The following is a 72,089-nucleotide window of genomic DNA, read 5'->3' on the forward strand; positions in this document are numbered from 1 at the left end:
GAGGGTGTAGGTATAAGGAAATGGAGTGAAGAAATGGTGTTCATTTATAAAAACGTTTTTAGTTTATAAAGAAAGAAAATGATTCCTAATTTTGTTTTCTTACTAATAATTCATACTACTTGACAAATTCTAGTTACCTCATATATAGGGCAGTAATAATGTTGATTAGGATGTTGATTTGATGTGTATATACCAATAGTAAATACGTATAGAAGCTGGGTATGATACGAGTACATATACCCTAGATATACGTATAGAAATCTTGAGAAAACGGAACGAGAATTCAAATATAGCTATCTTTTGTGAATATACTTATATTGTTTTATGTATTTAAGTCCTTAAAAAGTGATTAAATACATTATATATACGATACATGTATAAGCATTATAGATTATAAGTATATATATCAAAGAATGTTACGTATAGTTATCGTTTTGAAAACTTAAGTTAGTAGTTTCAAAATATACTTATAACTCATTGTCATTAGTACACAATGAGATGTTAAACCATCCTTAGATCATGTTAAATATATATAAATACATATATATACACAAACATATAATTATCATATGTTATATAGTTCATGATATCATCGGTCATATTGGACGGTCAAACGTTGTGTAAAACTCTTTTCAAAAACACAAGTCTCAACAATTTGGATTGCTTATCATGTTGGTATGGTTTAATTTATATAAATATTAATCTCATAAGTATAATTTGGTCGGAAAATTCTGGGTCATTACAGTACCTACCCGTTAAAGAAATTTCGTCCCCGAAATTTGATAGAGGTTGTTATGGATAACAATAAGAAGGTTTTCATGACAAATATAAGGTGATAATGGAGTTTTATCATCATTGAGTAATGTAGATAAAATGATTCGATTATGCGAAGAATATAAATGAGACTATCGTAAAAGAGTGAGATGAGTAAAATATATTCGTCTTAACCGATGACGTAGTTATGATTGATTTTCGGGATTTAAGGGATTTAAAGAGAATCTTACGTAATAAGATTTGGTTCTTTGGTGATTAAGGAAATTAGGATCTTCTTTGATTATATGCAATAATCTGTTTCGATTGCTCTGTCGGATATTTCACTATAAATTCACCCCTTCGTTTCCTTATTTTCCACGACTCACACCTTCTATTCTTTCTCCCTTGATTCTTACTTTAAAGCATTCATCAATATGCTCCATCCAGTCCTGATTCTTGATATACTCCTAACTTTTATATCTGTCATTCTTCTTTTTCATCTACCACCAGAAGAATCTATTTACTTCTACTATACTCTTGTGTTTATAGTGTTTCTAATTATCCCGTGTCTCTATATTGCTATCTGCATCGATATACACGGTTTGTAATTTCGAGGTTATTATCGAAGTTTATATTCTTCATTATTTTTCGGAGCTTCATGCTTTCGTTTTCTCTTCCCGACTTCGAGTCAAGCGAGTAATGGTCCGAAATTCATAGATATGAAATTCAGAATGAACATAGCTAATGCTCTAAGAAGAAAATGGTAATAGAACGATTTTGATTTGTTAAATTACCAGAATACCCTGGAGAAGACCGAGTCATCCAGAAAAATATTCTCTTGATATGTTTAGAGATTAGATAGAATGTAAGAGTCGTGTAAATGGCACATGATGACGGTACTATGAATCATCATGCTTCATTAGAAACTCAGCATGACTTACTGTAATATAATGACGTTGATCAAGTGTCATTATATTATATTAATCCATGCTTCAGTTCCCAACACAACTTCAAAACATTCATATTTTAAACTCGAAGGTTTCAGAATTTAGAAACTAACACAGTTTCTTTTATGTTGCAGATATTACGGAGAGATAAATGATCTCATATAAGAATAGTTGTGAAAATATCGCCAGAAATATGGAGGATATTTATAATAGAACATACGAGAATATCTTAGAATTTCTAATATCAATGGATGATGAAGAAGATTTGTCTGTGAAGGTTTAGACTGAGAAATAAGATGTTTACTAACGATTTCAGCAGGCACAGAATCATTTGGATTCTTTGAAGGCAAACTTATTCTTTGTGATTTATCCACGGCTTTCTTCATAGTTTCACATAATCCGCTTTTCGGTACTAAATTTTCTATCGAGCGTTCCTAACACTCCTTTCTTTATCATCAAACTTTTGGCCATTAAGATCATCTACAACATGCTGCTTCGTCAGCATTTTCAAAGTTAACTGATCTGGGTCATCGGTTATCAAACCGAGGTAGTTTCAGGAGAATTGTGTTTTTAGAATGATTAATCGCTGATGGTAATATTATGGAATATAAAAGGTTCCCCAGTAACAATAAAGAGTACGCATATATATCGCCGTTATAATAAAGTTGTTTCGGATAAAAAGTCGGAGTTGACTTGCTAGAGCTGTGAAAAAATTAGCTACTTTGGAAAGGGATTGCAAAATGATCTTCGGTAATAACAATGTCAAAGGAACTAGAACAGATACGTGTCAAACGTTTACTCAGTTTTCGAGGGTTTTTCAGGTGCATAACTATATGCATCAATCTTTTCTTCCGTAGATGAAGTGCGGTTGGTTTATCCTCTCGATTGAGGTGTTTTTAAGAATCATGATAGATTTGAACACTGATTGTAATCGTCGAGATACAATGAGGTTTAAGATGAAATCAAGTGGCAATCTTGAAGAAATGTTTAGTTTCATATGTTATAATCAATATTTTAATTCATTTTAATTGTCCAATGTCATTAGTCCACAGTCGATAGTCCACAGTAACAGTCCAATAATTCATATATAGTTTAATATATAATATACAAATTAATTAATATGCGTCGTGACCCGTATACCTCTCAGACTCGATCACAACTCAAACTATATATATTATTGTAGAATCAACCTCAACCCTGTATAGAGAACTCGATCATTACTGCATATAGAGTGTCTATGGTGATTCCAAATAATATATATAGATGCGTCGATATGATATGTCAAAACATTGTATAAGTGTCCCGATATTTAAAGTGCGTAAAATAATTACAGAAATTAAATGACGATAAATAAAAGTGCGATAATTAAATTGCGATAAATAAACTGCGATAAATAAAATGTAATCAGTTAGCTAGGAACAGTTAGCTGGAACAGTTAGCGTGGATTCTTAACAAAATTTTTCATAGTTAATTTGTTTGTTTCTATCAGATTTTATTTTGTCATATGTTTTCTTCATATGCCACTTGTTGGATTCTGGGAAGTCAAAATCCAAATATGAAATTGAATGAAAATGGTTATTCTACGATGAACGGATACGTATATCGGTGGTTGTAAGTAGGATAGTAAATGACTGTTAAATCAGCTTCGACGAATGTACAATGTAACTTATTAAGATGAACTCTAATTATTCCTCGGGTATTACCTACCCGTTAAAAAAAAAAAATTCACCATTAATATTTTGCACAAAAGAAATTTTAATTACAATTTTTATGAAAACATATATACATATATATTTTCTTCAGATGAAATCATGAATTTAATGAGTTAATATGATATTAATCTCATTTGCTTTTCGGTTTGAGCTAGAATAAGAAATCTCTAAAACTTTTTGAAACCACATATTCTTCGCAGAATATCAATGAAGTTATGGATCAATACTTCATCGTTCATTATTGTTGGTACTCCTTGATATCTATGGTGCGTATGATGTTGATGTTTGTGGGAAAGATTATGATGTCGAGACATGTGATGCGGATGTTGTTTGTTTGTGGTGATGATGGTATTGTTGATTTTATTGATGGTGGTGATGATTACGCTGCTGGTGCTGCTGCTGGTGTTTGCAACCTTCGCACCATGTTCTCCAAAGCCGTCACGCGAGCACGAAGTTCGTTAACTTCTGCTAGTACACCGGGATGATTGGCGGTTGGAGCGAGTGAATGAACAGATTTGTAATATGGGATAGTATATAATCGTGACGAGATACTCTAGAAATGAGAGAGAAAATGGTGTTTCGAATAGGTTCGCCGGTAAGTGCTTCAGGTTCATCGCCAAGAGGGAAATTTGGTGGATGGAATGGATCACCTTCTTCTTGTCTCCAGTGATTTAGTATATTACGAACCCATCCCCAATTCATCCAGAATAGATGATGGGAAATTGGTTGATCCATTCCGGTGACGCTGCTTTCGGAGCCCGAATGGAAATCCATATCGGCATAACTGTCGGAATCTGAAGAATTCGAACTAGATGCGGAATCCATCTTGTATAATGGGAAAAATGAATTTTTGGTATGGAATAGATTATAGGAGTTAGATTTGGTACTCTTCAATACATAATTTACATATGTATATATAATACCAAAATCCCGTAAATTACGGAGAATCTTTGAAAAGATATCAGTCAAAGTTCGCAATAACAGATATGCTAAGATAAGAATTCGTCTATACACTATCAATGCAGTAAATGCAGTAAAACGTGTCTAGACTTATGAATGATAAGCAGGTAATTTCCTAAGGATGATAAGCAGATGATTTCCGACTAGAAATGATAAGCAAAACTTTTGACATGTAGACACGGTCGAAGTCCAGACTCATTAATGCATCCTAACAACTACTAGTTAGACACACTAATACAAGACCTGGTTCGCTACGACCACCGGTCTGATATCAACTGAAAGGACCCTTCCTAATCCACCTGGACGAAGTCATCAACATTTGGTCCCATTGCGATGATCGGCTCCAAGTAATGTCCTTATATTGAGCAAATGCACAGCGGAAGACTTAATTCGTACCTGAGAATAAACATACTTTAAAGTGTCAACCAAAAGGTTGGTGAGTTCATAGGTTTATCATAACAATCATTTCAATATGTTAATAGACCACAAGATTTCATAATCATAAACATAATACACTCGCAAGTGTATGTAAAGCATTCTAAGTGGTTGAGCACTTGGTAACCATACTTAACATTTAATCAACGTCGCATATTCCCTTTATTATGAAATCTCACTACACCGTACCAAGTGTAGTCATGAAACGAAGTACTGTGCAACCGTTGAATACTGGTCGTCCAGTCCGGTTGGGGTTGTCAGGCCCGATAGATCTATCAACAGGATTCGCGTTTACAATACCCATGTAAATAGTAGTTACCAAGCTACAGGGAAATATGCCAGTGGTACAACTCAACGTAGAATATATTTTTAAGTACTTGTGTCTATTTTGTAAACATTTATAAAAGCAGCGCATGTATTCTCAGCCCAAAAATATATATTTCAAAAGCAATTAAAAAGGGAGCAAATGAAACTCACTTTTGCCTTGAAGGTATTTAATTCGACTTGGTCTCCGATAGATATCACGAACCTAACCATATATATAATATATCAACATATTTTCTTTTTAAGTAATCGTTACATATATATATATACTTTTAATACTTTTAATATTTTCTTAGTCCGTAGTTAGCAGTCCGATGTTAGTGGTCCACAATTAGTTGCTTAAATAAAATAAATAAAGACCCCATGTATTCGTATTGATCATAATTAATCTCGACCCATGGTACCATGTTGTCGCGTACATAAAGTACCGTGTTGTCAAATGACGTGCTGCGTACAATCATGAGGTCTTATGGTTAATCTTCTCGTGTTATTTACGGGTGGTCCTGAAATATATAAAATCAAATCATAAGTAATTATATATAAAATATCATATTAATTAGAAAAGATATGATTAATTTACTTTTTCTCCAAATATTTTCGTAGCTAAACTAGCTTCGAATACCCAATCTTGTATTAGTCGTAGTTTCTTCATTACAACTCCGTTTTTGTTGGTTCAACTTGTCACTTCCTTGGATCGAGTCAAATTTTAAGAATATGAACTGAAAATACCTTAGTTTGTATTCGAAATCATAGGTTATAGGTCAAACTTTGGTGAAACTTATGAAAGTGATCATTTTCCATCATAAAAACAACATTTAATGATCATTTTTCTAAAAATACTTACACTTTGAGTTAAACCATGAAATTTTTATGTGTTAACATATTCATAATAAATATCATTTTTACAGAACATGAACTTCCAATTCAAAGTTCAAGATGGTTTTTAATTATCCAACTCAAAACAGCCCCCGGTTGCACTCCGACGACGTAGATTCAGTTTTTAAGATGTTCTTTGTAAAACCAAGTTATATCTTGTTAGGTTAGCATATCATTATGATATATTACAGGTCTTTAAGTGTTTTAAAAGTCAAGTTAGAAGGATCTATTTAGTTTGCGAACAAGTTTGAAATCATTCAAGCTTTGTTCTTGTTGTTAAAATTTTATACCACAAAATAAGATAGCTATATGAATATGAATTGAATAAGATTATGAACAAGGTTACTACCTCAAGTTACTTGGAAAAAGTTACTGCAAAAGATAAGAAATAATCTTGGAATCAAAGAGTGGTGGAGTTAGATCAAAAGGTTGGAAGTAAACTTCTTCAAATGGGTGGTTATTTTGATATGTTCTTGAAAGAGTTTTCTTATGGTGTTTAAGGCTTGTAATTGAAGCTAAATGATGGGGAAAATGCTTGGAGATGATCAAGTATGAAGTTAGGAGTATTTTGAGAGATAAATGAGGGTGTAGGTATGAGAAAATGGAGTGAAGAAATGGTGTTCATTTATAAAAACGTTTTTAGTTTATAAAGAAAGAAAAGGATTCCTAATTTTGTTTTCTTACTAATAATTCATACTACTTGACAAATACTAGTTACCTCATATCTTGGGCAGTAATAATGTTGATTAGGATGTTGATTTGATGTGTATATACCAATAGTAAATACGTATAGAAGCTGGGTATGATACGAGTACATATACCCTAGATATACGTATAGAAATCTTGAGAAAACGGAACGAGAATTCAAATATAGCTATCTTTTGTGAATATACTTATATTGTTTTATGTATTTAAGTCCTTAAAAAGTGATTAAATACATTATATATACGATACATGTATAAGCATTATAGATTATAAGTATATATATCAAAGAATGTTACGTATAGTTATCGTTTTGAAAACTTAAGTTAGTAGTTTCAAAATATACTTATAACTCATTGTCATTAGTACACAATGAGATGTTAAACCATCCTTAGATCATGTTAAATATATATAAATACATATATATACACAAACGTATAATTATCGTATGTTATATAGTTCATGATATCATCGGTCATATTGGACGGTCAAACGTTGTGTAAAACTCTTTTCAAAAACACAAGTCTCAACAATTTGGATTGCTTATCATGTTGGTATGGTTTAATTTATGTAAATATTAATCTCATAAGTATAATTTGGTCGGAAAATTCCGGGTCATTACAGGATCCAACTGACTATGGCTCAATAATATGAGTAAAACTTGCATTTGAATATTCCCTCAGAGAATACCACGTCCCATACAAACATCTCATTAATCAAATTAGCTCATATCTGAAATATTTCCATATCAGTTTGAGGACACTCTATAAAGTGCGAGAATTGAACCCTTAATTTTGAGACAACTACCCAAATGTCACGCCAAAAGGAAATAACCGTCCCTTTCCCAATCCTCCATAGCCAACTTTGCGGACTTAAAATGTCAAAAAGTTCATCCGTATTTTGTAATTTAAAACATTCGCGCCACAACAAGGAGACCTTGTTACACCATCATAAATAACACCTTTCCAAGCTTCTCTAAGTACACTAGGAGACACCTTTTCAACCATAGTTTCTTAGATAGCAATAAATTGAATGTGAAATTTATTGATCAAATTACCAACTCTTCTTCCTTTACCTACGTTTCCAAGTCCCCTAGAGTTCCATATGGCAATTTTCATGCATTCGTTTTGCTCGGGCACTCGTTTCTATCAAACATGTCCTCCAAAAAATTCCCAAATATTTCCGTTTCCTTTACTTTCATAGCGTTTAAAAGCTTACCTTGAACTTTAACAGGTTTCTTTGGAAATTCAGATGATTGTACGTCTTGTTCATGCTCACCATGATCTATATCGAATGTGTCATTGAAACTAGCCTCAACTTCATCCAAAAGTTCCCTTGCCTTCTCTTTTTTCTTCTTGTAACCTTTATTAGGAATTCTTCTTCTTGTATAGAGCACACAAGGATTCTTCTTCGCTAAACCCAAAAGATCCAAAAGTTCACATTCTTCTTCGCTAACCCCTTTGTTTTCAAAGAATTCTTCTTGTATAGAGCACACAAGGATCGACAATCAAGTGTAGGGCATTGTAGCAAATCTTGTTTTTCATGTGAGTGACGTGCAACATGAAAAAAGGCAGGAGCCAAAGGTAATTCAACATCGAATAAAGGGGTTTTACTACCATTAGTGGGCTTGTTTTTTATTTTTACCAGCCCATTAAGATTAGGCCTGTTGGTACAGGGGGAACAAGCTGGTTCTTTGTTGGAATATGTAACAATGGGAACAGACTTTATAGGCGTAATTCTAGCTCTTTCCCCCCATACAAAATGTACTTTCCAAGTTGACTATTTGGTTATTAGGTACCTTGTTCATAAAAGAGCTTCTTTCTTTTTCCTTTAGCGACTTTGTATCCAACTTTTTCTTTAAAACGGAACATTTGTACTTTTCATATACATTCAAATTAAGACTGGATTTTGATCCTGCACCTTTGCCCAACGTATCCAGCAAAAGACCCGTTTGATCTTCAAGTAATTCAAAATTTGAATCTTTGCTTATGTGTCCATCACCCACCTTGGTAACTGGAGTAACAGGTTCATTCACCGGTGAATTAACTTTAACCGGTGAGATATCTTTAGCCGGTTACTCAAACCCTTATGTACCTTCATCTTCAAGATTAGAACCCGCATTAACTTTATCGTTTACAACCGGATCTTTTCTAGACATATTTTGTTTGACAACTTCATTGATTTCCTCAATGAACCCTTCATAATCCTTCTATTCTACGTGACTCCTGGGATCAAAATCCTTCTCAACTTCATGAACCATACCTTTATTTTCTTGTTATCCTTTAATACCTAGCTAATTTCATTATCAATAGGTTTTGCACCAAAAACTTCCATAAAAGCAAACAAAGATTCTTGTGTGAGTTCGTATGATTGTTTTGAAAAAATACAGTAATTCGCCAATTGATTGTACCACGGATGACACGCTATCCATACACTCATAATCCACCGGAATCCCTCTAATCTCGATCCATGTTAGCCTTGAGAATTTACCTCCCCTATCTTTCATGGGTATCACCTTAAGAAACTCTTCCTTGTGTAACGGCTTTGAAGAACCGTGACAAACATTAAAGAAACTTTCATCGTTAGTACACCATATCAACACTCCATATTTCTCCCAGAAATAACATTTATCTATCACAACATCGCGATTAGTGACCCATGCTGCAAGTTTTGCTTTAGAAACCTCCTCCTTATCAATAAGCAAAATTGTTCTTTCGATGCCGTCACTGACATCTTCGTTTAGATGAAGTTGAAAGGAAGGATTAACCTTCTTTATTGTTGGATTATGATTAACATTAGTAGAATACCCATGGAACTTCTTCTCAGCATGATCATCGTTATATGTATAACATCTTTTTCCTTTGGCCCCATTAAAATCTTTTTCGAATTTTGCAAACCCCAAACGAAGTCTCTTACGCAACAATAGTCTCCCATTCATGGAGTCAATTGCATTAGAAGCTTGTTCAAATTTGGAAAACTTTATAAAAGCATAATTTCGACCATTCCTCCATGCAATATTTTGTATCCATCCATATCTTCTAAACGCACTGCTAATTACCATAGGAGTTGTGGATTTAGAGATATTACCCAAGCATACTGTTGTGATCCTCCTTTCCTGCCATTGACATGGTGGTACCTACCGTTGACTTGGTGGCTCCTTAGTGGTACCTTCATCGTTGATATTTTGCTTTGCCGGAGAATGTTCCCTAATCAAATTGTTTCTGATGTCCACCTCAGCATATGAGTGGATCATCGATGGAGTTTGGCTAGTGGGAATGGGTTGTGAAGTGAGGTGATCTTTGGTAGGATTGGAAATAGAAGTTGCATTTTAAGTTGTTTGTGGTAACATTTGTGTATGTGGGTTCTGTTGTACGGAGAGAGAATGAGACATTATTTGTGCGATGTCGTTAGGTCGCAACACGTCAGAATCAGTCACTAGAAGGGGGTATTGTTTTAAATTTATATTTAGCGGGGCTTAAATCATACTAATCATTATTATGAGTAAGGGAAGTATGACTTAGGGTCCTATTTTTAAGATATCAGTAGAATCGAACCTATATTTAAAACTTAAGATAATTATAAGGAGAAGGAGTAGTGGTTACCTAATTTTGGTTTTTTCTAGTTTATAAGACAGATAAAGTAAACGCAATAAAATTCGTAATTCAGATAAGGTTAAAACAAGTGAATACTATGATATCACCAGTTATTCTGTCGAGATTATGGAATGCTGGCTCATGAATAGGTAGGGACCTTGTATTCATTACACTGTCCCTAAACGCCCCTGTAGTAAGACATGTCACCGAGTAATGCGATAGGCTTGAAGATTTTGAATAGACATCAACGTCCTTTACCCCCGATGCCTGTGCAGTCTTATTACAGGCATACACGTTCAGACGGCTCATCCAATTGAGCGACTCGGTTGGGTGACGTATTAACATTCCACAAAGGTCTAAACTTTCTTAAGCATAATAGAATACAGGGTTTACCGTATCCGAGAGACGTGATGTGTTTTGATGTTTTCGTTAATGATTGGGTTTTAAAAGATAGGTAGGCCCTTAATAAGAGTTAAACCATAAAGAACACCATGGCCAAGTCCAGTGGACTTCCATGAACATGTTCGGTTATCTTAACAGTTCAATCCTTTATGTGTTTAAACAGACAGTTCCTTAATTAACCAAGAATCCCTCAAGCGGGGTGCAATGCTTGAGACTGCGTTATGGTGAAGTGTACTAATCAGCACTGACTGGGTTCCATGGCGTTACTTAGCAGAGTTACAACTTATAACAACTGTTGTGCTTCAGCATGCACGTACGAAGTTTATATGCTTGGTGACTACACTAGCATGGTATAGGACCGACAGTGTACTAAGGGTCTAGTTAGATGTTTCACTACGAAAGAGTCCTCAGTCGGAATCCAAAGCTTGATAGACTTACTTCAACCGGTGTGCCTCAGTCGATCTTGCGTTGTATCCGATAGACTTCTCTTACCAAGGGGTGACACAGATAGTGAACTCTGAATCGGGGTTCGCAACTTCCCAATAACAGAGCCAATAACTACGTTCTATTAGTCGAAAAAGCGATTGAGTTTAAAGCATAATTGGAAAGCATTTGGACAACATACACAAACCATAATATTATTTTGGCATTATAACTGACTACATCATAGCATACACTAAAGATAACTACTCGCTAATCATGGCAGCAACATCATAAAATATAATGATAGAAGACATTATATAAAGATAAAGGATAGAAATACCAGTAGATTAAACGAGTTCTGAATACAAAAGTGACAACTTCAAACTCAGATCACTCCTAATACAATCTTCGGCGTTCTTCTCCGGGTACTAGATGTTCCACACAGAGTCGACGACCTTGAAAGTATGACTAATATTGTATAAGAGAGAGAAATCAGTGAATTGAAGTGTGTGCTGAAATGGATGATAAAGACCCTTTAAATAGACTTGAAATTTGCCTGCAAACGGCTGGCAGGCCGTTTGGTAAGCCGTTTGCAAGGGGTCATTTGATCAGTCAGCCCGTTTACCATGGCCGTTTGCCTTGGTCGTGTGGCAGGCCGTTTGGCAGCACTTTGGCAGCCCGTTTGGCAAGCCGTTTGGCTTGCTGATTTGCTGGATCGTAACTTGATTTCTTGTCTTTCACCATTTTCACTCTAGAATCTTCGTTTTAGCTCCGATTTTCTTGATTCTTCTTGCACCGTCTTCGTAATCACTTGTTCTTAAATTTTAACTGACGCAGCGGGTATTTGCCGATAAAGTTCAAAACTTTATTGTTTTTGGGCCTTAATACCGTGGTGAAAACGTGACTTTTTTTAGCCAATATCAGTTTCCGAACACAATAATTTGGTTCCTAAAAAACTTGAAGTTTTCGTTTGGAGAGCTAGAAAACAGAGGCTTCCAGCTCGTGTCAAGTTGGATAAAAGATGTATATTGATCTTGATAGTGTTCGGTGTCCTCTTTGTAACGACGACATTGAAACGGTTAAACACACTATGATTTTTGTAAACATGCTATGGATGTTTGGGATCGAATCTATAAATGGTGGAACTTAGTGAGTGTCCAAACTTATCCATCAGTGAATTAGTCAGAGGTTCGTCCACTTAACCGATGACACATTTTGGTTAAAGTCTACGGCAAACGGTGGAATGGTCTTGTGGCTATTTGGTTTTGAAAAAATCGTAATCAAATAGTTTTAAAAGGACAACAGTGGAATCCACCGGTTGCACCAGATGAAATCCAAGTGAAGTCGTTTGAGTGGATCTCGAGGCGTCTCAAAAATGAAAAGCTCGATTAGAAAGTATGGTCCCAAATAGTTTGTCGTAGACTTGAAAGTTAGAAGCATCATCGACAAGATAAGAGAAGAAAGGCTTCGATGGTTTGGGCATGTGAAGAGGCGACCTCTTACTGCTCTTGTGAGGAGAGTCGAGGCACTTACGGTTGACGGCGTTAGGAGAAGGGGTAGACCTACTCGTAGGTGGAGGATAGAATAAAGCTCGACTTGATGGAGCTTTCATTGACTGAGGACATGACTTCTGATAGGAATGTATGGAGGGCTAGAATTAGAATAGACGAGTAAGTTTTGGTTTGTATGTGTGTTTGTGGGTTTGTGTATATGTGTATTATGTGGCTTCTTCTTGGGTATATGTATATATGTGTATTTATGTAGAGTGATTTATGTATGTTCGCGCTTTGCTTTCTACCAGGACCCCTTCTTAGTTTGCGCATGTCTGTGCGTGCTGACATGTAGGTGTATGCTGGCATGTATGTGCATATTTGGACGTTTGTATATGTATGTACGATTGTTTATGGGGTATGTATGTGCGTGCTATTTTGTTTGTGTATGTATGAAGGTATGTGTATGTATGAACACATGTTTAGGGTTTAGGGTATGGGTGCATGCTTGTTTAGGTATGGATGTTTTTGGGTATGTATGTCTATGGTTGTTTTATGTGTGCATATATGTTTGCTTTATGTATGTTTTTGGATGTTGGTAAGTATGTCTTTGTATGTATGTATGTATGTATGTATGTATGTATGTATGTATGTATGTATGTATGTATGTATGCTTATGTGTGTTTCTATGTTTAGTATGTGTATGGATGTAGGTATAGTTGTGTGTATGTATGTATGTAGGCGTAAATGTGTGTATGTATGTATGTACGAATGAGTGTTTCATGTATGTATGTTTTATGCATTGTTTAGGTACGGTTGTATGTATGTATGTATGTATGTATGTATGTATGTATGTATGTATGCATGCATGTATGTATGGATGTATGTAGGTTTATGTTTATAGATATGTAGGTTTAGGTGTGTTACTGATTGTTGGTATGTGGTCATATATGTTTATTGTTCTTTTAGTGTAGCTTTTCTCGATATGTCTTGAGCTCCGCACAGCAGTCTGAGGTACTTTTCCATATATGTATATATATATATATATGTATATATATATATATATATATATATATATATATATATATATTAGTTTATTTTATTTTATTATTTTAGTTATCTACTATTATTATTATTATTATTATTATAGTTTATTTTATTTTATTATTTTAGTTATCTATTATTATTATTATTATTATTATTATTATTATTATTATTATTGTATATATATGGCCTTATTATATGAGGCAACAGCAAGCATCGACTTATTGGCGACTTAACTGCCGCTTATATGCTAAAATTGAACTCCAAGGTTGATTTAAAACTCATGGAAATTTGATTATACCATTTTCATGACGTCCCTTTTTTTATTACTTTCTATCATGTATGTATCTCTTTTATTCTTTTTACTTATTTATTTATTTCATTTTATTCATTTATTTATTTCATTTTATTTAAATTATTTACTTTATTTATTTTTATTTTTACTCTTATTTTTATTGGTTTTATTTTATTTTCTCCCACTTTTGGGCCAGATGTCCTCTTGAAAGCAACCTCTCTATCCGTCGAACAGAGAGAGAGAGGACTTTCTCTACTCTTGTGAGTGTTTCACTCGGGGTGGATAAATGATTTCTCTTTATTCTAGGATAGAGGAATGATTGTTTGCGTCTCACCTCCCCCATTCCTCACACATGTGATATTGGGTTTGTTGTTGTTGTTGTTGGTTATCAAATCCAGCATCGTACGGGTAATCGGAGCATCTGTGGATTTTCTGTGTTGATTGATGCACCCTCTACAGCTCGCTTGTTGTATTAATGTGTAATGTTTCGATACTGATTGTAATATGCCGCATTTGATTGCTGGTCGACTCTTGTGACCAAGCACACTTGTACTATGGTTTTTAATTAATAAATCCCACTTACTTAAAAAAAAACAATTTTATATAAAACGTAAGAACTATCTTATTAATTAATTATTACTCCATCCGTCCCATAAATAATGTCCACCGTCAATTTTTTTTTTCAGTTTATGATTGTTTAGTAAAATGTTCACTTTATCTTTCAATTAAGAAGTCATTACAGTTAATTAACTTCCAAAACAAGGTAAGAAAGATATGAAATCAGGTATTAAGAATTTTGTTGACTTTCATATATAAAAATGTAGAATTAAAACTTTACTGACTTTTTAGAATTATTTTGAGTGACAGACATTTATTTTGGAATAGATATAAATAGTAATATGAAATCTTTTAGACAGATGGAGTCTCTTAAAAGAAATTTTCAAAATAACCTGGAACGATAATGTAAGAAGAGTATGGTGTGTGAATGAGAAAAAAAGAATATGATTTGTTTGTAAAGCTATTGTAATTTTCACTATTGTAAAAAACTTCGATTATTCCCGATTAATCTCCGATTAGCAGCTTGTTCCGTTTTTTTAAATATGTTTAATTAATCGGCCAGCGTCAGTTAAGAGATCAAAATCAAGTTTCTTGATTAAAGTCGATCAAAGTCAAATTTGATCAATATTTTAACATGAATTTAAACTAAAATTTAGGAGTTTTGAATAATATAATTGAACTTTTTGAATAATTATGTAAAGTTTATGTTTATGTTAACTGTTTTTTTTCTATATTTACACATATAATTTTAAAATTTAATATTTAAATGTATAAAAATTATAATTCAATTAATCGTTGATTAATTCCGGAATCCCCCATTTACCAATTAGTGTTCCGGCCAATTACTTTCCAAATAGCAATTTTTGCAACTTTGTGATTTTGGAATTTCTTAATTTCCAATTCAATTTTACAGGATATAGATTAATTGTCACGTGCGGCACATGCTTTACAAAGCTATGAAAAATATTTTGAAACCCTAACCCCCAATTTATCTCTGGCTTCTTCTTCGTCGATTTGTTGATGATTTTCTGTAAAATTTATCATCTGCTGTTCGTTACCGTCACTTTGGCTTCATCTGTGCCATCTCCATAAGGTATATCACTGCATTTAACCAATAGATTACTAAGCTAACCGCCATGGAAGAATTTGATTCTCATTTTCTATGTTCCTGTATAATCTTCGACTTGTAATCATTATATCTTTTATCTTCTTTATTTATTTATTATTATTTATTTAATCTCAATGATAGCGCAGTTGAATGTGATTTAGTCATAAGTCTATAACCATAGTTATAAGTCATTACAAAATGTAATGTTCATCAAAATGTAGAAATTTTGGAAATTTCATTCAGTTCTTGTTGGAGTTTCAGTTAATTTGTCTAGTTTTCGGATTTGTGCTTAATATACCACGTCATGTGCGCATGACTTTTAACTGAAATAATCGAAATGGTGATCTTTAATTTGTTAGTTCTAGGTTTTCGACTGTGTTCTTTTCCCTATTTCTCTGTAATCATTTGATATGAAAAAAATCATTTGGTGAACAATTCTCATTGCTCGATTCTTTCATTCTCGAGCTTTCGGATTTTTGTTAGTTCGACTATCAATTGTAATCCGGAATTGAACATATCATTTCCATTGTTTCCTAGTTTCCTATTTTTCTCACTCTTGTAACCTATGTATACTGTTCTTCACCTTTCATTGAAATAACACAGATAAATATATTTTCTATGGAATCTGTTTACAAGTTGTAATGTTACTCCTTTTTAATTGCAGCAGGTAGTTGCGTACATCTAGTCACGATGACATCATCACCTTCGCCATTAACAGACAATCAATGCACTGACGTTGTTACTGATGCTGCAAATCTTTCCAAAAACATAAATGTTTCAGATGAGGATGTAGAGGATGAGGAAGGAGATTTGGATTTCAACCCTTTCCTGAAAGAAGCTCCTTCTCTAGAAGCTTCTTCTAGCCTAAGTTCTGAGATCGAAGAGTCTAATGCCGATTTTGTGGAAAGTCGAGAAGATCATACAAATGCGGTTAATGAAACTAATGCCCCCAATGCGTTGCAAGATAATGATGTTCAAAATGTTGACAATGGTCAGCAAACGGGGTTACAAGCTGCTGAAGAGAATATGTCAAACATTGCCACAGTTACTATTACCGATGTTCCTGTTGAAGAGCATCGTGACACGTCACACTTTCAAGAGGTCAATAGTGATGACGAGGATGCCATCTGGAGGCGCACTCGAGCCCGTTATTCTCTTGTGGGGTCCACTCTTGATGAACTTGAGACTTTCCTTCAAGAAACAGATGATGAGGATGACATTCATCATAACATTGATGATGAAGAAGAATACAGAAAGTTTCTTGCAGCTGTTTTACTAGATGAAGATTCAAGTTTAGGTGCAGCACAAGCAAACGAAAATGTTGATGAAGATGAAGATAATGATGCTGACTTTGAGTTAGAACTTGAAGAGGCACTTGGTAGTGATGGTGATGAAATTTTACCAAGTTTATCAAAAGAACAGAATCATGAACATGTTGGTAGACGACCCGAAACAAGACAGAAAAAACGTCAGAAAACTGATACCCGACAAAATAAGTTTTCAGGACAGACAAATAGACCGTTACGCCCTATCATACCTTATACACCAATCGTCCCTTTATTACCTCCAAATGCAAGAAACTATATGAATCAAAGTAGTTCATCTACAAATAATGCTTACGCCAGTGCATTCACTCCAGATCAAATAGGACAGTTGCATTGTTTAATGTATGAGCACGTGCAGCTGCTTGTTCAGGTGTTTTCTCTTTCTGTTCTAGAACCTTCTCGACAACATATTTCCACACAGGTTCGTGGTTTGCTTTCTGAGATTCTTGATAAACGTGATCAAGTATTAACATCTCAAAGGGTACCATATCCATCTTTTTGTTTTAGTTTGCCATACATTCGTTCGACTGTAACACTTCAGAACATGTCTGAATCTTCATCTATGGATGGTTTCTCTTGGGTACCTTTTGTCAGTAACAACGTGCTATCTGTTATAGATGTGGCCCCTCTTAATCTAGTTCAAAGCTATGTGGACGATGTTTCTCTTGGTAAGGTTCTTTACATTCACAATGTTATCATAAATTATGTTTTTATTTATTTATTTATTTATTTATTTATTTATTTTATTTTTTATTTTTTTTATTTTTTTTGTACTAATGATGGTGATGGTATTGTTTTATTTAACAGCTGTTAAGGAGCATCAACAAAGGCAGTTACAAGTTAGTTATGATGCTACTATTAACAAAGAGTGTTTGTTTCCTTTTGAAAGTTTTGATACTTGTGATGAACCTACTACTGATAAAGATAGTGACCAAAGATCAAAGAAAACACTTGCTGCTACACTTGTTGAAAGGTGTAAGAAGCAATCGATTGCTTTAGTTCCTAAAGAAATCGCTAATTTAGCCCTCAGATTCTTTTCACTTTTCAACCCTGCTTTATTTCCACATAAGCCACCTCCTGTTTCTGTTGCAAACAGAGTGCTTTTTACAGATGCTGAAGACGGGTAAGCTAAAAGCTGTTAAATCATTGTTGTTTTAAATTTTAAAAGCTCGATTAAGTTTGGTTCATTTTAGCCACCATTCAAATCAAATCCCGCTCATACCATTTTAGTTTCTTCATTTTTAGTGGTTTATTTGTCTTGAAATGATTTTTGTAGGCTTACTTTTGATTTCTTTTAATTGTGTGGACCATGCAGATTATTAGCTCGAGGGTTAATGAAGCATAATACTAACTGGAAGGAGATTCAGAAAGACTACCTACCTTGCAAAACACCACATCAGGCAAGTTCCTAAAAAATATTACTATAATTTTTTTTATATATAATCTTTTTAGCTTTGGACATATAGATCAAGAACTTGATCTGACTGGACGTTTATAAAATACTATTAAATTATGATGTTATGTTATGTTCTTGTTTTTTTGTCATTTCAGATCTTCGTGAGACAGAAAAATCGTGCGTGTTCTAGAGCACCAGAGAATCCAATAAAGGTAATTAATTACTGATTGCTTCATCAATTCATATAGAGTGTGTTTGGGATTAAACTTTGTGGGACAATATTTGATTATGACATTGCAAAGACAAATAATCAAAAAACATTATTTTGCAAACCACCCGAAAAACGATCATCTCCATTCTTTTACAAACAAAACATGATTTGTAGAAGGTTTTCTGGAAAACGGTTTTGCAATAAGCAACCTTAAGATCCACATATGTAGTCATATTCTTATACTTTTTTATTTTAGAATGATATTTGTTTAGATTTCTTGTTATTAATGTAGATTACACTTAACAAATCAAAATTTTTGTCAATGCATTTTGCAGGCAGTTCGAAGGATGAAAACTTCTCCCTTGACTCCTCAAGAAAAAACTCTTATAGAGGAGGTATATCTCATTTAAAGTATTTACAAATAACACATTAAAAATACATCATTGTTATCTTATTTAATTATCATGTTTAAACAATATATAGGGATTAAAGGTTTACAGACTCGATTGGGTGGCTGTATGGAAGTATATGGTCCCTTATCGGGACCCATCATTGCTCGCTCGTCAATGGCGTACAGCCATTGGGAATCAGAAGTCATACAAAGGAGACGACCATACAAAAGCAAAACGACGCTTATATGAGTCAAAAAGAAGAAAGTCAAAACATGAAAGTCAAACCCTACCGACAACTGCTGCTGGTCAAAATGGAGAAGGCTGGTCAACCGAAGAGGACGTTAATGCATTTCCCAGCTTTCATAGATGTCAAACATTGTCTGATAAAGAGGTATGTTATATGTTCTTGTGTAAGTTGTTAATTTACCTTTGGGCCCTTTGTTAAATAGTATATCTGGCAAACGGGTCAGGTTGGGTAATGGGTCAAAATGGTTTAGGTTGAAATGGGTCACGGGTCAAACGGGTAAAAATTTTAAACGGGTCTAAACAGGTCATGTTGGGTCGGTTTGAGTAACAGGTCGAAACGGTCAAATAGGTGGTCAAACGGGTCATATACTTTTACATTTGATTTTTTACATCTATTATATTATTTTAGTTATTAATAATTTTATTATATATAAAAGAAAATATCAATATACATAATAATTGAGATAACCATTAATGCTTTCATATATAATTGATTGATAAAATTTGTTATGCTCGACCCATTTGACCCATTCACAAGACCCAATAGACCTGTCTCTATTTAATGAACTTTAGGTTTTGATACTCTTTTGACCCGTTCTTTTATATTTTCTATACTACCCAATATGTTGGAGATATACTCATTGGACTTTTTTTAAGTTTTGGTTTACATTGTCAGGCTTAATTTTTTCAAGACCCAATCGACCCGAAAGCTTGACCCATTTGACCCAATTTTTAGCGTATGGGTCTCAATTGCCGGGTATATTTAATAGTATCTATTATGATTGCAGAATTTGTGTAATAATGGTGGTGGAGAAAATAATAGTGGAGACGAGGGTGGAAACAATGAAGAAGAAGCGTATGTACACGAGGCGTTTTTGGCCGATTGGAGACCGGGTCATTCAAATTCTGGACAAAACCCGCCCGTTGAGATATTTACACAAAACCAATTAACGGGTTCATCTGGGCGGTTTTCTACTAACATTATTAGGTCGTCTGGACCTGAATTAAACAGAAGAGGTTATCAACAACCTCTTATATCTGATCGTTCTCGAGTGGTGCGACTAGCTCCCGGCCTGCCACCTGTCAATCTTCCTCCTACCGTTCGTATAATGTCACAATCTGCTTTTAGTAAATACCAAGAAAATACAAGTCATTCAAGAACAGGTCAAATTAATGAGCGAAATGCAGTACGATGTAGTACTAGCGATGCAGTTGAAAAAGGCGATTCAGAATTTCAAATGCATCCTTTATTGTTTCAAGAAGAAGATGGGAGAAGTTTACCATATTACCCTTTGAATGGCAGTGGAAGTTCTTCTAGTTCGTTCGATTTCTTCCCTAATAATTCCCCACAATTAAACGTTAATCTCTTACATTATTCTAACGAACCAAAAAATACCTTAAATTTCTTCAACAACACTCTAAAATCCAAGGAGTTAAATTCGTCATTATCTGGTGTCGATTTCCATCCACTTTTGCAAAGAACAGATGATTGCGTTACACCTTTAAATCCCGAGCTACCTGCAAATTCCTCATTGCCCTTTCATGGTGTACCGCCTGGTCCTAATGAATTGGACTTGGATATTCGGTTAAGTACTAGTGCCCAAAAAGAAAATGCTAGAAATGCACGTGTGTCTATACCTGCCCAACTATTGCCTAGCAGCTCACACGGGGTACTGAACGAAACTGGAAATGATCCCGATTTATGTGCTGGTTCAGTCGGTAATATAAATGAAGAAATTGTAATGGAACAAGAAGAGTTAAGTGACTCAGAGGATGAGGAATTAGAAGAAAGTGTAGAGTTTGAATGTGAAGAGATGACAGATAGTGAAGGAGAAGGTGAATACGATTCTGATCATGCTGAAAACATTCAACATAAGGTACTAGCATATTTGTTTTTTTTAGTAAAAAGTGCCAAGTTTTATTATAAACTGTTGCTAAATTTGAACGTTGTCTTTATCTAATTAGGATTTGCAAGATGATAATTTACAGAATTTCACGGTACATGGTGATGACGGTGATCAAAATGAGGAGCCGAGAAGTTTGTTAGGTTTGAATTTAAGCCCTAAACTTGCAGTCACACGAAATTCTAATGCCAACGGATCTTTGAAGGATACAACGTCGTCACAGGCCCAGTTGGAAAGTGCAACCCTGACTAAAAAACCGAGAAAACGGGCACAAAAATTGAATCCCAGGTGAGGTAATATGTGAAACCATGTACAGTATATAGAAATAGTGAACATTGTTAGAAGCACAATGTAAAGATGTATCAAGTTGGATTTTGTAAATGTGGATCAAGTGTCCAAGTTGAAGGGTCAACTATGTTATCCGGCATCCACTTGTAGGTTTTAATTTCCCGGTGGTTTTAGTCTGCTTTTTGAGTTTGGCATGCCACTGGATCAAGTGTCCATGTTGGATCAAGTGTCCATGTTGTGGTGTTTATAAGTAGTTTGGGTGATCCTTTGTCCTAGGGGTGAGCATGGTGCGGGTTTTGGGGCGGTTTGAGGCCAAAATCACACCCATAACCATTATTGCGGTTAACTAGTTTTCTTAACCATTGGATGCGGTTAAAAGCGGTTTGTTTAAATTGGTTAACGATTAATTATAAAACGGTTAATTTGGTTAACCATTTACAGGAAAAAATGAGCTTAATAAGTTTGTTTCTATACTAGATAAATAACATTTGAATATGAACTAGGTCATTGTTTCATATTTCTAATCGAAAATAAAAGTAGATCAATGTCGTTTTCACACTCCAAATTGATGCAAAAGACCTTAGATTATTAGACAAAACATAAATTCATGTAAAGTTTTTAATATATAAACTTTTCTTCAAACTTTATTCTCCCTCAATTCAAGAGTCATAGATCAAAGTGTCTTTCATCGGTGTGTTTCCCTTTGGTATAATTTATATGTATGCTTAAATTTTCAACTTAAAAGTTAAAATAATGTTACACATTAATCTACAAGGTTTAATATTTTAATAAGTTGACCATCTTTCAAAAAAATGATCATATATAAAATACTAAATGGTGCGAGTGCGGTTAATTCGGTGCGGGTACCTATCATTTTCATAACCGACCCACAAAGTGCGGTTAATTCAAAATTGTTAACCAAACCCGCGGTTATCCATTTGGTTTGGTTAATTTAGTGCGGTTTTATCGGTTAATATGGTTATGGTTCGGTTGATGCGGTTTTTTGCTCACCGCTACTTTGTCCGGGTTTAGTTGTAGTTTGCGGTGGTGATTGTCGTTTTTGGTTTCAGCCATTGCTCGGTTCTTAGTGTGCGTATTTGTTCTTTAGTTCGAGCTCTACTTTTGAAATGTTTAAGGGCAATTATTAAGAGCAAATTTGTGTTATACACTTATATTCTGATTATTCTAAGATCAATAATTCATTATTAGAAATCTAACAAATAAAAATTGAAACATCATATATATATATCTCTCTCCCCTAAATTCATAAATTACATATTCTAACTATACTAAATGAGGTGTAAATTTTGGTCGTCCCATCAGTTGCAAAACGAACATTTTCATAACCACCCCTCAATCTTTGCTCAATCTGTAAATTTCGCAGGGGTAAAAACCGTAAAATTATTAATTTATTTTAAAAACATAAAGAAACTTAACCCAAATTTTTAACATACCATATCTTCTTTCTCGAGGCGAGTTTAATTTTTCCGCCAACACCGTTAAACTCGAAATAATTTTACGAACAAACCGAAACTATCTACGTTTGAAATTAACACTTTTTAAAAAACGCTAAACACACCGTCATCTAAAATGGGGCTTAACACATGAGCCATTTTTCTTTCTGTAAATACATAACGCTACGTTAAACACGAATATGCAATCCGAAAAACTCCGCCGCATCTCGCGGGTCGATCTGGATCTCGTTTTCTCAAAATACAACTTTTCAATGCATAATGTAAAAGGGTTTTAATCCATATTTGAGGATATATGTAATTTATTAGTTTATGAGGGGGAAATATAAAAATTGACTCGTTATTTTAAAATTGTAAAATATGACGTCTAGGGTAAAATGGTTTTTGATATATATATTGATATATCTACACTGCAAACGGCTATATTCGACCCATTTTAACATGTAAAGTTTGAATTGAAATAAGGAAAATGTTGAAGAATGATTCTTAAGTCTAAAACACTATTTGCGTGTTTTAGATGCGTGAGGAACAAGGATTTATGGTTATTAGACATATCAAGATTTCAATCACATGTTTGCTTTTCTTTCTTTAGTCCTATAGTCGACATTACGACATGCAATTGCAAACAACCCTTTTAAATCCTGATATCTCGTATTTTCAGTCTGGTTAACAACAATTAAGAAACATAGTACAAAACACAAACAATATCTTGATTAACATTCATGCATATAGAAAATATACTTCCATAATTGCTCAATAATGCTGAAAATGGTCGAGTACATAAAAAATGGCTATCAATTCCACATTGACCATATCGCTACGTACTTGCTCCTTCGCCTTGATCTCGGTTCAGTAATAATCTTGTTCTTCTTAATCCTCATTATCTTACTAACACTCTACTTTTCGCAACCAATATCTATCTACCTCGTAGATTATTCCTGCTATAGTCCCTCAAAGTCATTACGATCACCTTTCGCTTTCTTTATGGAGAGCTCTAAGATGATCCGAGCGAACAATCCGAAAAGCGTTGAATTCCAAATGCGTATTCTAGAAAATTCGGGATTAAGTGAAGAGACGTGTATAGCTCCCGGTTTTCATTATATCCCACCTAAAACTACTATGGAGGACTCTCGAGTTGAAGCTGAACTTGTCCTATTCTCTGCTATCGATTCATTGTTCGAGAAAACTGATCTGAAACCAATAGACGTCGATATGTTAGTAGTCAATTGCAGTGTGTTTTCACCCGTTCCGTCATTGGTTGCAATGGTGATGAACAAGTATAAGTTGAGGAGTGATGTTAAGAGCTATAATTTGTCCGGTATGGGATGTAGTGCAGGTTTGATCTCAATCGATTTAGCGAGAGATTTGCTATGTATTTATCCGAACTCGAATGTAATTGTGATTAGTACCGAGATTATAACTCCGAATTATTACGAAGGAAATGAGCGAGAAATGCTCCTTCCGAATTGCTTGTTCAGATTGGGCGGTGCCGCGATCCTTTTATCAAACAAGTGTCATGAACGACATCGTGCAAAGTACAAACTCATCCGTGTTGTTCGAACACACAAAGGTAAATCTCGATACCTTACCAATAGATAAATTTACAATATTTATGAGAACCGCTAAACAGGTAAACGGTTAATGTTTTTCCTGTTTAGGCTACATGTGTAAGGAAGTATTTTTTACTCGAATGTACACGGCTTAACTAGGTTATCATGTGACTGTTTACGACCAATTTTCTAGAAGATGTATTGCTACTTAAGTTTCCTGCGTCACCCAAAAGAGGGGTTCAATATTTGATTTCAAACTAATTAACTCGAAAACCAAACCGAATGAAACGGAAAAAAACCAACCGAATTTGAATCTAGTTTTCAGTTCGATTTTCAAATTTGAATTCGATTTTCGACTTGGTTCGATTCGGTTATAGTATTTCAAATTCGTTTAACTGAAAATGGAATTCAAAACCGTATGCAACTAATAATATACTAAATTATCTATATACATATAGACAGAAAATCGATTTTAAATTTAAAAGTCGAATTTAAAATTAATTTGTTATAACTATTTTGGTTAAATTATGATTTCTTGAGTTTTTTGGTTTTAACCGAATCGGTTTCCGTTTCGGGTTTTGCCTCCCAAATTTCCAAAACCGAACCGATGAACACTCCTAACCTCTTAGTATGGTTTTATATGAGAACCACTAACAACAATTTGTTTGAATCTTCAAAAGGTTCTGATGACAAATCGTACAATTGCATTCACCAAGAGGAAGATCACGAAGGAAACCTCGGAATCAAATTGTCAAAAGATCTCTCTGTAATGGCCGGCGATGCTTTGAAATTAAACATAATGACAATTGGGCGATCAGTGTTGCCACTATTCGAGCAAATAACATTCGTAGTGAATCTGGTCGGTACAAAAATATTCAAACTTAAATGGAAGCGATACATACCGGACTTTACAAAGGCGTTGGACCACTTTTGCATACACGCAGGAGGTAGGGCGGTGATCAACGAGATGCAGAAGAATCTAGGGTTATCAGATGAGCATATTGAGCCGTCTAGAATGACATTACATCGATTCGGTAACACATCTTCATCATCGTTATGGTACGAGTTAAACTATATAGAAGCTAAAGGAAGAATGAAAAAAGGAAATCGAGTTTGGCAAATAGCACTTGGTAGCGGTTTTAAGTGTAATAGCGCCGTGTGGAGATGTAACCGCACCATTGAACCGCCCACACATGGCGGTCCATGGGCGGATTATATTGATCGGTACCCTCTGTCTGTTCAGGAAGTGGTGAAACTGTAAATTGTAAATTGTAAATTGTAAATTGTAAAGGTAGTAAATAAATAAACCAAATTCAAATTCTTAAAAAGATTTATACATGCATATAAGATATGAGCCTAAACCCATGCTTTATTTAAAGTCTCATAAAGTCACATCACCCTCAGTCATTTGTATCGATTTCCGATAGTCTAAAAATCGTTCAAGTACAAATACAAATACAAATACAAGTACAAGTACTGGTTACATGAACTCCCATTTCGTTCAAGTACCAGTAAAAGCAATCAAAGCTTTTTAGGAAATAATAAAAGGATCAAACTTAACTCACGAGTACGAACAACGGCTTGTCTCCTAATCGGTCCCGACCCTAAAATCAAGAAAATGGTAAAAATTAACAATAGATTTATATTATAGGCATTTCATAGTAAAAAAATACAGCCTAAAAAGTTTAGCATATCAGCACTAAATTTTGAGATAAATAGATGTACCTTCAGTTCAGGCAATTCAATAACGCAAGCACACTCCACTACTTTAACACCAACTCGCTCTGAAACGAAAAGTAAAAGTAAGATAAGAGTTGGAAATATAAAAAAAAAAAAAAAACTAAAGGTGGCAAATGAAAAATTACCAAGTAAGCTGATAGCAGCACACAAAGTCCCACCAGTTGCAATTAAATCATCTATAACAAGAGCACGTTCGCCTTCTTGTACAGCTCCAACGTGCATTTCCATTTTATCTGTACCGTACTCCAAAGAATACTCTTCTGAAATAACAGGTCCTGAAATTATAAAAATCTCATTAGCACAAAAATTAAAGAAAAAAAAACAAAGAAATAAACATTGATCTTTTACATATAACGTGCATATCACAGAAGAATTAGCGTATTCCATCAAGCTACGCAAACAATATCGAAGGATCAAATTGTAACATAACAACTTTCTTACTTCACATGATAATTATTACACCTATATGCATTACATTGATACATACAAAGTCGCTACCTTGGGTCATTGATAATTTGCCACGTAGACTAATCAAGTATACACACCACATAGAAAAATTAACACTTGAAGTTCAAAGCAAACTAGCATCTTGCTAGTTTCTAATAAACTTTAGCTGTTCAAAAAAAAAAAATAATAATAATAATAATAACAAAACAAAATGAACCAAAATACGTACCTGGTAACTTGTTCGGTTTTCTCATAGGTACAAACTTTGCACCAATAGCCAATGCAATCGGAGGACCGAATATGAACCCTCTTGCTTCAACACCTATATTATTAAAACCAAAATCAGCCCATACTAATACAATATTTCTAAATATGCATTAAAATCAACAAAAAAATCTTGTTTTTTTTTTTTACATCAATTTGGAATCACCGACTAAACCACCCACGCGTTCATCTCACGTGGTTGCATAACCCGCCCCCATCTACTGCCCTGGAGGAAACCTGGACCAATCCGAGGACATATCCAGTATAACCCCCCTCCCCGCTGCCCCTGCACTAAGCAAAAGGCGACCTGGGTAGATACTTTGATAACATTGTTCAATGTTGCAGCCCAGCGGAGTCGAACTCCTGACCTCTCGCTACAACTCAATGTTAAAAAAATCTTGTTTTTACTATATCAAATGCAACTAAACTGAATTGGGATAGTAATCAAAGCTACTTTTCCGTACAGACAAATTATAACAAGTATTAACAAATATATACACATACATTATTTAACCAAATTACAGAAACAAAATAAAATAAAAAATTAGAAATAATACCAGCAACAACGGAGATGTCTTTATCTTTATACCTCTCAACGAACAGATCAATCGTGTCCTTGAATGCCACCGGATCAAGCAACAACGTGGTTATATCCTGAAACAAAATCCCTAAACACAAACACATAACCCTAATTTAACAGTTCAGGTTAAACAAATTGATCCGTCTCAAAACCCTAATTAATAAATGTGTACCTGGTTTGGGGAAATCAGGGATAACACGAATAGCGGAAGTGATACGAGCGATACGATCATCGGAAGAAGGAACAACCGCCATGTTAGAGAGACTGCAGCGGATGAAGTTTAGATCTACGGCGGCGTGAAAACGGCGGATCGAGGAGGAGATGGAATGGTTTTTCCGGTAAGTAGGTTTGCGTGAATTGAAAGTGGGAGATGGTAATTTATGCGAATTGACGAAATTGCCACTGTGTAATAATGTTTGGGACCTAACGATACCGACATCGGAGTTGATGATTTTGTGTGCATTCATGCCTTTTTTGGTTATTGAATTGATAGTGGAATTATTTGGGTCAGTGGATTTTGACCAAAAGGAGTGTTATTTTTAAGAGTTGTAAACAAGAATGTTAATTTGATTTTTGAAATTTTTTTTTTTTTTTTTTTTTTGAGAGTTAGATTCTTCACGTAGTTTGTGGTATTCAAGGTTGTAAAATTGGCTTTTTGGAGATTAATCAATCAGAACTTTTAAAAGAGTAATCCGTAACTTGAAGATTAATTAGAGATTAGTCAGATTCAACTTTTATTTTATTATATATTTAAATAAGGAGTAATAAATTTTAAAATTATATATGTAAATGTGGAAGAAATTCATAAACAAGTACATAAGCTCTATGATAATGCTAAAAACGAACATATATTTCATAGCATTATTCCTCAAAAAATACAAGCTTTTAGTTGCAATTGTTCTATTTACAAGTGATATTCGTTTAAATAATAAAAGGTGAAGACAAAAGACAGATTCGACGAATTGAAGACGCAAACGACCAAAAAGCTCAAAAGTACAAAAGACAATCAAAGAGGTTCCAATTATTGATAAGAAACGTCTCGAAATTACAAGAGTGCAAGATTCAAAACGCAAAGTACAAGATATTAAATTGTACGCAAGGACGTTCGAAAATCCGGAACCGGGACCAGAGTCAACTCTCAACGCTCGACGCAACGGACTAAAAATTACAAGTCAACTATGCACATAAATATAATATAATATTTAAATAATTCTTATAATTATTTATATATTATATAAATAATAAAAATCCGTCGGCAAGAAAGACTCCAAAATGGAGTGAGCTGTATTTACAAACTCCGCGACTCGCGGAGTTTGAAGGTAAAAAGGGCCGCGAGTCGCGGAGCCCCAAATTCTGAAACTCCCTATAAAGGCAAACGAATTCTGATCGCAAAAAAAAACATATATCCATCCATCTCTCTATCTATATCGTAATATTTATATTTATAATTTATATTTTAATTTTAATTTTAATTATAATTCTAATTCTAATAATAAGGGTATGTTAGCGAATGTTGTAAGGGTGTAAGTCGAAATTCTGTCCGTATAACGCTACGCTATTTTTAATCATTGTAAGTTATGTTCAACCTTTTTAATTTAATGTATCGTAGCTAAGTTATTATTATGCTTATTTAATCCGAAGTAATCATGATGTTGGGCTAATTACTAAAATTGGGTAATTGGGCTTTGTACCATAATTGGGGTTTGGATAAAGGAACGACACTTGTGGAAATTAGACTATGGGCTATTAATGGGCTTTATATTTGTTTAACTAAATGATAGTTTGTTAATGTTAATATAAAGATTTACAATTGGGCGTCCCTATAAATTACCATATACACTCGATCGGACACGATGGGCGGGGTATTTATATGTACGAATAATCGTTCATTTAACCGGACACGGGAATGGATTAATAGCCACTAGAATAATTAAAACAGGGGTGAAATTATGTACAAGGACACTTGGTATAATTGATAACAAAATATTAAAACCTTGGGTTACACTCAGTCGACATCCTGGTGTAATTATTAAACAAAGTATTAAAATCTTGTTACAGTTTAAGTCCCCAATTAGTTGGAATATTTAACTTCGGGTATAAGGATAATTTGAAGAGGACACTCGCACTTTATATTTATGACTGATGGACTGTTATGGACAAAAACCAGACGGACATATTAAATAATCCAGGACAAAGGACAATTAACCAATGGGCATAAAACTAAAATCAACACGTCAAACATACGGAAGTTTAAATAAGCATAATTCTTTTATTTCATATTTAATTTCCTTTATTTTATATTTAATTGCACTTCTAATTATCGCATTTTTATTGTTATTGTATTTAATTGCACTTTTAATTATCGTACTTTTTAATTATCGCAAGTTTATTTTATCGCACTTTTATTATTCGCAATTTCATTATCGTTATTTACGTTACGCTTTAATTTAAGTCTTGTATTTATTTTTAATATTTTACATTTGGTTTTAACTGCGACTAAAGTTTTAAAATCGACAAACCGGTCATTAAACGGTAAAAACTCCCTTTATAATAATAATATTACTTATATATATATTTGTATTTTTATAAAAGTAAACTAATATAGCGTTAAGCTTTGTTTAAAGATTTTTCTTGTGGAACGAACCGGACTTACTAAAAACTACACTACTGTACGATTAGGTACACTGCCTATAAGTGTTGTAGCAAGGTTTAAGTATATCCATTCTATAAATAAATAAATATCTTGTGTAAAATTGTATCGTATTTAATAGTATTTTCTGCTAAAATTTAATAGTATTTCGTACACCCCGCTGCACACATCAAGTATTTTTGGCGCCGCTGCCGGGGAACTCTTAAACGCCGGAAGCGCAACGCTAATATAAAGAGAGAAAAAAGATTTTTAGTTTACTTTTATTAAAATTCGTTTTTATAAAAATACGTTTTAAATATTCGAAAATATAAAAAGAAAAATAAAAATATAAGTATTTTTAAGATTTTGTTAAATATTTAAGTTTTATAAAGTAGTTCTATTTTTATTTAAGTTTTTAAATATAAGTTTTTATTATACAAATATCTTGATATAAACAGAAAATATAAAAACAGAAAATATAAAAACAGAAAATATAAAATAAAAAATAAAAAAAAAACGCGTAAAATTTCAAAACTGTACCTGAGTTGAATTTTGAAACCCCGCGACTCGCGGAGTTTTCTGCTTCGGGCACCGCAACTCGCGGAGCTACTCTGACACCGACAGAACCCTAATTCAGCATTAATTACGGGTAATTATTAATTATTATTATTATTAACCCTAAATAATTATTATTATTATAATTAGTTTTATTTTAAAGTTTCTTTTTATTTAATTTGTTTTATTTAGTTAAATTAGTTTAATTAAATTGTAAAATTAATAGTTTTAATAAATAAATAATATAAAAATAATATTTTTATAAAAATTGTACTTTTTACAACTTTTTGTATATTTTTATATTTTGTCCCTTTTCAATCGTTTTAACTTAATATTTGTAGTTTTAGCTCATATTTAGTTTTAAACTTAGTTTTTACCATAGTTATTTTTACTTCTAGATTTTTAGGCTTTGCCGTAGAATTCCTTAAGTGCTTTTTCTTTAGACTAAGATTTAGGTGCTTTAGAATTTTGCGACGCCTTTTTAAGTTTTAGTTTCTTTTTAAGTTATTTCCATTTGGGATTTAGTTTTTCCTGTAAGCTTTAATATTTTTAGACGACTTTTTCCTATGTATCAATTATCATTCCAATTAGTAATCTCAATTTGCGATTATAATTTTAAGTTAGTTGTAGTAATAAGGTTAGGTTAGTCAAGTGTTTTTAAGTGTTATAAGTTTCTTTTATTTTTCCGTCACCTTTTATTTGTCAACCATTTTTCTTTTTCGACCTTTTTTCGACGCGCTCTTTTTCTTTCTTATTTCTCGCTATTCTGGTTTTAGGACATAGATTTTTATTCTACTTCTTATCTAAATTTCTTAAAATTACGAAAATTTATTTTAAGTGGTTAAATTGATAGACATCAAAATTTTCTGATTCGTAGTAATAGTTAGATTTGTACGTGGGCCGGGTTATTGGAGCCAAACAGTCCTCAATTATATTGAGACCAAACGAATCCTGCCCCTCTGCTGCATCTTTTGGCTATTCGAAACGTGGGCAAAAATCAGAAAAGTCTATTGATTGGATAACTTATTATAATTTTTCTTTCCTTTTAAAAACTAATAGGATATTCAGTGAATGCACCGAGCAAGACGTTCACCACCTTTTGTACGTTCACCACCTGTAACTAGATCAAGACATTTAGCAAATATTACTGCCGTTGATTTTTCTTTAGAATCGTCATCCAGTCGACCAAGTACTCCAGTTCAAATTTCCGATAATCCATTTTTTGAACCCGACCTCACAATTGAGAATCCGGAGAATATTCAGGGACGATTCGTAGATCCTGAACCACTAAACTTTCCTCCGGAACCACCAATCATTCAAACAGAGATTGTTGAGGAACGAACCATTAAATCAGAATCCTCTAGTGATTCCGATTCAACAAATTCAATTATGGAGAATCTGGAACCTTTAAGTATGGAAGACCGAATGAGAGCTAAACGCACTGGCCAAGGTCACGCAATTACTCATCCAGACATTAATGCGCCAGATTATGAAATCAAATGACAAATTCTACACATGGTGACTAATCAATGCCAATTTAGTGGTGCGTCGAAGGAAGATCCAAATGAACATCTACGTACCTTTAATAGGATCTGCACACTATTTAAAATCCGAGAAGTTGAGGATGAACAGATATATCTCATGTTATTTCCCTGGACTTTAAAGGGAGAAGCCAAAGATTGGTTGGAATCGTTACCTGAAGGGGCGATCGATACATGGGACGTTTTAGTTGAAAAATTTCTTAAACAATTATTTCCTGCATCTAAAGCCGTAAGACTTCAAGCAGAAATTGTTACGTTTACACAGAAGCCAAATGAAACTCTATATGAGGCGTGGACAAGATTTGGAAAGTTGTTAAGAGGATGTCCGCAACATGGTTTAGACACCTGTCAAATAGTACAAATATTCTACCAAGGATGCGACATTACTACAAGGAAAGACATAGATATAGCAGCTGGTGGTTCTATTATGAAGAAAACCGAAACTGATGCTTACAAAATTATTGATAACACTGCTTCCCACTCACATGAGTGGCACCAAGAAAAAGATATCGTTAGATCATCTAAAGCAGCTAGAGCCGATTCTAGCCATGACTTAGATTCCATTTCCGCAAAGATAGATGCTGTCGAGAGACGAATGGAAAAGATGACTAAAGATATTCACTCAATACGAATTAGTTGTGAGCAGTGTGGAGGACCACATTTGACAAAAGATTGTCTCAGTATTGAATTAACAATGGAACAAAGAGAGAATATTTCATACATAAACCAAAGGCCTGGAAATAATTATCAGAATAATTATCAACCGCCAAGACCTATTTACAATCAAAACCAGAATTATAACCGAAATATTCCATACAACAACCAACAAGGTCCTAGCAATCAACAAGTATCCAATAATACTTACAATCAGCAAAGACCTAATTTTCAAAACAAACCACCACAACAAACCGATGATAAAAAGCCGAATTTAGAAGATATGATGACGAAGCTAGTTGAAACTCAAACGCAGTTTTTCACATCTCAAAAACAAACCAATGAACAAAATGCTCAAGCATTTAGAAATCAACAAGCTTCTATTCAAAATCTGGAACAAGAAGTAAGTAACCTAGCAAGGTTAATAGGTGAAAGAAAACCGGGAAGTCTACCTAGTGATATAAATGCTAACCCCCAGAATGAAACAGCTAAAGCTATTACCACAAGAAGTGGTACAACACTTAAACCACCTGAAATACATGTAACTTCTGATGAAGCTATTCCTACTCCACAAGAACCATAACCTGATCAAGATAAGGAAAAAGAACCGGTAGTTGAAAAGGTTAATGAAGATAACACAGTTAAGGCTAAACCTTATGTTAAACCATATCAACCACCACTTCCTTACCCGAGTAAAATGAAGAAAGAGAAACTTGAAGCCGAGCAATCCAAATTCTTGGATATATTTAAACAGATAAATGTAAATCTTCCTTTCATTGATGTGATTTCAGGAATGCCTAGATACGCTAAATTCATGAAAGATCTGATCTCTAATAGAAAGAAAATGGAAGAACTCTCGGCTGTTACTATGAATGCTAATTGTTCAGCAGTGCTGTTGAATAAGATACCAGAAAAATTATCTGATCCAGGAAGTTTCACAATTCCATGTTTTCTGGGTAGTCTTAGTTCAATAGAAGCATTGGCAGACTTAGGTGCTAGTATAAATCTAATGTCGTATTCACTATACACTAAACTAGACCTTGGAGAATTGAAACCAACCAGAATAAGCATACAACTAGCCGATAGATCAATAAAATATCCTAGAGGGATAATGGAGAACATGCTAGTTAAAGTTGGTACTTTAGTATTTCCAGTAGATTTTGTTGTTCTGGACATGGAAGAAGATTCTCAAGTTCCTCTCATATTAGGAAGACCATTCTTAAACACGGCTAAAGCAATGATAGACGTGTTCGGTAAGAAATTGACCCTAAGTATAGAGGATGAGAGTGTTACCTTTTCAGTTGATAGAGCAATGCAACAACTACAATCTGCAGATGATACATGTTATTATATTCAAACTATAGATGCACATGCAGAATTATTAGAAGAATTTCCAGAATTACAAGGAACATGAGAATGTTCTTTAGGAGAAGGTAATTGATGTCAAAGCGAGGTGTATATAAAATAGTTATTAATTTTAGCAGAAAACACTATTAAATACGATACAATTTTACACAAGATATTTATTTATTTATAGAATGGATATACTTAAACCTTGCTACAACACTTATAGGCAGTGTACCTAATCGTACGGTAGTGTAGTTTTTAGTAAGTCCGGTTCGTTCCACAGGGAAATCTTTAAACAAAGCTCAACGCTATATTAGTTTACTTTTATAAAAATACAAATATATATATAAGTAATATTATTATTATAAAGGGGGGTTTTTACCGTTTAATGACCGGTTTGTCGATTTTAAGACTTTAGTCGCAGTTAAAACCTAATGTAAAATATAAAATAAATACAAGACTTAAATTAAAGCGTAAAGTAAATAACGATAATGAAATTGCGAATAATAAAAATGCGATGAAATAAAATTGCGATAATTAAAAAGTACGATAATTAAAAGTGCGATTAAATAACAATAAATAAAAGTGCGATAATTAGAAGTGCAATTAAATATAAAATAAAGGAAATTAAATATGAAATAAAAGAATTATGCTTATTTAAACTTCTGTAATCATGATGTTTGACGTGTTGATTTTAGTTTTATGCCCATGGGTTAATTGTCCTTTGTCCTGGATTATTTAATATGTCCGTCTGGTTTTTGTCCATAACAGTCCATCAGTCATAAATATAAATTGCAAGTGTCCTCGTCAAATTATTCTTATACCCGAAGTTAAATATTCCAACTAATTGGGGATTCGAATTGTAACAAGGTTTTAATACTTTGTTTAATGAATACACCAGGTTATCGACTGCGTGTAAACCAAGGTTTTACTACTTTGTTAACAATTACACCAATTACCCTTGAATGTAATTTCACCTCTGTTTTAATTATTCTAGTGGCTATTAATCCATTCCCGTGTCCGGTTAAATGAACGATTATTCGTACATATAAATACCCCGCCCATCGTGTCCGATCGAGTGTATATGGTAATTTATATGGACGCCCAATTGTAAATCTTTATATTAACATTAACAAACTTTCATTTAGTTAAACAAATATAAAGCCCATTAATAGCCCATAGTCTAGTTTCCACAAGTGTCGTTCTTTTGTCCAAACCCCAATTATGGTACAAAGCCCAATTACCCAATTTTAGTAATTAGCCCAACATCATGATTACTTCGTTTTAAACAAGCATAATAATAACTTAGCTACGAGACATTAATATAAAAAGGTTGAACATAACTTACAATGATTAAAAATAGCGTAGCGTTACACGGACAGAATTTCGACTTACACCCTTACAACATTCGCTAACATACCCTTATTATTAGGATTTAAAATTAAAATTAAAATTAAAATATAAATTATATATATATATATTACTCGTATGAATGAGAAGAAAAAAGATGATGATATTTGATCAGAATTCGGTTGGCTTTATAGCCAGAGTTGAAAATTGGGGCTCCGCGACTCGCGGCAAAATGCCCTTAAAACTCCGCGAGTCGCGGAGAGGTATTTACAGCTCACACCCTTGGAGTTTCTTGCTGCCGACGGTTTTTAATATATATATATAATATATATATAATTAATATAATTAATTATATATTATATTATATTTATGTACATAGTTAACTTGTAATTTTTAGTCCGTTGCGTCGAGCGTTAAGAGTTGACTCTGGTCCCGGTTCCGGTTTTTCGAACGTCCTCGCGTACAATTTAATATCTTGTACTTTGTGTTTTGAATCTTGTACTTTTGTAATTTCAAGACGTTTCTTATCAATAATTGGAACCTTTTTGATTGTCTTTTGTACTTTTGAGCTTTTTGGTCGTTTGCGTCTTCAAATCGTCGAATCTGTCTTTTGTCTTCACCTTTTATTATTTAAACGAATATCACTTGTAAATAGAACAATTGCAACTAAAAGCTTGTCTTTCTTGAGGAATAATGCTATGAAATATATGTTCGTTTTTAGCATTATCAAATATTCCCACACTTGAGCGTTGCTTGTCCTCAAGCAATATTGTCTTGAAATACTAGAATCACTTCTTTATTCTTCACACTTTGTACATCAGTGATTTCTATACGGCGGTATAAACAATGGTAGTAACGATATGGTTTACAGTCCCACATGACTATAAAAATTTAGATCCATTAAGGAAATTGGATCTTTATGAAAACATTTGATCTTTTGAAATCTAGTTTTTACCCTAGATTAGTTTTCCGGAATAACCCTTTACCGGTGTTTGCAAAATATTTTTGTGGGTTTGGTGGGTTTCAGATTCGAAACTTTTAGCTCACAACTTGCGGTTTTGTGTCACCCACTTGCTAACCTTGTATTTGGAAAGCAACACGTCCAGTTTACTTGTCCCGTATATTACCTTTCGGCAAACTACCGTCCGGTTGTAAAGGAAAGCGTTGAACAAGCAACTGTTAAGGCAATGTCCCGTGACATGCTTTTGATTATGGTCTATAACGTGTTGGACGCAATTACTATCCTTGGTAGGAGCAATAGTAAAGCTCACCCTTATAATTTTTTTGGTCTGGTACAAGGTCCTGTCTTTGACCATGCTATGCAACCACCGTTCTTACGGTTGACACCCGATTTAGTTCAGGTGACCTAATGAATTCCAGGTGAATTCCTAGGATTTTACGTTCAATGGTAATGAACGCATTGAAAATAGGGTTTTCAGAAAACAAATCGGTTTGTAATTTTGATCAAAATATTTTCTCGTTTAAGCTCGAGTTTAGATATCATTGAATTCCATGAGTTTGAATTCTCAATCTTTAAGGTCAATCTCTAGGATTGAGTAATATCAGTCTTAAAAGCTGATTTTTAATCTTTAAGGAGATTATCCTTTCTGGGGATCTGATTCATTAGTCTTATCCAGCTAATTTGCATGGTGCCCCCCCATTGTACGAGATAAATCCTTCTCATGGTTAGGATAAATCTGACCACATGGCGACCCTGTTTAATGCTGAGGTCCGTGGATTTCCTGCTGATTTTAGTGATGACTTTTCTAGATTTTTCGTCAACCTACAGCTGGTCTGGACGACAACTTCATGACCTAAATCAAGAAGCGCGTGTCTTTTTCGGAAGACTTTACTTCCTTTTAATGATGGAATTGATTCATCGTGTAGATCCATCTCTTCTTTTCTTTCATTGGGTAAAACAGTTTAGTTTAGTTCAAAGCAAAAGTATTTTCAGTTATTTGTTACAGATATATGTGACATATGTTTAAAATAATTTGGTAAATTTTCCCACACTTGGCTTTTATTTTCCTTTTTATCGTCCTCTATTCTATTTTAAATGAATTTTAACATTTTAGTTTGTTTCTCAATTTATGTCCTTTCCGAGGTAACAATAATTTCGGTGTTAAAACCTAGTTTTATCGTTCATAAATATGTATAAACATGATTTGAATTCATTTAATTGAAAAATTTTACTAGAATTGGGTAGTCAGTATATAAGACTAGGGCTGTTCTTTTTTATCAGAGAGCACTAGATTCTAATACAACTACTGCTTTACTAGTATTTTTAATGGTAACCAAGTGTTTAATATAAAAATTTTAAAATCCGAAAGAATTTAACCCCTTCCCACACTTAAGATCTTGCAATGCCCTCATTTGCAAGAAATCAGTAACAATTTAAATTATTGAGGGTGATTTGTGTGAAAATGATTAAATTTTTACCAAAGTTTCCAAATATATTGGCGTTTGTTTGCTGAATGATAAATGGTGCACATCATTTGTTCATTCCGTCTTGTTGTTATTTCACATATATTTTGCATCTTGTCGTCAAAATTAGTTGCTTTTGCTGAACTTAATGCCAGTCTTTGAAAATGCGTTGTTTTACCCTGTTGTGTACATAAGATAAACTGCAAACATATATACATATTTTTGAAGTTTGGTTTATTACCCCACATTCAAAAATTATTAAAATATAAGAATAAAAGTTAGATAATTATAAAAATGATTACAATATTAACAAAAATATTAAACATATCAATAATTACAAATTACAAAATAAATAAAAAATAAGTAAACTAAGGATGATATTGGTACCAATAGGGGTTCCACGCATAACCATAAGTGCTATAGAATGCTTCGGCAGGGTCATACGTAGGATATGGTGGCTGCATCTCTATCGACCAAGGAGGGAAGACGGGTTTCGGTGTAGGAATATAGTTTCTACCTATATGTTGGCAATGCGCTATGATCTGGTTCTGATGAACTTGCCAATCTTCAAATGCTCTCTGTCTAGCATTTTCGTATTCCTGAGAAGCTATAAACCTATGCATTTCTTGCATCTCATTCCCCCCTCCTACATTACCTTGTTCCTGGTTTCTCTCTACCTGTGGATGTCTACCATTGTATCGTACTGCGGCGTTATTTCGCCGCTTCAAAACTTTCGCACCATGGTATACATTTAAACCTATAGTGTCGCGGGGTTCCGGCTCTTCTAGTAATAATCCCCCCCGACTTATATCCACACCGAGATATTCACCAATCAAAGTAATAAAAATACCACCTCCTATTATGCTATGTGGACGCATCCCCCGAACCATAGCTGATAAATAATAACCCACACAATATGGTATACTTACAGCGCTCTGTGGGTCTCGAATACACATATGGTAAAACAAATCTTGTTCATTTACCTTTTCTTTGTTTTTACCCCTTTGTGTAATCGAATTAGCTAAAAACCTATATATTACTCTTAATTCGGCTCTATCTATATCCAAATAAGAGTAGTTTCCCCCTTTGAAACGGTGATGGCTTGTCATTTGACTCCACACACCGTGTGTATCAAAATTTTCATCTATCTTTCTACCGTTTAGTATCAATCCTCTACAATCGGCAGACGCTAATTCCTCAGGCGTATATATACGTAAAGCCTGAGCCATGTCCAGTAAAGACATGTGGCGCATCGAACCGCCTAACAAAAATCTAATAAAAGAACGATCGGTTAAACTAGCTACCCGATCATTCAACTCTATACTACATAACAACTCTTCACACCATACTTTATATACAGGTCTGCGTATGGTGAATAAACATATCCAGTCATTAAAAGAAGAATTACCATACCTCTGTACAAGTAATTCCCTAATTGGCCCGGCCAATTCTACAGCTTCTAAGGGTCCCCATTCTATGACCCTCGGTACCTCAACAACCTTGGAATGAAGAGTATGCAAACCCCGTTGATATTTTGAATAATCTATCCAAAGTCTGTCAAATCGCAGGTTCGGGTGCAACTGTTCCAAGTGCATATCTGAAAAGGTCATGACTGGATGAGGTACATCCTGCTTGTAGTAGTTATCTACCTCCTGTTGTTCCAAATTCTCAGCAGGAGCATGGCGGGCTTGGGATGAAGATTCACCCCTTTCATTCTGCAAAACACATCAAACACAAATTTTGTGCATCCAAATATGCATTAGTGTCAGCAAAATCATCAATCAAAATAATTACAATGACATTATCAATTTATATCAAACTTAAGCTCATTTTCACATTTTTATCAAATCTACACTTTTTCAAATAATCATATATGAAAATTTTCGCCAAGTTCATAAGCATTCAACTCAAATAACATGTCAAAATAATCATTACTAGCAAATAAACAAGTCTCAAATGGCATTATCTTTCAAAAATCAAGTTCATGAATTTTGGACTTGAAAAAGTCCACTTTAATTCTCAAAATCATGTTTAGGCTCAAAGTTTGGATCATTTAACTACCTAGACATGTTACACTACTCAATTTAGAAACAATTCATGACAAAAATCGGCCATAACCTGTTTATATCAAAAAGCCCCAAATTTGCTCAAGAACACAAACCCTAGATTATTCAAAATTTAAAGTTTAAGGCTTCTAATCATGTTAAACAGCATCAATCTAGGTTATACAAGCATAATACATAAACAATTTAAGTCTAATTACACTAAAAAGCATCAAAATCAAATTGGGGAAAAATTAGCTCAAGAACACCTAATTTCGAATTAAATGGTGTTTAGGTGTAGAAATTTACCGTTTTTCTTGAGAAATTCTTAGATAGCATCCTTCTCAACATGATTTTAGCAAAAAATTTGGTGATTAACGGTTAAAAATTGAGATTTTTGGGGGTGATTTTCGGTGGTTTTCGGGTTCTTTTTCGCTGTTATTTTGGGGTGTTTTTGTGTTTTTGAGTATACTGATCGTTCAGCTATTTTTATTTTTTTTTTCTGTGTTTTGGTCCCTCCGCGAGTCGCGGAGGTTTGCACTTCAAACTCCGCGAGTCGCGGAGTTTGCCCTTTTTTTTTTTTTTTTTTTTTTTTTTTTTAAAATAAACTTTAACTTATAACACAATTAAGAAATTAATTTTAAAATTTTGTTTCCCTTGTTATTTAGGACGAGGTCGTTTCGGATCGATGTCCTAGTCCGTCCTTCGACAAAATTTTAAAATTTGTCTTTTAGTAGCGATTGTTTTAAAAGCTATGATTTTTGGGTTTTTTAATGTTTTTGGCATACTTTAAATCAATAAGATTAAAAATAATGATAATAAAAGTTCTCGTCCCTCCCTCGGGTAAAGCAATTTCGGTTCAAAGACCTAGTCTTCAACTTACGACGAATTTTAAAAATCATATTCTTAACTTAATGAGATAAAGTAAATTTTTGTTTTTAAATTCACACAATTTAAATATAAAATTCAAAATTAATATTAAAAAAAAATCACACCAAACTTAAAATTTGAAATGCATAAAATTAAAAATTAATATTTTAAAAATTAAAGATTCACATCAAACTTAATTTAAAAATTCATATTATAAATTCATACCAAACTTATATTAATTTTTCAAATATTTACAATTTTAAATATATTGTTTTTACAAAGTTTACAATATTAATTTAAGATTTAAATATTTATTTTAAAAACATGGTAAAAATAAAATTAAAAATCTTTTTGTCTTTTTATCCCACTTTAATCAATCAAATATTATCAAAAACATGCGCCCCTCTTTTCGGTAAAGTAATTTCGGTTTCAAGACCTAATTTAACTCATGACGAATATTTGAAATATTTTGGGTTGATTGATTAAAGATATTTATACCTTAAGAATAAACGTTAAATTTCGCAGTGATGTAATAAATTTTTGAATGATATCAATAATTTCGGTCGCCAAACCTAATTTTATTCAATACCAATTTAATACTTTTTAGCGAACAAATTAGCGTTTATTATCAAAAGGTTAAAAATAAAAATAAAAACTAAAAACTGTACAGACATACCTGTGAAATAGATTTCTTAGTTATATGATCTATTATATTCATAAGATAGTCGGTTTAATTGATTTTCCATGGCTGCATAGGCGTAACCTCGAGCATTCATTGTCTTTTCTTCTAAACATATGAACGGTCCGTCTCTGCATAAAGTAACAAATTCGGTATTTGAATAGGTTTGATTATTGGAACATTTACCTCCATGTGACCATTTTCCGCATTTGTGACATCGTTCTAGGTGTCGTGCTCTTCTTTTCGCTGCGGATTTTGATTTTCCTTTACCAAATTGTAACTTATTATCTTCGCATCTGGATCCTTTTCTAACTCCGTCCATTCTTTCTCTGATTACTGATACTAATTCACTCGGGAGTATGTCATTATTTCTTTTAGTGATCAAAGCGTGTAGCATTAGACCATGGTTTAGTTCACAGGCAGTCTTCATTTTGTAAAAACCTAAAAAAATAAAAATTCAGAATGGGGGGAGAAGACTAGTTCTTTAGGGTCTGCTAGGGAAAGACCATACGTGTTCCATTTTCGAGAACTACACGAAAACAGACAATCTAACTCTAACAGAAATACATATTATCCTTTAAAGACTTGATTCTCCCCACACTTAGTTAGCTGTGGTATCGAAATTGTGATTAACTTCGTTGTCGACTTCCATCGGACCATGTATGTATTGTTTAACTCTGTGACCATTAACTTTAAATTCAATCCCATTTGAATTTATCAATTCTATCGTTCCGTATGGGAAAACTCTTTTGACTATGAATGGTCCAGACCATCTTGATTTCAATTTTCCAGGAAATAGCTTGAATCGTGAATTGAAAAGAAGAACTCTGTCTCCTTCTTTAAATTCTTTTGAACTTCTGATTCTTTTATCATGCCATTTCTTCGTTCTTTCTTTATAGATTAACGAATTTTCGTATGCTTCATGTCTTAATTCTTCCAATTCGTTTAGTTGACTTAATCGTAGACGTCCGGCTTCATGTAAATCAAGATTACATGTCTTCAAAGCCCAAAATGCTTTGTGTTCAATTTCTACTGGAAGATGACATGCTTTTCCATAAACAAGTCTAAAAGGTGTGGTTCCAATTGGAGTTTTGTAGGCTGTTCTAAAAGCCCAGAGTGCATCCTCCAATTTAATGGACCATTCCTTCGGATTTGATCCTACGGTTTTCTCTAGAATACGTTTTAAAGCTCGGTTGGTATTTTCAACTTGTCCACTTGTTTGTGGATGATATGCGGTGGAGATTTTATGAGTTACTCCATATCTTTTAAGAACTTTCTCAAGTTGATTATTACAGAAATGAGTTCCCCGATCACTTATTAAAGCTTTCGGTGTTCCAAACCTTGCAAAAAGACATTTTAAAAAGTTGACTACAACTCGTGCATCGTTAGTTGGGAGAGCTTGTGCTTCCGCCCATTTAGATACATAATCAATGGCTACGAGTATATATAGATTATTATGAGATTTTGGAAATGGACCCATAAAGTCAATACCCCAAATGTCAAATACTTCACATACTTGGATGACATTTTGTGGCATTTCATCACGTTGACTTATTCTTCCGGCCCTTTGACATGCATCACAGGATTTGCAAAGAAGGTGTGCGTCTTTGTAAATTGTAGGCCAATAGAATCCAGCTTCATAAACTTTTCTTGCTGTTAGTTGAGGCCCATAATGCCCTCCTGTTGGTCCTGTGTGACAATGGTTTAAAATTTTAATAGCTTCATCTCCAAATACACATCGGCGTATTATTCCATCGGGACAACTTTTAAACAGATGTGGATCTTCCCAGAAATAGTATTTTATATCACTGAAGAATTTCTTTCGTCTTTGGTATGATAATCCTTTTTCAAGGAATCCACAAACTAAGTAGTTTGCATAGTCTGCAAACCATGGGATTTCTTTATAATCTATCTTCAATAGATATTCATCAGGAAAGTTGTCTTGTATGGCCGATTCATTCAGAACTTCTAATTCGGGATTTTCAAGACGAGAAAGATGATCAGCAGCGAGATTTTCTGCTCCTCTTTTATCTCGGATTTCAATATCAAACTCTTGTAAGAGTAAGATCCAACGGATTAATCTTGGTTTAGCATCTTGTTTTGAAAATAGGTATCTAAGAGCAGAATGGTCGGTATAGACCACCGTTTTTGCTAGAACGAGATATGATCGAAATTTGTCAAAAGCAAAGACAATAGCAAGGAGTTCTTTTTCAGTAGTTGTATAGTTCGTTTGTGCTCCTTGTAACGTCTTACTAGCATAATATATAGGTTGAAATCGTTTTTCAATCCTTTGTCCTAAAACGGCTCCCATTGCAAAATCACTTGCATCGCACATTAGTTCAAATGGTAGATTCCAATTTGGTGTTATCATGATCGGTGCATTAGTGAGTTTTTCTTTAAGAATATTAAAAGATTTGATACACTCATCTGAAAAGATGAATGGCGCATCCTTTTCTAGGAGTTTATTCATAGGAGTGGCAATTTTAGAAAAATCTTTTATGAAACGTCGGTAAAAACCGGCATGCCCTAGAAAACTCCTAACTCCTCTAACATTGGTGGGATGTGGAAGTTTAGCAATTACATCTACTTTAGCTCTATCCACTTCAATTCCTTCTTTTGAAATTTTATGTCCAAGAACGATGCCTTCTTTAACCATGAAATGGCATTTCTCCCAATTAAGTACTAGATTTGATTTTTCGCATCTAATTAGCATTCGTTCCAGATTAACTAGACATGATTTAAATGTATCACCGAAGACTGAAAAGTCATCCATGAATACTTCCATGCATTCTTCTATCATGTCGTGAAAAATCGCCATCATACACCTTTGAAAGGTTGCAGGGGCGTTACAAAGTCCAAATGGCATGCGTTTGTAAGCAAAAGTACCATAAGGGCACGTGAATGTGGTTTTCTCTTGGTCTTCGGGTGCTATTGGAATTTGAAAATATCCGGAAAATCCATCTAGAAAACAATAGTAACTATTTCCGGCTAATCTTTCCAACATTTGATCTATGAAAGGTAAGGGAAAGTGATCTTTTCTGGTGGCGTCATTTAATTTTCTATAATCAATACACACACGCCATCCTGTTACAGTCCTAGTAGGAATAAGCTCATTTTTCTCATTTGTAATGACAGTCATACCACCCTTCTTAGGCACACATTGAACTGGGCTTACCCATGGACTATCAGAAATTGGATATATCAAACCTGCATCTAGCAGTTTAATAATCTCTTTCTTAACTACATCTTGCATATTAGGATTTAATCTTCGTTGGCGTTGCACATACGTTTTATGACCTTCTTCCATAAGGATTTTATGTGTGCAATACGAAGGACTTATTCCTTTAATATCATGAATCTTCCATGCAATGGCTGGTTTATGAGCTTTCAACACAGAAATGAGTTGTGATTTCTCATTTTCAGTAAGAGAAGACGATATTATTACAGGTAATTCAGATTCACCATGTAAATAAGCGTATTCCAAATGGTTTGGAAGTGGCTTTAACTCTAATTTCGGAGGTTCTTCTATCGATGATTTATATCGATATCCGTCTTCTTCTTTTAGCATTTGAATTTCTTCTGTTGTTGGTTCATATCCATTAGCTATAAGTGTAGCTAATATTTCAGCTTCATCAATTGGTTCATTACCTTCTCCTAAAGAACATTCTCCTGTTCCTTGTAATTCTGGAAATTCTTCTAATAATTCTGCATGTGCATCTATAGTTTGAATATAATAACATGTATCATCTGCAGATTGTGGTTGTTGCATTGCTCTATCCACTGAAAAGGTAACACTCTCATCCTCTATACTTAGGGTCAGTTTCTTACCGAACACGTCTATCATTGCTTTAGCCGTGTTTAAGAATGGTCTTCCTAATATGAGAGGAACTTGAGAATCTTCTTCCATGTCTAAAACAACAAAATCTACTGGAAATACTAAAGTACCAACTTTAACTAGCATGTTCTCCATTATCCCTCTAGGATATTTTATTGATCTATCGGCTAGTTGTATGCTTATTCTGGTTGGTTTCAATTCTCCAAGGTCTAGTTTAGCGTATAGTGAATACGGCATTAGATTTATACTAGCACCTAAGTCTGCCAATGCTTCTATTGAACTAAGACTACCCAGAAAACATGGAATTGTGAAACTTCCTGGATCAGATAATTTTTCTGGTATCTTATTCAACAGCACTGCTGAACAATTGGCATTCATAGTAACAGCCGAGAGTTCTTCCATTTTCTTTCTATTCGTGATTAGATCTTTCAAGAATTTAGCATATCTAGGCATTCCTGAAATCACATCAATGAAAGGAAGATTTACATTTATCTGTTTAAACATATCCAAGAATTTGGATTGCTCGGCTTCAAGTTTCTCTTTCTTCATTTTACTCGGGTAAGGAAGTGGTGGTTGGTATGGTTTAACATAAGGTTTAGCCTTAACTGTGTTATCTTCATTAACCTTTACCGGTTCTTTTTCCTTATCTTCATCAGGTTGTGGTTCTTGTGGAGTAGGAATAGTTTCATCAGAAGTTACAGGTATTTCAGGTGGTTTAAGTGTTGTACCACTTCTTGTGGTAATGGCTTTAGCTGTTTCATTCCGGGGGTTAGCGTTTGTATCACTAGGTAGACTTCCCGGTTTTCTTTCACCTATTAACCTTGCTAGGTTACTCACTTCTTGTTCCAGATTTTGAATAGAAGCTTGTTGATTTCTAAATGCTTGAGCATTTTGTTCATTTGTTTGTTTCTGAGATGTGAAAAGCTGTGTTTGAGTTTCAACTAGCTTCGTCATCATATCTTCTAAATTCGGCTTTTTATCATCGGTTTGTTGCGGTGGTTTGTTTTGGAAATTCGGTCTTTGCTGATTATAAGTATTATTGGATACTTGTTGATTGCTAGGACCTTGTTGGTTATTGTATGGAATATTTCGGTTATAATTCTGGTTTTGATTGTAAATCTGTCTTGGCGGTTGATAATTATTCTGATAATTATTTCCAGGCCTTTGGTTTATGTATGAAATATTCTCTCTTTGTTCCATTGTTAATTCAATACTGAGACAATCTTTTGTCAAATGTGGTCCTCCACACTGCTCACAACTAATTCGTATAGCATGAATATCTTTAGTCATCTTTTCCATTCGTCTCTCGAAAGCATCTATTTTTGCGGAAATGGAATCTAAGTCATGGCTAGAATCGGCTCTAGCTGCTTTAGATGATCTAATGATATCTTTTTCTTGGTGCCACTCATGTGAGTGGGAAGCAGTATTATCAATAATTTTGTAAGCATCAGTTTCGGTTTTCTTCATAATAGAACCACCAGCTGCTATATCTATGTCTTTTCTTGTAGTGATGTCGCATCCTCGGTAGAATATTTGTACTATTTGACAGGTGTCTAAACCATGTTGCGGACATCCTCTTAATAACTTTCCATATCTTGTCCACGCCTCATATAGAGTTTCATTTGGCTTCTGTGTGAACGTAACAATTTCTGCTTGAAGTCTTACGGCTTTAGATGCAGGAAAAAATTGTTTAAGAAATTTGTCAATTAAAACGTCCCATGTATCAATCGCTCCTTCAGGTAACGATTCCAACCAATCTTTGGCTTCTCCCTTTAAAGTCCAGGGAAATAACATGAGATATATCTGTTCATCCTCCACTTCTCGGATTTTAAATAGTGTGCAGATCCTATTAAAGGTACGTAGATGTTCATTTGGATCTTCCTTCGGCGCACCACTAAATTGGCATTGATTAGTCACCATGTGTAGAATTTGTCCTTTGATTTCATAATCTGGCGCATTAATGTCTGGATGAGTAATTGCGTGACCTTGGCCAGTGCGTTTAGCTCTCATTCGGTCTTCCATACTTAAAGGTTCCAGATTCTCCATAATTGAATTTGTTGAATCGGTATCACTAGATGATTCTGATTTAATGGTTCGTTCCTCAACAATCTCTGTTTGAATGATTGGTGGTTCCGGAGGAAAGTTTAATGGTTCAGGATCTACGAACCGTTCCTGAATATTTTCTGGATTCTCAATTGTGAGGTTGGGTTCAAAAAATGGATTATCGGTAATTTGAACTGAAGTACTTGGTCGACTGGATGACGATTCTAAAGAAAAATCAACGGCGGTTATATTTGTTAAACGATGTCTTGATCGAGTTACAGGTGGTGAACGTACAAAAGTTGATGAACGTCTTGCTCGGTGCATTCACAGAATATCCTATTAGTTTTAAAAAGGAAAGAAAAATTATAATAAGTTATCCAATTAATAGACTTTTCTGATTTTGCCCACGTTTCGAATAGCCAAAAGATGCAGCAGAGGGGCAGGATTCGTTTGGTCTCAATATAATTGAGGACTGTTTGGCTCCAATAACCCGGTCCACGTACAAATCCAACTATTACTACGAACCAGAAAATTTTGATGTCTATTAATTTAACCACTTAAAATAAATTTTCGTAATTTTAAGAAATTTAGATAAGAAGTAGAAAAAATTCTAAGTCCTAAACACTAGAATGGCGAGAAATAAGAGAGAAAAAGAGTTCGTCGAAAAAGAAAAAATGGTTGAAAAATAAAAGGTGACGGAAAAATAAAAGAAACTTATCAAAACTTAAAAATACTTAACTAACCTAACCTTATTACTACAACTAACTTAAAATTATAATCGCAAATTGAAATTATTAATTGGAATGATAATTGATACATAGTAAAAGGTCTAAAAATATTAAAGCTTACAGGAAAAACTAAATCCCAAATGGAAATAACTTAAAAAGAAACTAAAACTTAAAAAGGCGTCGCAAAATTCTAAAGCACTTAAATCTTAATCTAAAGAAAAAGCACTTAAGGAATTCTACGGCAAAGCCTAAAAATCTAGGAGTAAAAATAACTATAGCAAAAACTAAGTTTAAAATTAAATATGAGCTAAAAGATACAAATATTACGCTACAACGATTAAAAAGGTACAAAATATAAAAATATACAAAAAGTTGTAAAAAGTACAATTTTTATAAAAATATTATTTTTATATTATTTATTTAATAAAACTACAAATTTTACAATTTTATTAAACTAATTTATACTAAATACATTAATAAATAAAAAGTAAAAATAAAACTTAAAACTAAAACTAATAATAATAATAATAATAATAATAATAATAATTAGGTTTTAATAATAATTAATTAATAATAACCGTAATTAATGCAGTTTTAGGGCTTCCTGTCGCCTGTCAGAAACCCTCCGCGAGTCGCGGCAATTAAAGAAGAAAACCCCGCGAGTCGCGGGGTCCAGAAATACAGCTGACAGGGTTGAGTTTTTACGCGTTTTCTTTATTTTTTTATTTTTTTTTTATTTTATGTTTTCTGTTTTTTTTAAATAAATAAAAGGTTTTAAAATAAAACTTATATTTTTATAAACTAAAATAGAAATAAAGAAACTTATAAAACTTAAATATTTAACAAAATCTTAAAAATACTAATATTTTTGTTTTTCTTTTTATATTTTCGAATATTTAAAACGTATTTTTACAAAAACGACTTTTAATAAAAGTAACTAAAAATCTTTTTTTTTTTTTTATATTAGCGTTGCGCTTCCGGCTTTTAAGAGTGTTCCCCGGCAGCGGCGCCAAAAATACTTGATGTCAAAGCGAGGTGTATATAAAATAGTTATTAATTTTAGCAGAAAACACTATTAAATACGATACAATTTTACACAAGATATTTATTTATTTATAGAATGGATATACTTAAACCTTGCTACAACACTTATAGGCAGTGTACCTAATCGTACGGTAGTGTAGTTTTTAGTAAGTCCGGTTCGTTCCACAGGGAAATCTTTAAACAAAGCTCAACGCTATATTAGTTTACTTTTATAAAAATACAAATATATATATAAGTAATATTATTATTATAAAGGGGGGTTTTTACCGTTTAATGACCGGTTTGTCGATTTTAAGACTTTAGTCGCAGTTAAAACCTAATGTAAAATATAAAATAAATACAAGACTTAAATTAAAGCGTAAAGTAAATAACGATAATGAAATTGCGAATAATAAAAATGCGATGAAATAAAATTGCGATAATTAAAAAGTACGATAATTAAAAGTGCGATTAAATAACAATAAATAAAAGTGCGATAATTAGAAGTGCAATTAAATATAAAATAAAGGAAATTAAATATGAAATAAAAGAATTATGCTTATTTAAACTTCTGTAATCATGATGTTTGACGTGTTGATTTTAGTTTTATGCCCATGTGTTAATTGTCCTTTGTCCTGGATTATTTAATATGTCCGTCTGGTTTTTGTCCATAACAGTCCATCAGTCATAAATATAAATTGCAAGTGTCCTCGTCAAATTATTCTTATACCCGAAGTTAAATATTCCAACTAATTGGGGATTCGAATTGTAACAAGGTTTTAATACTTTGTTTAATGAATACACCAGGTTATCGACTGCGTGTAAACCAAGGTTTTACTACTTTGTTAACAATTACACCAATTACCCTTGAATGTAATTTCACCCCTGTTTTAATTATTCTAGTGGCTATTAATCCATTCCCGTGTCCGGTTAAATGAACGATTATTCGTACATATAAATACCCCGCCCATCGTGTCCGATCGAGTGTATATGGTAATTTATATGGACGCCCAATTGTAAATCTTTATATTAACATTAACAAACTTTCATTTAGTTAAACAAATATAAAGCCCATTAATAGCCCATAGTCTAGTTTCCACAAGTGTCGTTCTTTTGTCCAAACCCCAATTATGGTACAAAGCCCAATTACCCAATTTTAGTAATTAGCCCAACATCATGATTACTTCGTTTTAAACAAGCATAATAATAACTTAGCTACGAGACATTAATATAAAAAGGTTGAACATAACTTACAATGATTAAAAATAGCGTAGCGTTACACGGACAGAATTTCGACTTACACCCTTACAACATTCGCTAACATACCCTTATTATTAGGATTTAAAATTAAAATTAAAATTAAAATATAAATTATATATATATATATTACTCGTATGAATGAGAAGAAAAAAGATGATGATATTTGATCAGAATTCGGTTGGCTTTATAGCCAGAGTTGAAAATTGGGGCTCCGCGACTCGCGGCAAAATGCCCTTAAAACTCCGCGAGTCGCGGAGAGGTATTTACAGCTCACACCCTTGGAGTTTCTTGCTGCCGACGGTTTTTAATATATATATATAATATATATATAATTAATATAATTAATTATATATTATATTATATTTATGTACATAGTTAACTTGTAATTTTTAGTCCGTTGCGTCGAGCGTTAAGAGTTGACTCTGGTCCCGGTTCCGGTTTTTCGAACGTCCTCGCGTACAATTTAATATCTTGTACTTTGTGTTTTGAATCTTGTACTTTTGTAATTTCAAGACGTTTCTTATCAATAATTGGAACCTTTTTGATTGTCTTTTGTACTTTTGAGCTTTTTGGTCGTTTGCGTCTTCAAATCGTCGAATCTGTCTTTTGTCTTCACCTTTTATTATTTAAACGAATATCACTTGTAAATAGAACAATTGCAACTAAAAGCTTGTCTTTCTTGAGGAATAATGCTATGAAATATATGTTCGTTTTTAGCATTATCAGTAATGAACCAATTGATGAAGCTGAAATGTTAGCTACTGATAATGCTAAAAATGAACATATATTTCATATCATTATTCCTCAAGAAAGACAAGCTTTTAGTTGCAATTGTTCTATTTACAAGTGATATTCGTTTAAATAATAAAAGGTGAAGACAAAAGACAGATTCGACGAATTGAAGACGTAAACGACCAAAAAAGCTCAAAAGTACAAAAGACAATCAAAGAGGTTCCAATTATTGATAAGAAACGTCTCGAAATTACAAGAGTACAAGATTCAAAACGCAAAGTACAAGATATTAAATTGTACGCAAGGACGTTCGAAAATCCGGAACCGGGACCAGAGTCAACTCTCAACGCTCGACGCAACGGACTAAATATTACAAGTTAACTATGCACATAAATATAATATAATATTTAAATAATTCTTATAATTATTTAATATATTATATTTATTTAAAACCGTCGGTAAACAAAGAGCCAAACTCCTCTGAGCTGTAATTTCAAACTCCTCGACTCGCGGAGTTTGAAGGCAAAATTGGCCGCGAGTCGCGGACCCCCAAAATGAGAAACTGCCTATAAAGCCAACCGAATTCTGAGCATTTTTTCATCATCTTTCTTCTCCTCATTCATACGTAAAATATATATATATATTTATAATTTATATTTTAATTTTAATTATAATTCTAATAATAAGGGTATGTTAGCGAATGTTGTAAGGGTGTAAGTCGAAATTCTGTCCGTGTAACGCTACGCTATTTTTAATCATTGTAAGTTATGTTCAACCTTTTTACATTAATGTCTCGTAGCTAAGTTATTATTATGCTTATTTAATCCGAAGTAATCATGATGTTGGGCTAATTACTAAAATTGGGTAATTGGGCTTTGTACCATAATTGGGGTTTGGACAAAAGAACGACACTTGTGGAAATTAGACTATGGGCTATTAATGGGTTTTATATTAACTAAACAATACCTTGTTAATTTAATATACAAACTTATAATTTGACGTATTTATATATAACCACATACGCTTGACTGGGTACGGTGGGCGGGATATCTATAAATACCAATAATTATTCATTTTACCGGATACGGAACTGGATTAATAGTTAATAGACTTGTTGAAACAGGGGTGAATTACATTCAAGGGTAATTGGTGTAATTGTTAACAAAGTAGTAAAACCTTGGTTTACACGCAGTCGATAACCTGGTGTATTCGTTAAACAAAGTATTAAAACCTTGTTACAATTCGAATCCCCAATTAGTTGGAATATTTGACTTCGGGAATAAGGATAATTTGACGAGGACACTCGCACTTTATATTTATGACTGATGGACTGTTATGGACAAAAACTAGACGGACATATTAAATAATCCAGGACAAAGGACAATTAACCCATGGGCATAAAACTAAAATCAACACGTCAAACATCATGATTACAGAAGTTTAAATAAGCATAATTCTTTTATTTCATATTTAATTTCCTTTATTTTATATTTAATTGCACTTCTAATTATCGCATTTTTATTGTTATTGTATTTAATTGCACTTTTAATTATCGTACTTTTTAATTATCGCAAGTTTATTTTATCGCACTTTTATTATTCGCAATTTTATTATCGTTATTTACTTTATGCTTTAATTTAAGTCTTGTATTTATTTTTAATATTTTACATTTGGTTTTAACTGCGACTAAAGTTTTAAAATCGACAAACCGGTCATTAAACGGTAAAAACCCCCCTTTATAATAATAATATTACTTATATATATATATATATATTTGTATTTTTATAAAAGTAAACTAATATAGCGTTAAGCTTTGTTTAAAAAGATTCCCTGTGGAACGAATCGGACTTACTAAAAACTACACTACTGTACGATTAGGTACACTGCCTATAAGTGTTGTAGCAAGGTTTAAGTATATCCATTCTATAAATAAATAAATATCTTGTGTAAAATTGTATCGTATTTAATAGTATTTTCTGCTAAAATTAATAGCTATTTTATACTACCCCGCTGCACATCAAGTATTTTTGGCGCCGCTGCCGGGGAGATCTTCTTAAAAGCCGGAAGCGCAACGCTACATAAAAAAAAAAAAGATTTTTTAGTTTACTTTTATTAAAATTTGTTTTTATAAAAATACGTTTTAAATATTCAAAAATATAAAAAGAAAAACAAAAATTTATATATTTTTAAGAGTTTGTTAAAAGTTTTATAAGTTTCTTTATTTTTATTTTAGTTTATAAAAATATAAGTTTTATTTAAATATCTTTTATTTATATTAAAACAGAAAATTAGAAAACATAAAAAAAAAACGCGTAAATTTCCTGTTCCAGAGTTGAAAACTGGAACCCCGCGACTCGCGGGGTTTGCAGCTTTGAGAACCGCGGCTCGCGGAGTTTCTCTGACACCGACAGAAACCCTAAACTGCATTTATTACGGATTATTATTAATTATAATTATTATTAACTCTAATTATTATTATTATTATAATTAGTTTTATTTTAATTTAAGTTTTATTTAATTTATATTTTAGTTAAATTAGTTTAATTAAATTGTAAAATTAATAGTTTTAATAAATAATTAATATAAAAATAATATTTTTATAAAAATTGTAATTTTTACAACTTTTTGTATATTTTTATATTTTGTCCCTTTTTAATTGTTTTAACGTAATATTTGTATTTTTAGCTCATATTTAGTTTTAAACTCAGTTTTTGCCATAGTTATTTTTACTTCTAGATTTTTAGGCTTTGCCGTAGAATTCCTTAAGTGCTTTTTCTTTAGACTAAGATTTAGGTGCTTTAGAATTTTGTGACGCCTTTTTAAGTTTTAGTTTCTTTTTAATTTATTTCCATTTGGGATATAGTTTTTCCTGTAAGCTTTAATATTTTTAGACACCTTTTACTATGTATCAATTATCATTCCAATTAGTAATTTCAATTTGCGATTATAATTTTAAGCTAGTTGTAGTAATAAGGTTAGGTTAGTCAAGTATTTTTAAGTTTTATAAGTTTCTTTTATTTTTCCGTCAACTTTTATTTTTCAACCATTTTTCTTTTTCGATTTTTTTTTTCCTACGCGCTCTTTTTCTTTCTTATTTCTCGCTATTCTAGTTTTAGGACATAGATTTTTATTCTACTTCTTATCTAAATTTTCTTAAAATTACGAAAATTTATTTTAAGTGGTTAAATTGATAGACATCAAAATTTTCTGGTTCGTAGTAATAGTTGGATTTGTACGTGGACCGGGTTATTGGAGCCAAACAGTCCTCAATTATATTGATACCAAACGAATCCTGCCCCTCTGCTGCATCTTTTGGCTATTCGAAACGTGGGCAAAATCAGAAAAGTCTATTGATTGGATAACTTATTATAATTTTTCTTTCCTTTTAAAAACTAATAGGATATTCAGTGAATGCACCGAGCAAGACGTTCACCACCTTTTGTACGTTCACCACCTGTAACTAGATCAAGACATTTAGCAAATATTACTGCCGTTGATTTTTCTTTAGAATCGTCATCCAGTCGACCAAGTACTTCAGTTCAAAATTCCGATAATCCATTTTTTGAACCCGACCTCACAATTGAGAATCCGGAGAATATTCAGGAACGGTTCGTAGATCCTGAACCACTAAACTTTCCTCCGGAACCACCAATCATTCAAACAGAGATTGTTGAGGAACGAACCATTAAATCAGAATCCTCTAGTGATTCCGATTCAACAAATTCAATTATGGAGAATTTGGAACCTTTAAGTATGGAAGACCGAATGAGAGCTAAACGCACTGGCCAAGGTCACGCAATTACTCATCCAGACATTAATGCGCCAGATTATGAAATCAAAGGACAAATTCTACACATGGTGACTAATCAATGCCAATTTAGTGGTGCGCCGAAGGAAGATCCAAATGAACATCTACGTACCTTTAATAGGATCTGCACACTATTTAAAATCCGAGAAGTGGAGGATGAACAGATATATCTCATGTTATTTCCCTGGACTTTAAAGGGAGAAGCCAAAGATTGGTTGAAATCGTTACCTGAAGGGGCGATTGATACATGGGACGTTTTAGTTGACAAATTTCTTAAACAATTCTTTCCGGCATCTAAAGCCGTAAGACTTCAAGCAGAAATTGTTGCGTTCACACAGAAACCGAATGAAACTCTATATGAGGCATGGACTAGATATGGAAAGTTATTAAGAGGATGTCCGCAACATGGTTTAGACACCTGTCAAATAGTACAAATATTCTACCAAGGATGCGACATCACTACAAGGAAAGACATAGATATAGCAGCTGGTGGTTCTATTATGAAGAAAACCGAAACTGATGCTTATAAAATTATTGATAACACTGCTTCCCACTCACATGAGTGGCACCAAGAAAAAGACATCGTTAGATCATCTAAAGCAGCTAGAGCCGATTCTAGCCATGACTTAGATTCCATTTCCGCAAAGATAGATGCTGTGGAGAGACGAATGGAAAAGATGACTAAAGATATTCACTCAATACGAATTAGTTGTGAGCAGTGTGGAGGACCACATTTGACAAAAGATTGTCTCAGTATTGAATTAACAATGGAACAAAGAGAGAATATTTCATACATAAACCAAAGGCCTGGAAATAATTATCAGAATAATTATCAACCGCCAAGACCAATTTTCAATCAAAACCAGAATTATAACAGAAATATTCCATACAACAACCAACAAGGTCCTAGCAATCAACAAGTATCCAATAATACTTACAATCAGCAAAGACCTAATTTTCAAAACAAACCACCACAACAAACCGATGATAAAAAGCCGAATTTAGAAGATATGATGACGAAGCTAGTTGAAACTCAAACGCAGTTTTTCACATCTCAAAAACAAACCAATGAACAAAATGCTCAAGCATTTAGAAATCAACAAGCTTCTATTCAAAATCTAGAACAAGAAGTAAGTAACCTAGCAAGGTTAATAGGTGAAAGAAAACTGGGAAGTCTACCTAGTGATACAAATGCTAACCCCCGGAATGAAACAGCTAAAGCTATTACCACAAGAAGTGGTACAACACTTAAACCACCTGAAATACCTGTAACTTCTGATGAAACTATTCCTACTCCACAAGAACCACAACCTGATCAAGATAAGGAGAAAGAACCGGTAGTTGAAAAGGTTAATGAAGATAACACAGTTAAGGCTAAACCTTATGTTAAACCATACCAACCACCACTTCCTTACCCGAGTAAAATGAAGAAAGAGAAACTTGAAGCCGAGCAATCCAAATTCTTGGATATGTTTAAACAGATAAATGTAAATCTTCCTTTCATTGATGTGATTTCAGGAATGCCTAGATATGCTAAATTCTTGAAAGATCTAATCTCAAATAGAAAGAAAATGGAAGAACTCTCGGCTGTTACTATGAATGCTAATTGTTCAGCAGTGCTGTTAAATAAGATACCAGAAAAACTATCTGATCCAGGAAGTTTCACAATTCCATGTTTTCTGGGTAGTCTTAGTTCAATAGAAGCATTGGCAGACTTAGGTGCTAGTATAAATCTAATGCCGTATTCACTATACGCTAAACTAGACCTTGGAGAATTGAAACCAACAAGAATAAGCATACAACTAGCCGATAGATCAATAAAATATCCTAGAGGGATAATGGAGAACATGCTAGTTAAAGTTGGTACTTTAGTATTTCCAGTAGATTTTGTTGTTTTGGACATGGAAGAAGATTCTCAAGTTCCTCTCATATTAGGAAGACCATTCTTAAACACGGCTAAAGCAATGATAGACGTGTTCGGTAAGAAATTGACTCTAAGTATAGAGGATGAGAGTGTTACCTTTTCAGTTGATAGAGCAATGCAACAACCACAATTTGCAGATGATACATGTTATTATATTCAAACTATAGATGCACATGCAGAATTATTAGAAGAATTTCCAGAATTACAAGGAACAGGAGAATGTTCTTTAGGAGAAGGTAATGAACCAATTGATGAAGCTGAAATGTTAGCTACACTTATAGCTAATGGATATGAACCAACAACAGAAGAAATTCAAATGCTAAAAGAAGAAGACAGATATCGATACAAATCATCGATAGAAGAACCTCCGAAATTAGAGTTAAAACCACTTCCAAATCATTTGGAATACGCTTATTTACATGGTGAATCTGAATTACCTGTAATAATATCGTCTTCTCTTACTGAAAATGAGAAATCACAACTCATTTCTGTGTTGAAAGCTCATAAACCAGCCATTGCATGGAAGATTCATGATATTAAAGGAATAAGTCCTTCGTATTGCACATATAAAATCCTTATGGAAGAAGGTCATAAAACGTATGTGCAACGCCAACGAAGACTAAATCCTAATATGCAAGATGTAGTTAAGAAAGAGATTATTAAACTGCTAGATGCAGGTTTAATTTATCCAATTTCTGATAGTCCATGGGTAAGCCCAGTTCAATGCGTGCCTAAGAAGGGTGGCATGACTGTCATTACAAATGAGAAAAATGAGCTTATTCCTACTAGGACTGTAACAGGATGGCGTGTATGTATTGATTATAGAAAATTAAATGACGCCACCAGAAAAGATCACTTTCCCTTACCTTTCATAGATCATATGTTGGAAAGATTAGCCGGAAATAGTTATTATTGTTTTCTAGATGGATTTTCCGGATATTTTCAAATTCCAATAGCACCCGAAGATCAAGAGAAAACTACATTCACGTGCCCTTATGGTACTTTTGCTTACAAACGCATGCCATTTGGACTTTGCAACGCCCCTGCAACCTTTCAAAGGTGTATGATGGCGATTTTTCACGACATGATAGAAGAATGCATGGAAGTATTCATGGATGACTTTTCAGTCTTCGGTGATACATTTAAATCATGTCTAGTTAATCTGGAACGAATGCTTCTTAGATGCGAACAATCAAATCTAGTACTTAATTGGGAGAAATGCCATTTCATGGTTAAAGAAGGCATCGTTCTTGGTCATAAAATTTCAAAAGAAGGAATTGAAGTGGATAGAGCTAAAGTAGATGTAATTGCTAAACTTCCACATCCCACCAATGTTAGAGGAGTTAGGAGTTTTCTAGGGCATGCCGGTTTTTACCGACGTTTCATAAAAGATTTTTCTAAAATTGCCACTCCTATGAATAAACTCCTAGAAAAGGATGCTCCATTCATCTTTTCAGATGAGTGTATCAAATCTTTTAATATTCTTAAAGAAAAACTCACTAATGCACCGATCATGATAACACCAAATTGGAATCTACCATTTGAACTAATGTGCGATGCAAGTGATTTTGCAATGGGAGCCGTTTTAGGACAAAGGATTGAAAAACGATTTCAACCTATATATTATGCTAGTAAGACGTTACAAGGAGCACAAACGAACTATACAACTACTGAAAAAGAACTCCTTGCTATTGTCTTTGCTTTTGACAAATTTCGATCATATCTCGTTCGAGCAAAAACGGTGGTCTATACCGACCATTCTGCTCTTAGATACCTATTTTCAAAACAAGATGCTAAACCAAGATTAATCCGTTGGATCTTACTCTTACAAGAATTTGACATTGAAATCCGAGATAAAAGAGGAGCAGAAAATCTCGCCGCTGATCATCTTTCTCGTCTTGAAAATCCCGAGTTAGAAGTTCTAAATGAATCGGCCATATAAGACAACTTTCCTGATGAATATCTATTAAAGATAGATTATAAAGAAATCCCACGGTTTGCAGACTATGCAAACTACTTAGTTTGTGGATTCCTTGAAAAAGGATTATCGTACCAAAGACGAAAGAAATTCTTCAGTGATATAAAACACTATTTCTGGGAAGATCCACATCTGTTTAAAAGTTGTCCCGATGGAATAATACGCCGATGTGTATTTGGAGATGAAGCTAGTAAAATATTAAACCATTGTCACACAGGACCAACAGGAGGGCATTATGGGCCTCAACTAACAGCAAGAAAAGTTTATGAAGCTGGATTCTATTAGCCTACAATTTACAAAGACGCACACCTTCTTTGCAAATCCTGTGATGCTTGTCAAAGTGCCGGAAAAATAAGTCAACGTGATGAAATGCCACAAAATGTCATCCAAGTATGTGAAGTATTTGACATTTGGGGTATTGACTTTATGGGTCCATTTCCAAAATCTCATAATAATCTATATATACTCGTAGCCATTGATTATGTATCTAAATGGGCGGAAGCACAAGCTCTCCCAACTAACGATGCACGAGTTGTAGTCAACTTTTTAAAACGTCTTTTTGCAAGGTTTGGAACACCGAAAGCTTTAATAAGTGATCGGGGTACTCATTTCTGTAATAATCAACTTGAGAAAGTTCTTAAAAGATATGGAGTAACTCATAAAATCTCCACAACATATCATCCATAAACAAGTGGACAAGTTGAAAATACCAACCGAGCCTTAAAACGTATTCTAGAGAAAACCGTAGGATCAAATCCGAAGGAATGGTCCATTAAATTGGAGGATGCACTCTGGGCTTTTAGAACAGCCTACAAAACTCCAATTGGAACTACACCTTTTAGACTTGTTTATGGAAAAGCATGTCATCTTCCAGTAGAAATTGAATACAAAGCATTTTGGGCTTTGAAAACATGTAATCTTGATTTACATGAAGCTGGACGTCTACGATTAAGTCAACTAAACGAATTAGAAGAATTAAGACATGAAGCATATGATAATTCGTTAATCTATAAGGAAAGAACGAAGAAATGGCATGATAAAAGAATCAGAAGTTCAAAAGAATTTAAAGAAGGAGACAGAGTTCTTCTTTTCAATTCACGATTCAAGCTATTCCCTGGAAAATTGAAATCAAGATGGTCTGGACCATTCATAGTCAAAAGAGTTTTTCCATACGGAACGATAGAATTAATAAATTCAAAAGGGATTGAATTTAAAGTTAATGGTCACAGAGTTAAACATTACATACATGGTCCGATGGAAGTCGACAACGAAGTTAATCACAATTTCGACACCACAGCTAACTAAGTGTGGGGAGAATCAAGTCTTTAAAGGATAATATGTATTTCTGTTAGAGTTAGATTATCTGTTTTCGTGTAGTTCTCGAAAATGGAACCCGAATGGTCTTTCCCTAGCAGACCCTAAAGAACTAGTCTTCTCCCCCCATTCTGAATTTTTATTTTTTTTAGATTTTTACAAAATGAAGACTGCCTGTGAACTAAACCATGGTCTAATGCTACAAGCTTTGATCACTAAACGTAATAATGACATACTACCGAGTGAATTAGTATCAGTAATCAGAGAAAGAATGGACGGAGTTAGAAAAGAATCCAGATGCGAAGATAATAAGTTTCAATTTGGTAAAGGAAAATCAAAATCCGCAGCAAAAAGAAGAGCACGACACCTAGAAAGATGTCACAAATGCAGAAAATGGTCACATGGAGGTAAATGTTCAAATAATCAAACCTATTCAAATACCGAATTTGTTACTTTATGCAGAGACGGACCGTTCATATGTTTAGAAGAAAAGACACTGAATGCTCGAGGTTACGCCTATGTAGCCATGGAAAACCAATTAAACCGACTATCTTATGAATGGGATAGATCATATAACTAAGAAATCTATTTCACAGGTATGTCTGTACAGTTTTTATTTTTATTTTATTTTATTTTTAACCTTTTGATAATAAACGCTAATTTGTTCGCTAAAAAGTATTAAATTGGTATTAAATAAAATTAGGTTTGGCGACCGAAATTATTGATATCATTAAAAAATTTATTACATCACTGCGAAATTTAACGTTTATTCTTAAGGTATAAATATCTTTAATCAATCAACCCAAAATATTTCAAAAATTCGTCATGAGTTAAATTAGGTCTTGGAACCGAAATTACTTTACCGAAAAGAGGGGCGTATATTTTTGATAATATTTGATTGATTAAAGTGGGATAAAAAGCCAAAAAGATTTTTAATTTTATTTTTACCATGTTTTTAAAATTAATATTTAAATCTTAAATTAATATTGTAAACTTTGTAAAAACAATATATTTAAAATTGTAAATATTTGAAAAATTAATATAAGTTTGGTGTGAATTTATAATATAAATTTTTAAATTAAATTTGGTGTGAATTTTTAATTTTTAAAATATGAATTTTTAATTTTATGCATTTTAAATTTTAAGTTTGGTGTGAATTTTTAATATTAATTTTGAATTTTATATTTAAGTTGTGTGAATTTAAAAACACAAAAATTTACTTTATCTCATTAAGTTAAAAATATGATTTTTAAAATTCGTCGTAAGTTGAAGACTAGGTCTTTGAACCGAAATTGCTTTACCCAAGGGAGGGACGAGAACTTTTATTATCATTATTTTTAATCTTATTGAATTAAAGTATGCCAAAAACATTAAAAAACCAAAAATCTTAGCTTTTAAAACAATCGCTACAAAAAGACAAATTTTAAAATTTTGTCGAGGGACGGACTAGGACATCGATCCGAAACGACCTCGTCTTAAATAACAAGAGAAACAAAATTTTAAAATTAAGTACTTAATTGTTTTATAAGTTAATGATTATATAAAAAAAAAAATAGCAAACTCCGCGACTCGCGGAGTTTGAAGGGAAATTCACCGCGAGTCGCGGAGGGACTAAAAATCAGAAAAAAATATAACCGCAGAACAGATCAGTCCCCAACCCACAAAAACTAAAAACCTGCGAAAAACTGCACGAAAAAAAATCGAAAAAACACCCCAAAAATCACAATTTTTAACCGTTAATCACCAAATCTTTTACTAAAATCATGTTGAGAAGGATGCTATCTAGGAATTACTCAAGAAAAACGGTAAATTTCTACACCTAAACACCATTTAATCCGAAATTAGTGTTCTTGAGCTATTTTTTTTTCCAATTTGATTTTGATGCTTTTTAGTGTAATTAGGCTTAAATTGTTTATGTATTATGCTTGTATAACCTAGATTGATGCTGTTTAACATGATTAGAAGCGTTAAACTTCAAAATTTTGAGTAATCTAGGGTTTGTGTTCTTGAGCAAATTTGGGGCTTTTTGATATAAACAGGTTATGGCCAATTTTTGTCATGAATTGTTGCTAAATTAAGTAGTGTAACATGTTTAGGTAGTTAAATGATCCAAACTTTAAGCCTAAACATGATTTTGCGAATTAAAGTGGACTTTTTCAAAGTCTAAAATTCATGAACTTGATTTTTAAAAGATAATGCCATTTGAGACTTGTTTAATTGCTAGTAATGATTATTTTGACATGTTATTTGAGTTGAATGCTTATGAACTTGGCGAACATTTTCGTATATGCTTATTTGAAAAAGTGTAGATTTGATAAAAATGTGAAAATGAGCTTAAGTTTGATATAAATTGATCATGTCATTGTAATTATTTTGATTGATGATTTTGCTGACACTAATGCATATTTGGATGCACAAAAATTGTGTTTGATGTGTTTTGCAGACTGAAAGGGGTGAATCTTCATCCCAAGCCCGCAATGCTCCTGCTGAGAATGCGGAACAACAGGAGGTGGATAACTACTACAAGCAGGATATACCTCATCCAGTCATGACCTTTTCTGATATGCACTTGGAAGAGTTGCACCCGAACCTGAGATTTGACAGACTTTGGATAGATTATCCAAAATACCAAAGGGGTTTGCATACTCTTCATTCTAAGGTTGTTGAGGTACCGAGGGTCATAGAATGGGGACCCTTAGAAGCTGTAGAATTGGTCGGGCCAATTAGGGAATTACTTGCACAGAGGTATGGTAATTCAACTTTTAACGACTGGGTACGTTTATTCACCATGTGTAGACCTGTATATAAAGTATGGTGTGAAGAATTATTGTGTAGTATAGAGTTGAATGATCGGGTAGCTAGTTTAACCGATCATTCTTTTATTAGATTTTTGTTAGGCGGTTCAATGCGCCACATGTCTTTACTGGACATGGCTCAGGCTTTACGTATATATACGCCTGAGGAGTTAGCATCTGCCGATTGTAGAGGGTTGATACTAAACGGTAGAAAGATAGATGAAAATTTTGATACACACGGTGTGTGGAGTCAAATGACAAGCCATCACCATTTCAAAGGGGGAAATTACTCTTATTTGGATATAGATAGAGCCGAATTAAGAGTGATTCATAGGTTTTTAGCTAATTCGATTACACAAAGGGGTAAGAACAAGGAAAAAGTAAATGAACAGGATTTGTTTTACCATATGTGTATTCGAGACCCACAAAGCGCTGTAAGTATACCATATTGTGTGGGTTATTATTTATCAGCTATGGTTAGGGGGATGAGACCACATAGCATAATAGGAGGTGGTATTTTTATTACTTTGATTGGTGAATATCTCGGTGTGGATATAAGTCGGGGGGGATTATTAGTAGAAGAACCAGAACCCCGCGATACTATAGGTTTAAATGTATACCATGGTGCGAAAGTTTTGAAGAGGCGAAATAACGCCGCAGTACCATACCATGGTAGACATCCACAGGTTGAGAGAAACCAACAGCAAGGTAATGTAGGAGGGGGAAATGAGATGCAAGAAATGCAAAGGTTTATAGCTTCTCAGGAGTACGAAAATGCTAGACAGAGAGCATTTGAAGATTGGCAAGTTCATCAGAACCAAATCATAGCTCATTGCCAACATATAGGTAGAAACTATATTCCTACACCGAAACCCATCTTCCCTCCCTGGTCTATAGAGATGCAGCCACCGTATCCTACGTATAACCCTGCCGAAGCATTCTATAGCACCTATGGTTATGCCTGGAACCCCTATTGGTACCAGTATCATCCCTAGTATACTTAGTTTTATTTATTTTGTAATTTGTAATGATTGATACGTTTAATACTTTTGTTAATATTGTAATAGTTTTTATAATTGTCTAACTTTTATTCTTAGATTTTAATAATTTTTGAATGTGGGGTAATATACCAAACTTCAAAAATATGTATATATGTTTGCAGTTTATCTTATGTACACAACAGGGTAAAACAACGCATTTTCAAAGACTGGCATTAAGTTCAACAAAAGCAACTAATTTTGACGACAAGATGCAAAATATATGTGAAATAACAACAAGACGGAATGAACAAATGATGTGCACCATTTATCATTCAGCAAACAAACGCCAATATATTTGGAAACTTTGGTAAAAGTTTAATCATTTTCACACAAATCACCCTCAATTATTTAAATTATTACTGATTTCTTGCAAATGAGGGCATTGCAAGATCTTAAGTGTGGGAAGGGGTTAAATTCTTTCGGATTTTAAAATTTTTTACTTTATACACTTGGTTACCATTAAAAATACTAGTAAAGCAGTAGTTGTATTAGAATCTAGTGCTCTCTGATAATAAAGAACAGCCCTAGTCTTATATACTGACTACCCAATTCTAGTAAAATTTTTCAAAATTTTCAATTAAATGAACTCAAAATCATGTTTATACATATTTATGAACGATAAAACTAGGTTTTAACACCGAAATTATTGTTACCTCGGAAAGGACATAAATTGAGAAACAAACCAAAATGTTAAAATTCATAGAGGACGATAAAAAGGAAAATAAAAGCCAAGTGTGGGAAAATTCTCCAAGTTATTCAAAACATATATCACATATTTCTGTAACAAATAACTGAAATTACTTTTGCTTTGGACTAAACTAAACTGTTTTACCCGATGAAAGAAAAGAAAAGATGGATCTACACGATGAATCAATTCCATCATTAAAAGGAAGTAAAGTCTTCCGAAAAAGACACGCGCTTCTTGATTTAGGTCATGAAGTTGTCGTCCAGACCAGCTGTAGGTTGACGAAAAATCTAGAAAAGTCATCACTAAAATCAGCAGGAAATCCACAGACCTCAGCATTAAACAGGGTTGCCAAGTGGTCAGATTTATCCTAACCATGAGAAGGATTTATCTCGTACAATGGGGGGCACCATGCAAATTAGCTTGATAAGACTAATGAATCAGATCCCCAGAAAGGATAATCTCCTTAAAGATTAAAAATCAGCTTTTAAGACTGATATTACTCAATCCTAGAGATTGACCTTAAAGATTGAGAATTACAAACTCATGGAATTCAATGATATCTAAACTCGAGCTTGAACGAGAAAATATTTTGATCAAAAATTACAAACCGATTTGTTTTCTGAAAACCCTATTTTCAATGCGTTCATTACCATTGAACGTAAAATCCTAGGAATTCACCTGGAATTCATTAGGTCACCTGAACTAAATCGGGTGTCAACCGTAAGAACGGTGGTAGCATAGTGGTCAAAGACAGGACCTTGTGCCATACCGAAAAATTATAAGGGTGAGCTTTACTATTGCTCCTACCAAGGATAGTAATTGCGTCCGACACGTTATAGACCATAATTAAAAGCATGTCAGGGGACATTGCCTTAATAGTTGCTTGTTCAACGCTTTCCTTTACAACCGGACGGTAGTTTACCGAAAGGTAATATACGGGACAAGTAAACTGGACGTGTTGCTTTCCAAATACAAGGTTAGTAAGTGGGTAACACAAAACCATAAGTTTTGAGCTAAAATTTTCAAATCTGAAACCCACCAAACCCACAAAAATATTTTGCAAACACCGGTAAAGGGTTATTCCGGAAAACTTATCTAGGGTAAAAACTAGATTTAATTTTTAAAAGATCAAATGTTTTCATAAAGATCCAATTTCCTTAATGGATCTAAATTTTATAGTCATGTGGGACTGTAAACCATATCGTTACTACCATTGTTTATACCACCGTATAGAAATCACTGATGTACAAAGTGTGAAGAATAAAGAAGTGATTCTAGTATTTCAAGACAATATTGCTTGAGGACAAGCAACGCTTAAGTGTGGGAATATTTGATAATGCTAAAAACGAACATATATTTCATATCATTATTCCTCAAGAAAGACAAGCTTTTAGTTGCAATTGTTCTATTTACAAGTGATATTCGTTTAAATAATAAAAGGTGAAGACAAAAGACAGATTCGACGAATTGAAGACGCAAACGACCAAAAAAGCTCAAAAGTACAAAAGACAATCAAAGAGGTTCCAATTATTGATAAGAAACGTCTCGAAATTACAAGAGTACAAGATTCAAAACGCAAAGTACAAGATATTAAATTGTACGCAAGGACGTTCAAAAATCCGAAACCGGGACCAGAGTCAACTCTCAACGCTCGACGCAACGGACTAAAAATTACAAGTTAACTATGCACATAAATATAATATAATATTTAAATAATTCTTATAATTATTTAATATATTATATTTATTTAAAACCGTCGGTAAATAAAGAGCCAAACTCCTCTGAGCTGTAATTTCAAACTCCGCGACTCGCGGAGTTTGAAGGCAAAATTGGCCGCGAGTCGCGGACCCCCAAAATGAGAAACTGCCTATAAAGCCAACCGAATTCTGAGCATTTTTTCATCATCTTTCTTCTCCTCATTCATACGTAAAATATATATATATATTTATAATTTATATTTTAATTTTAATTATAATTCTAATAATAAGGGTATGTTAGCGAATGTTGTAAGGGTGTAAGTCGAAATTCTGTCCGTGTAACGCTACGCTATTTTTAATCATTGTAAGTTATGTTCAACCTTTTTATATTAATGTCTCGTAGCTAAGTTATTATTATGCTTATTTAATCCGAAGTAATCATGATGTTGGGCTAATTACTAAAATTGGGTAATTGGGCTTTGTACCATAATTGGGGTTTGAATAAAAGAACGACACTTGTGGAAATTAGACTATGGGCTATTAATGGGTTTTATATTAATTAAACAATACCTTGTTAATTGAATATACAAACTTATAATTTAACGTATTTATATATAACCACATACGCTTGACTGGGTACGGTGGGCGGGATATCTATAAATACCAATAATTATTCATTTTACCGGATACGGAACTGGATTAATAGTTAATAGACTTGTTGAAACAGAGGTGAATTACATTCAAGGGTAATTGGTGTAATTGTTAACAAAGTAGTAAAACCTTGGTTTACACGCAGTCGATAACCTGGTGTATTCATTAAACAAAGTATTAAAACCTTGTTACAATTCGAATCCCCAATTAGTTAGAATATTTGACTTCGGGAATAAGGATAATTTGACGAGGACACTCGCACATTATATTTATGACTGATGGACTGTTATGGACAAAAACCAGACGGACATATTAAATAATCCAGGACAAAGGACAATTAACCCATGGGCATAAAACTAAAATCAACACGTCAAACATCATGATTACAGAAGTTTAAATAAGCATCATTCTTTTATTTCATATTTAATTTCCTTTATTTTATATTTAATTGCACTTCTAATTATCGCATTTTTATTGTTATTGTATTTAATTTCACTTTTAATTATCGTACTTTTTAATTATCGCAAGTTTATTTTATCGCACTTTTATTATTCGCAATTTTATTATCGTTATTTACTTTATGCTTTAATTTAAGTCTTGTATTTATTTTTAATATTTTACATTTGGTTTTAACTGCGACTAAAGTTTTAAAATCGACAAACCGGTCATTAAACCGTAAAAACCCCCCTTTATAATAATAATATTACTTATATATATATATATTTGTATTTTTATAAAAGTAAACTAATATAGCGTTAAGCTTTGTTTAAAAAGATTCCCTGTGGAACGAACCGGACTTACTAAAAACTACACTACTGTACGATTAGGTACACTGCCTATAAGTGTTGTAGCAAGGTTTAAGTATATCCATTCTATAAATAAATAAATATCTTGTGTAAAATTGTATCGTATTTAATAGTATTTTCTGCTAAAATTAATAGCTATTTTATACTACCCCGCTGCACATCAGCTTCACTTATAGCTAATGGATATGAACCAACAACAGAAGAAATTCAAATGCTAAAAGAAGAAGACAGATATCGATATAAATCATCGATAGAAGAACCACCGAAATTAGAGTTAAAGCCACTTCCAAACTATTTGGAATACGCTTATTTACATGGTGAATCTGAATTACCTGTAATAATATCGTCTTCTCTTACTGAAAATGAGAAATCACAACTCATTTCTGTGTTGAAAGCTCATAAACCAGCCATTGCATGGAAGATTCATGATATCAAAGGAATAAGTCCTTCGTATTGCACACATAAAATCCTTATGGAAGAAGGTCATAAAACGTATGTGCAACGCCAACGAAGACTAAATCCTAATATGCAAGATGTAGTTAAGAAAGAGATTATTAAACTGCTAGATGCAGGTTTAATTTATCCAATCTCTGATAGTCCATGGGTAAGCCCAGTTCAATGCGTGCCTAAGAAGGGTGGCATGACTGTCATTACAAATGAAAAAAATGAGCTTATTCCTACTAGGACTGTAATAGGATGGCGTGTATGTATTGATTATAGAAAATTAAATGACGCCACCAGAAAAGATCACTTTCCCTTACCTTTCATAGATCAAATGTTAGAAAGATTAGCCGGAAATAGTTACTATTGTTTCCTAGATGGATTTTTCGGATATTTTCAAATTCCAATAGCACCCGAAGACCAAGAGAAAACCACATTCACGTGCCCTTATGGTACTTTTGCTTATAAACGCATGCCATTTGGACTTTGTAACGCCCCTGCAACCTTTCAAAGGTGTATGATGGCGATTTTTCATGACATGATAGAAGAATGCATGGAAGTTTTCATGGATGACTTTTCGGTCTTCGGTGATACATTTGAAACATGTCTAGCTAATCTGGAACGAATGCTTATTAGATGCGAACAATCAAATCTAGTTCTTAATTGGGAGAAATGCCATTTCATGGTTAAAGAAGGCATCGTTCTTGGTCATAAAATTTCAAAAAAAGGAATTGAAGTGGATAGAGCTAAAGTAGATGTAATTGCTAAACTTTCACATCCCACCAATGTTAGAGGAGTTAGGAGTTTTCTAGGGCATGCCGGTTTTTACGGACGTTTCATAAAAGATTTTTCTAAAATTGCCACTCCTATGAATAAACTCCTAGAAAAGGATACTCCATTCATCTTTTCAGATGAGTGTATCAAATCTTTTAATATTCTTAAAGAGAAACTAACTAATGCGCTAATCATGATAACACCAAATTGGAATCTACCATTTGAACTAATGTGCGATGCAAGTGATTTTGCAATGGGAGCCATTTTAGGACAAAGGATTGAAAAACGATTTTAACCTATATATTATGCTAGTAAGACGTTACAAGGAGCACAAACGAACTATACAACTACTGAAAAAGAACTCCTTGCTATTGTCTTTGCTTTTGACAAATTTCGATCATATCTCGTTCTAGCAAAAACGGTGGTCTATACCGACCATTCTGCTCTTAGATACCTATTTTCGAAACAAGATGCTAAACCAAGATTAATCCGTTGGATCTTACTCTTACAAGAGTTTGATATTGAAATCCGAGATAAAAGAGGAGCAGAAAATCTCGCCGCAGATCATCTTTCTCGTCTTGAAAATCCTGAATTAGAAGTTCTAAATGAATCGGCCATACAAGACAACTTTCCTGATGAATATCTATTGAAGATAGATTATAAAGAAATTCCATGGTTTGCAGACTATGCAAACTATTTAGTATGTGGATTCCTTGAAAAAGGATTATCGTAGCAAAGACGAAAGAAATTCTTCAGTGATATAAAACACTATTTTTGGAAAGATCCACATCTGTTTAAAAGTTGTCCTGATGGAATAATACGCCAATGTGTATTCGGAAATGAAGCCAGTAAAATATTAAACCATTGTCACACAGGACCAACAGGAGGGCATTATGGGCCTCAACTAACAGCAAGAAAAGTTTATGATGCTGGATTCTATTGGCCTACAATTTACAAAGACGCACACCTTCTTTGCAAATCCTGTGATGCTTGTCAAAGGGCCGGAAAAATAAGTCAACGTGATGAAATGCCACAAAATGTCATCCAAGTATGTGGAGTATTTGACATTTGGGGTATTGACTTTATGGGTCCATTTCCAAAATCTCATAATAATCTCTATATACTCGTAGCCATTGATTATGTATCTAAATGGGCGGAAGCACAAGCTCTCCCAACTAACGATGCACGAGTTGTAGTCAACTTTTTAAAATGTCTTTTTGCAAGATTTGGAACACCGAAAGCTTTAATAAGTGATCGGGGTACTCATTTCTGTAATAATCAACTTGAGAAAGTTCTTAAAAGATATGGAGTAACTCATAAAATCTCCACCGCATATCATCCACAAACAAGTGGACAAGTTGAAAATACCAACCGAGCTTTAAAACGTATTCTAGAGAAAACCGTAGGATCAAATCCGAAGGAATGGTCCATTAAATTGGAGGATGCACTCTGGGCTTTTAGAACAGCCTACAAAACTCCAATTGGAACCACACCTTTTAGACTTGTTTATGGAAAATCATGTCATCTTCCAGTAGAAATTGAACACAAAGCATTTTGGGCTTTGAAGACATGTAATCTTGATTTACATGAAGCCGGACGTCTACGATTAAGTCAACTAAACGAATTAGAAGAATTAAGACATGAAGCATACGAAATTTCTGTAATTTATAAAGAAAGAACGAAGAAATGGCATGATAAAAGAATCAGAAGTTCAAAAGAATTTAAAGAAGGAGACAGAGTTCTTCTTTTCAATTCACGATTTAAGCTATTTCCTGGAAAATTGAAATCAAGATGGTCTGGACCATTCATAGTCAAAAGAGTTTTCCCATATGGAACGATAGAATTAATAAATTCAAATGGGATTGAATTTAAAGTTAATGGTCACAGAGTTAAACATTACATACATGGTCCGATGGAAGTTGACAACGAAGTTAATCACAATTTCGATACCACAGCTACCTAAGTGTGGGGAGAATCAAGGGGTTTATGTATTTCTGTTAGAGTTAGATTGTCTGTTTTCGTGTAGTTCTCGAAAATGGAACCCGAATGGTTTTTCCCTAGCATACCCTAAAGAACTAGTCTTCTCCCCCTATTCTGAATTTTTATTTTTTTTAGGAAATGAAGACTGCCTGTGAACTAAACCATGGTCTAATGCTACACGCTTTAATCACTAAACGTAATAATGACACACTTCCGAGTGAAATAGTATCAGTAATCAGAGAAAGATTGGACGGAGTTAGAAAAGAATCCAGATGCGAAGATAATAAGTTACAATTTGGTAAAGGAAAATTAAAATCCGCAGCGAAAAGAAGAGCACGACACCTAGAAAGATGTCACAAATGCAGAAAATGGTCACATGGAGGTAAATGTTAAAATAATCAAACCTATTCAAACACCGAATTTGTTACTTTATGCAGAGACGGACCGTTCATATGTTTAGAAGAAAAGACACTGAATGCTCGAGGTTACACCTATGTAGCCATGGAAAACCAATTAAACCAACTATCTTATGAATGGGATAGATCATATAACTAAGAAATCTATTTCACAGGTATGTTTGTACAGTTTTTATTTTTTTTATTTTTATTTTTAACCTTTTGATAATAAACGCTAATTTGTTCGCTATAAAGTATTAAATTGGTATTGAATAAAATTAGGTTTGGCGACCGAAATTATTGATATCATTCAAAAATTTATTACATCACTGCGAAATTTAACGTTTATTCTTAAGGTATAAATATCTTTAATCAATCAACCCAAAATATTTCAAAAATTCGTCATGAGTTAAATTAGGTCTTGAAACCGAAATTACTTTACCGAAAAGAGGGGCGCATATTTTTGATAATATTTGATTGATTAAAGTGGGATAAAAAGTCAAAATGATTTTTTAATTTTATTTTTACCATGTTTTTAAAATTAATATTTAAATCTTAAATTAATATTGTAAACTTTATAAAAACAATATTTTTAAAATTGTAAATATTTGAAAAATTAATATAAGTTTGGTGTAAATTTATAAAATGA

At 33.4% G+C, this 72,089-nt stretch overlaps 3 protein-coding genes across 3 annotated transcripts; 2 read left to right on the plus strand and 1 right to left on the minus strand.

Annotated features, from left to right (window-relative positions):
• The first annotated feature begins 15,462 nt into the window (after positions 1-15,462).
• On the plus strand, positions 15,463-21,516 carry LOC139892248 (uncharacterized). Its single transcript, XM_071875292.1, has 9 exons — positions 15,463-15,607; positions 16,287-17,615; positions 17,755-18,070; positions 18,263-18,347; positions 18,499-18,555; positions 18,890-18,949; positions 19,038-19,337; positions 19,981-21,069; positions 21,158-21,516. The coding sequence occupies exons 2-9, from the start codon at positions 16,313-16,315 to the stop codon at positions 21,386-21,388; spliced, it is 3,441 nt and encodes a 1,146-aa protein (XP_071731393.1). The 5' UTR covers positions 15,463-15,607; positions 16,287-16,312; the 3' UTR covers positions 21,389-21,516.
• A 2,459-nt stretch (positions 21,517-23,975) lies between these two features.
• Positions 23,976-25,667, plus strand: LOC139892249 (3-ketoacyl-CoA synthase 5-like). Its single transcript, XM_071875293.1, has 2 exons — positions 23,976-24,426; positions 25,087-25,667. The coding sequence occupies exons 1-2, from the start codon at positions 23,976-23,978 to the stop codon at positions 25,665-25,667; spliced, it is 1,032 nt and encodes a 343-aa protein (XP_071731394.1).
• Positions 25,668-25,736: 69 nt separating this feature from the next.
• Positions 25,737-27,934, minus strand: LOC139892250 (adenine phosphoribosyltransferase 1-like). The gene is made up of 6 exons (XM_071875294.1): positions 27,610-27,934; positions 27,415-27,525; positions 26,823-26,915; positions 26,272-26,421; positions 26,132-26,190; positions 25,737-26,010 (listed from the first exon to the last, which is right to left on the minus strand). Exons 1-6 carry the CDS (start codon positions 27,902-27,904, stop codon positions 25,963-25,965), a joined length of 756 nt encoding a protein of 251 aa, XP_071731395.1. The 5' UTR covers positions 27,905-27,934; the 3' UTR covers positions 25,737-25,962.
• Between the last annotated feature and the right edge of the window lie 44,155 nt (positions 27,935-72,089).

This window comes from Rutidosis leptorrhynchoides, chromosome 2, assembly GCF_046630445.1.
Source record: "Rutidosis leptorrhynchoides isolate AG116_Rl617_1_P2 chromosome 2, CSIRO_AGI_Rlap_v1, whole genome shotgun sequence".
NCBI classification, from domain to species: Eukaryota; Viridiplantae; Streptophyta; class Magnoliopsida; order Asterales; family Asteraceae; genus Rutidosis; species Rutidosis leptorrhynchoides.

Excerpts from the sequence above, each read along its gene's own strand:
- LOC139892248 (XM_071875292.1), top strand. The coding sequence starts at position 16,313 with ATGACATCATCACCTTCGCCATTAACAGACAATCAATGCACTGACGTT. Across the intron at positions 17,616-17,754 it reads TGTGGACGATGTTTCTCTTG|CTGTTAAGGAGCATCAACAA; the intron begins GTAAGGTTCTTT and ends TTTATTTAACAG. Across the intron at positions 18,348-18,498 it reads CTTGCAAAACACCACATCAG|ATCTTCGTGAGACAGAAAAA; the intron begins GCAAGTTCCTAA and ends TTGTCATTTCAG.
- LOC139892249 (XM_071875293.1), top strand. The coding sequence starts at position 23,976 with ATGGAGGACTCTCGAGTTGAAGCTGAACTTGTCCTATTCTCTGCTATC. Across the intron at positions 24,427-25,086 it reads TGTTGTTCGAACACACAAAG|GTTCTGATGACAAATCGTAC; the intron begins GTAAATCTCGAT and ends AATCTTCAAAAG.
- LOC139892250 (XM_071875294.1), bottom strand. The coding sequence starts at position 27,904 with ATGAATGCACACAAAATCATCAACTCCGATGTCGGTATCGTTAGGTCC. Across the intron at positions 26,422-26,822 it reads AAAACCGAACAAGTTACCAG|GACCTGTTATTTCAGAAGAG; the intron begins GTACGTATTTTG and ends TTATAATTTCAG. Across the intron at positions 26,191-26,271 it reads TGCTGCTATCAGCTTACTTG|AGCGAGTTGGTGTTAAAGTA; the intron begins GTAATTTTTCAT and ends TTTTCGTTTCAG.